The sequence below is a fragment of the Oncorhynchus nerka genome, linkage group LG21, assembly GCF_034236695.1.
Source record: "Oncorhynchus nerka isolate Pitt River linkage group LG21, Oner_Uvic_2.0, whole genome shotgun sequence".
NCBI classification, from domain to species: Eukaryota; Metazoa; Chordata; class Actinopteri; order Salmoniformes; family Salmonidae; genus Oncorhynchus; species Oncorhynchus nerka.
In genome coordinates, this window is record NC_088416.1 from 25870321 (window position 1) to 25940380 (window position 70060).

Sequence of the window (70060 nt, forward strand, 5' to 3'; positions counted from 1 at the left end):
CTACTGCCAAGAGGAGATTGATGTTTGGTCCCTGGAGCGCAAAGGCTTCATCTGCAGAGACTTTCTCTTTGATCCATTTGGGCCCGCCAGTAAGATCAATCTGACTGTCCCGAAGATCCTACAGGAGCATCACGGGATATTCATGTTCCTCTGCGGGGTAAGTTGGGCGTTTTTAATGGGAGGGGGGGGAAAGTGATATGTTCCTTCTGTAATGGGGTGTCTTCATTGATACGTCTGTCTTATTGCATTGCCATTGTTGTGCTAGAGCAGCAAGGGTGCACAACTCTGCTTCTTGGAGTGCTGCAGTGGATGCTTGGTTTTGCCTTTTCATCAGCCCAGATTAATAGTGTGTGGACTCTAGACATTCAATTATATTAAGCGTCAGGGAGAAATGAAAACCAGCAGGACTGAGGACATCTGACTGGAGTGGAGCACCACTGTGTTATAGAGAGAACGCTTGACTTGAAGTTCCGCTGATATAACCTGACTTTAACCACATCTCGTATCCTCATTCTTCTCACGAGCAATAGAATTCCACGGTAACAATGATGCTGAGACTACGATTTGTTTTCTGTTTTAAAAGTATGCCAAACAAAAAAAACAATTATTGCCAAGTTAAACCATACAAATCTATGCACTACAACAACTTTTTACCAATTTCCACTTACTTGAAGAGCAGTGCAGATACAAAGTTTGGTAACAGAATTACGGTTTGTTGTTTTTGCGGTCATTCTGTTACCGTGGAATAACCCTAACGTTGACTGTCACATTACTGCCTCTGGTATAACCTTCAGCGTCAGTTTTCTGAGTGGGAGCTGTGCTCTTTATTAAAACCTGTACTGTGTGTAGTGTTCTGTAAGAGTTGTTCATCCCTCTAATGTATCTGGTCTGATCTCCAGGTGTGTTTTGATCACAAACCCAGAATAATCAGCAAAACCAATAAGGACAACCCATCTCTTTGCTCTCACCCTGTGACAAAGCATGCCTTTGAAGATCAGAAGTAAGCCATGTCACTTGTGTACACATGCTGAGAGATGCACAGGTTTTTAAGTGAATTAAGCAGCGGTCTACCTTGTAACTGATGGTTTGTGGCTGACCGCTCTGGTTCCTTTAGTAATTAAAAACTTTCTTATACTGTAAGAATGTTCATTTTGGAAACACACATTCGACTAAACATTGTGTATAGTTTTGTGGCATAACTGCATGTGAATTCAAACACTTAATTTTGTGAAGAATGTAGGTGTGTTTTATAAAGTTTTGGTAACTACAGTTTTTTGTTGCGTTAAGCCCACTAGTGTATATTGTAACATGATTCTATGCTCTGCACAGTGGGGTTGTGAACTTGATATGAGTTGTTGTGCTTTTCAGGTGCCTGGTCCACATTCTGAGGGAGAACACTGTGCGCTACTCCAAAATCCGTCCGTACAGTCCGCAGAACCAGATGGACATCTGTCGGCATGAGGTGCGCTACGGCTGCGTGCGGGAAGACGAGTGCTTCTATGCCCACAGCCTGATCGAGCTGAAGGTGTGGATGATGCAGCACCAGCTAGGTAAGCTGTTATCGCCTATTAAAGGTGCCTTCAAATAGCATCTAATCAAAGAATGTTATTGGTAATTCATCAAGATGACTTTTCCAAGTTGTAAGATGGTGCCGTAGCTCATGGACATGGCAGCTCTGCTTCTAGCTCCTAAGCAACTTTTCAGTATTTTGTTTTTTGTGTGTGTTATTTCTTACATTATTAGCCCAGAACATTTTTTTGTGTTATTACATACAGCCGGAAAGAGTTTCTTCTTTTTTTTAAGGACCTTCTTGTAACTTTTGTGAGTTTTCTAAGTGAACATCCCTCTTAAAAGTCTTTGCAATCTGTTTATGATCATATAGGCATCACTCCTGAAAATATAGTCCATGAGGCCAGTAGGTTTTGGAACATGGAGGCAGGCTCCCAAGGCTCCCTGGTAAACAGTCATTGTACACAACACTATATTCAGAACATGCTTTATTTCCTAAATGTATTTCTAATGTTCATTTGACTGCAGATTTTCCACATGACCTGACACAAACCATTTATTTTGTGTCATTCCAGCAATTCACCACACCACTGAAGAGGTTTGGACCCCCAAATCTGAAGATGCAGTTTGTGTGTGGGCAGTGTTGGAGAAATGGCCAAGTTAGTGAGGCAGACAAGAACAAGAAGTACTGCACTGCCAAAGCCAGGCATTCGTGAGTAGTTCTCTCCCCTGAAACCATTTCAGGACAATTTGAATAATGAAGCCTGGTCAGCATAGTGAATTTCATCTGACCTGTGTTGCAGGTGGTCAAAAGACAAACGAGTGGTGCTGGTGAGTTCCATCGAACGCAAGAAGTGGACAACGATCCGCCCTCTCCCAACAAAGAAGCCCATCCCGTCTCAGTTTGAGGTAGGACTAGGAGGGTTGCAAATGCTCCCAGAGCAACTGGTCTGACCGCATATTCAGCTGACTCGTATGGGAGTCTCCCAGAGAGGATCATGTTTGGTCCTCGTGTAAAGTGCTTATGTTTTGTGTGTGTGTGTTTTACTTACAGATTTGTATGCACGTGTCTACTGGCAAAAAGTGCCAGTACATCGGAAACTGCACATTTGCACACAGCACAGAGGAAAGGGACCTGTGGACATACATGAAAGAGAACAACAGTGAGTTCATGTTACAGATGGACTGTAGTATTTGTACAGCAGTTCATGCCTGTGTGATGTACAATAAATGTATTATGATGAGTAATACAAACTTAATCGGATACTAAACTGTGTGTGTCCATTTAGTTCCTGACATGGAGCAGCTATATGAGCACTGGCTGCAGTCTCAAAAGCCTGGCTGGAGCGAGGAGGCCTCCAACAGCGCCATCAAGGAGAACGGGAAGCAGATCCACATGCCCACAGACTATGCTGAGGAGGTGGTAAGCAATCTCTGTTTTAACCATGCCCAGATGGTTATATGACCGTCAACATGCTGTAAGTGACCACAAACCATCAACATGCTAATATCATCTTGATGATATCTGTTATGCTAGGCTGGCAACCACTGTTGGCTTTGTGGTAAGAACTGCAACAGTGACCGGCAGTGGCAGCAGCACATCACATCAGAAAAACACAGAGAGAAAGTGTTTAACTCTGAAGACGATCAGAACTGCTGGCAGTATCGCTTCCCCACTGGCACCTTCAGAGTTTGCGAGAGGTAAGGTTTCTATGCTTATTCAACGTTTATTTAGGTCACTGGTGCCTAATTTGGTTACTGGAAATGGTGTTATTGGTGACTGACATTTCTGATACTGCATCCATTTCCACAGATACCTTAAAGGCACTTGCACAGAGGAGGAGTTGTGTAAACTGGCTCATGGAAACGAGGAACTAAAGGAATGGACGGAGCGCAGGGAGTTCCTTTTGATGAAACTGGCCAAAGCAAGAAAAGACCATCTTATAGCCCCAAATGACAATGACTTTGGCAAATATAGTTTTCTGCTTAAAGACATAAAGTAATGATTTGATGACCATGATTATGTTGGGATGCAGTGTTAAGTAAAAGAGGTACAGGTTCAGGTTCGCCTTTGGGAGGCTCTAGTCTGTACCATTAAGAGGAGAGATGCAGATCACAGCTTGATTTTAATGGAAAGTACAAAGTTGGCCATGTGTTCCAAATGATCAGAGCTGTGTTCCTTTTATCACAGATAAAGAGATGCACCATTGCCTTTTACGTAAACGTAGCAATCATTGACGCGTCACAAAGATTGCTTGTCATGAAATGGATTGATGACCTGTTCAGAGAAGCCAAAGCATGGGTAGACACTATCAGACTAGCTCTTATGTCAAAAGGTGACTTAAAAGGCTTGTTTTGTAGGAGTTTTTAAGAAAGGTTCTTATGACGTCTCCTTTTTGTTTTATACGATTCATACGTCTGAAGATTTGAATGTTTGAAGTGGAATTCTGCGTCCATTCACAAATTATGTTCATGTAGGTCTTTTTCATTACTTCCATAATTTGTTGCATTTATGCCTGTTGGTTTTGGAAGATGCTGACCAATCAAAATAAAATATTGATTTCTTGTTGCAATAATTGATTTTGTACTTGTTCATTAATGTAGCAGCCTAAAAAATGTAGGTTGACATTCTATGCAATGTGCTTAGTTGTCATGAAGTCTAAAATGGAAGAACTTTCACAAAGTTTCATCAGTGGTTGAATGTGGTATGAAGAATACCATGGTTTGTGGGATGACGAATAGTCCAGTTCCTGCTTGACTACATTGCAGATGCATGCCAGATCTTACAATTCCTGGATAGGTATTTTACGTATCAGCTAACCACACACTATATATACACACAAGTTTGGACACGCCTTCAAATTAGTGTATTTGACTATTTCAGCCACACCCGTTGCTGACAGGTGTGTAAAATCGAGCACACAGCCATGTAATCTACATAGGTAAACATTGGCAGTAGAATGGCCTTACTAAAGAGCTCAGTGACTGTCAACGTGGCACTGTTATAGGCTGCCACGTTTCCAGCAAGTCAGTTAGTCAAATTTCTGCCCTGCTAGAGCTGCCCCGGTCAACTGTAAGTGCTGTTATTGTGAAGTGGAAACATCTAGGAGCAACAACAGCTCAGCCCCAAAGTGGTAGGCCACACAAGCTCACAGAATGGGATCAACGAGTGCTGAAGCACATAGCGTGTAAAAAATAATCTATCCTGGCCTGCAACGCTCACTACCAAGTTCCAAACTGCCTCTGGAAGCAACGTCAGCACAAGAACTGTTCGCCGGGAGCTTCATGAAATGGGTTTCCATGGCCGAGCAGCCGCACACAAGCCTAAGATCACTATGCATGATGCCAAGCGTCGGTTGGAGTGGTGTAAAGCTCGCCGCCATTGGACTCTGGAGCAGTGGAAACGCGTTCTCTGGAGTGATGAATCACTCTTCACCACCTAAGAGTCCGACTGACAAATCTGGGCTTGGTGGATCCCAGGAGAACACTAACTGCCCGAATACATAGTGCCAACTGGAAATCTTGGTGAAGGAGGAATAATTGTCTGTGGCTGTTTTCATGGTTAAGGTTGGGCCCCTTAGTTCTAGTGAAGGAAAATCTTAACGCTAAAGCATACAATGACATTCTAGGCAATTTGTTTGCTTCTAACTTTGTGGCAACAGTTTGGGGAAGGCCCTTCCCTGTTTCAGCATGACATTGCCCCGTGCACAAAGCGAGGTCCATGGTTTGTCGAGATAGGTGTGAAAGAACTTGACTGACCTGAACAGAGCCCTGACCTCAACCCCATCAAAAACCTTTGGAATGAATTGTGAACGCCGACTGCGAGCCAGGCCTAACCTCCCAACCTCAGTGCCCGACCTCACTAATACACTTGTGGCTGAATGGAAGCAAGTCCCAGCAGCAATGTTCTAACATCTAGTGGAAAGCCTTCACAGAAGAGAAGAGGCTGTTATAGCAGCTAATGCGCGGACCAACTCCATATTAATGCCCATGATTTTGGAATGAGATGTTCGACGAGCAGGTGTGCACATACTTTTGGTCATGTAGTGTATGTTGCAGCAATCTGTCAGTCAACACCATTGGTTGATGCATGCCATATCTGAGCAGGGGAATGCGACCCTTGTGATATACAGTGCCTATAGAAAGTCTCTACACCCTCCTTGGATTTCTTCACATTAATTGTATTAAAAAGTGGGATTAGGCCTCCCGGGTGGCGCAGTGGTTAAGGGCGCCAGCTGTGCCATCAGAGTCCCTGGGTCCCGTAACCGGCCGCGACCGGGAGGTCCGTGGGGCGACGCATAATTGGCCTAGCGTCGTCCGGGTTAGGGAGGGCTTGGTCGGTAGGGATGTCCTTGTCTCATCGCGCACCAGCGACTCCTGTGGCGGGCCGGGCACAGTGCACTCTAACCAAGGTTGCCAGGTGCACGGTGTACCCTCCGACACATTGGTGCGGCTGGCTTCCGGGTTGGATGAGCGCTGTGTTAAGAAGCAGTACGGCTGGTTGGGTTGTGTATCGGAGGACGCATGACTTTCAACCTTCGTCTCTCCCGAGCCCGTACGGGAGTTGTAGCGATGAGACAAGATAGTAGCTACTACAACAATTGGATACCACGAAATTGAGGAGAAAAAAGGGGTCAAATTAAATAATAAAAAATAAAAAAGTGGGATTAAAATGGATTTGTTTTTTTGCCTATTCTCCACATAAAATAATATGGAAGACAAATTATAACATTTACAGATGAATGAAATTTAAAAAACAAACAAATATACACTACCATTCAAAAGGTTGGGGTCACTTAAGAAATGTCCTTGTTTTTGAAAGAAAAGCACAAAAAAATGTGTCCGTTTAAAATAACATTAAATTGATCAGAAATACAGCGTAGACATTGTTAATGTTGTAAATGACTATTGTAGCTGATTTTTAATGGAATATCTACATAGATGTAACGGCCCAGTATCAGCAACCATCACTCCTGTGTTCCAATGGCACGTTGTGTTAGCTAATCCAAGTTTATCAGTTTAAAAGGCTAATTGATCATTAAATCAAATTGTATTTGTCACATGCGCCGAATACGACAGGTGAAATGCTTACTTATACAAGCCCTTAACCAACAATGCAGTTTTAAGGAGATACTTTAAAAAAAAGTAAGAGATAAGAAAAGAAAAACAAATGATTAAAGAGGAGCAGTAAATAACAATAGTGGGTTTGTACCGGTTCAGCGTCAATGTGCGGGGGCAACGGTGTCGAGGTAATTGAGGTAATTATGTACATGCAGGTAGGGTTATTAAAGTGGCTATGCATAGATAATAATTGAATGTAGCAGCAGTGTAGCTGTTCAGAAGTCTTATGGCTTGGGGGTATACATTTTTAGAAGCCTCTTGGACCTAGACTTGGCGCTCCGGTACCGCTTGCCGTGCGGAAGCAGAGAGAACAGTCTATGACTAAGGTGGCTGGAGTCTTTGACATTCCTCTGACACTGCCTGGTATAGAGGTCTTGGATGGCAGGAAGCTTGGCCTTGGTAATGTACTGGGCCATACGCACTACCCTTTGTAGTGCCTTGCGGTCGGAGGCTGAGCAGTTGCCATACCAGGCATTGATGCAACCCGTCAGGATGCTCTCGATGGTGCAGCTCTACAACCTTTTGAGGTTCTGAGGACCCATGCCAAATCTTTTCAGTCTCCTGAGGGGGAATAGGTTTTTGTTGTGCCCTCTTCACGACTGTCTTGATGGGCTCCACTACAGCCCCGTCGATGAGAATGGGGATGTGCTCCTTTTCCTGTACTCCACAATTATCTCCTTTGTCTTGATTACATTCAGGGAGAGGTTGATGTCCTTGCACCACACAGTCAGGTCTCTGACCTCCTCCCTAAAGGCTGTCTCATCGTTTTCGGTGATCAGACCTACCACTGTTGTGTCATCAGCAAACATAATGATGGTGTTGGAGTCGTGCCTTGCCATGCAGTCATGAGTGAACAAGGAGTATAGGAGGGGACTGAGCACGCACCCCTGAGGGGCCCCTGTGTTGAGGATCAGCGTGGTGGATGTGTTGTTACCTACCCTTACCACCTGAGGGCAGCCCGTCAGGAAGTCTAGGATCGAGTTGCAGAGAGAGGTGTTTCGTCCCAGAGTCTTTAGCTTAGTGATGAGCTTTGAGGTCACTATGGTGTTGAACGCTGAGCTGTAGTCAATGAATAGCATTCTCCCATACAGTTGAAGTTGGAAGTTTACATACATTTTAGCCAAATACATTTAAACTCAGTTTTAATCCTAGTAAAAATTTCCTGTCTAGGTCAGTTAGAATCACCACTTTATTTGAAGAATGTGAAATGTCAGAATAATAGTAGAGAGAATGATTTATTTCAGCTTTTATTTCTTTCATCACATTCCCAGTTTGTCAGAAGTTTACATACACTCAATTACTATTTGGTAGCATTGCCTTTAAATTGTTTAACTTGGGTTGTTAAACATTTCAGGTAGCCTTCCACAAGCTTCCCACAATAAGTTGGGTGAATTTTGTCCCATTCCTCCTGACAGAGCTGGTGTAACTGTGTCAGGTTTGTAGGCCTCCTTGCTCACATGCTTTTTCAATAATGCCCACAAATTTTCAATGGGATTGAGGTCAGGGCCTTGTGATGGCCACTCCAATACCTTGACTTTGTTGTCCTTAAGCCATTTTGCCAGAACTTTGGAAGTATGCTTGGGGTCATTGTCCATTTGGAAGCCCCATTTGCGACCAAGCTTTAACTGATGTCTTGATATGTTGCTTCAATATTTCCATGTAATTTTCCTACCTCATGATGCCATCTATTTTGTCAAGTGCACTATTCCCTCTTGCAGCAAAGCAGCCCCACAACAAGATGCTCTCACCCTCGTGCTTCACGGTTGGGATGGTGTCTTCAGCTTGCAGGCCTCCCCCTTTATCCTCCAAACGTAACGACAGTCATTATGGCCAAACAGTTGTATTTTTGTTTCATCAGACCAGAGGACATTTCTCCAAAAAGTACTATCTTTGTCCCCATGTGCAGTTGCAAACCGTAGTCTGGATTTTTTTTATGGCTGTTATGGAGCAGTGGCTTCTTCCTTGCTGAGCAGCCTTTGAAGTTATGTCGATATAGGACTCGTTTTACTGTGGATATAGATACTTTTGTACCTGTTTCCTCCAGCATCTTCACAAGGCCCTTTGCTGTTGTTCTGGAATAGATTTGCAATTTTTGCAAGTACGTTAATCTCTAGGAGACATAATGTGTCTCCTTCCTGAGCGGTATGATGGCTGCGTGGTCCCATGGTGTTTATACTTGCGTACTATTGTTTGTACAGAAGAACGTAGTACCTTCAGGCGTTTGAAAATTGCTCCCAAAGATGAACCAGACTTGTGAAGGTCTACAATTTTTTCTCTGAGGTCTTGGCTGATTTCTTTTGATTTTCCCATGATGTCAAGCAAAGAGGCACTGAGTTTGAAGGTAGACTTTGAAATACATCCACAAGTACACCTCCAATTGACTCAAATTATGTGAATTAGCCTATCAGAAGCTTCTAAAGCCATGACATTTTCTGGAATTTTCCAAGCTGTTTAAAGGCACAGTCAACTTAGTGTTTGATAACTTCTGACCCACTGGAATTGTGATACAGTGAATTATGAGTGAAATAATATGTCTGTAAACAATTGTTACTTGTGTCATGCACAAAGTAGATGTCCTAACCGACTTGCCAAAACTATAGTTTGTTAACAAGAAATTTGTGGAGTGGTTGAAAAACAAGGTTTAATGACTCCAAACTAAGTGCATGTAAACTTCTGACTTCAGCTGTAGGTGTTCCTTTTGTCCAGGTGGGAAAGGGCAGTGCAGTGTGTAATAGAGATTGCATCACCTGTGGATCTGTTGGTGCGGTATGCAAATTGAAGTGAGTCTAGGGTTTCTGGGATAGTGGTGTTGATGTGAGCCATGACCAGCCTTTCAAAGCATTTCATGGCTACAGAGTGCTACGGGTCGGTAGTCATTTAGGCAGGTTACCTTAGTGTTCTTGGGCACAGGGACGATGGTGGTCTGCTTGAAATATGTTGGTATTACAGACTCAGAGGTTGAAAATGTCAGTGAAGACACTTGCCAGTTGGTCAGTGCATGCTCGGAGTACACGTCCTGGTAATCCATCAGGCCCCTGTGAATGTTGACCTGTTTAAAGGTCTTACTCACATCGGCTGCGGAGAGCGTGATCAAACAGTCATCCGGAACAGATGATGCTCTCATGCATGTTTCAGTGTTACTTGCCTTGAAGTGAGCATAGAAGTTATTTAGCTCATCTGGTAGGATATACACTCAGCAAAAAAAAGAAACATCCTCTCACTGTCAACTGCGTTTATTTTCAGCAACTTATCATGTGAAAATATTTGTTTGAACATAACAAGATTCAACAACTGAGACATAAACTGAACAAGTTTCACAGACGTGATTAACAGAAATTGAATAACGTGTCCCTGAACAAAGGGGGGGTCCAAATCAAAAGTAACAGTCAGTATCTGGTGTGGCCACCAGCTGCATGAAGTACTGCAGTGCATCTCCTCCTTACGGACTGCACCAGATTCTCCAGTTCTTGCTGTGAGATGTTACTCTCCACTCTTACACCAAGGCACCTGCAAGTTCCCGGACATTTCTGGGGGGAATGGCCCCAGCCCTCACCCTCCGATCCAACATGTCCCAGACGTGCTCAATGGGATTGAGATACAGGCTCTTCGCTGGCCATGGCAGGACACTGACATTCCTGTCTTGCAGGAAATCACGCACAGAACGAGCAGTATGGCTGGTGGCATTATCATGCTGGAGGGTCACGTCAGGATGAGCTTGCAGGAAGGGTACCACATGAGGGAGGAGGATGTCATCCCTGTAATGCACAGCGTTGAGATTGCCTGCAATGACAACAAGCTCAGTCCGATGATGCTGTGACACACCGCCCCAGACCATGACGGACCCTCCACCTCCAAATCGATCCCGCTCCAGTGTACAGGCCTCGGTGTAGCGCTTATTCCTTTGATGATAAATGCGAATTCGACCATCACCCCAGGTGAGACAAAACCGCGACTCCTCAGTGAAGAGCACTTTTTGCCAGTCCTGTCTGGTCCAGCGACAGTGGGTTTGTGCCCATAGGCGATGTTGTTTCCAGTGATGTCTGGTGAGGACCTGCCTTACAACAGGCCTACAAGCCCTCAGTCCAGCCTCTCTCAGCCTATTGCAGACAGTCTGAGCACTGATGGAGAGATTGTGCGTTCCTGGTGTAACTCGGACAGTTGTTGTTGCATCCTGTACCTGTCCCGCTGGTGTGATGTTCGGATGTACCGATCCTGTGCAGGTGTTGTTACACATGGTCTGCCACTACGAGGACGATCAGCTGTCCATCCTGTCTCCCTGTAGCACTGTCTTAGACGTCTCACAGTACGGACATTGCAATTTATTGCCCGGTTCACATCTGCAGTCCTCATGCCTCCTTGCAGAATGCCTAAGGCACATTCACGCAGATGAGCTGGGCATCTTTCTTTTTGTGTTTTTCAGAGTCAGTAGAAAGGCCTCTTTAATGTCCTAAGTTTTCATAACTGTGACCTTAATTGCCTGTCTATAAGCTCTTACTGTCTTAACGACTGTTCCACAGGTGCATGTTCATTAATTGTTTATGGTTTGTTGAACAAGCATGGGAAACAGTGTTTAAACAATGAAGATCTGTGAAGTTATTTGGATTTTTACAAATTATCTTTGAAAGACAGGGTCCTGAAAAAGGGACGTTTATTTTTTTGCTGAGTTTACGTTCTTTAAATCCGTCCCATTTATTTTCCAGCGATTGAAAGTTAGCTAGCAGAATGGAAGGCAAGGTCAGATTAGCCACTCGGCGCATGATCCTTGATATACCCGACTAGGCCTCGATCCCCTGATCTTTTTCCTCAAAATCTCAGTTTTATTTTCCAGCGAATCACGGGGATCGAGGCCTAGTCGGGTATATCAGTATATCCCTTGCGTCCGACTCATTTAAAAAAAAAATTATAACATTTTATTTTTACCCCGTTTTCTCCCCAATTTCGTGGTATCCAATTGTTAGTAGCTACTATCTTGTCTCATCGCTACACCTACCGTACGGGCTCGGGAGAGACGAAAGTCGAAAGCCATGCGTCCTCCGAAACACAACCCAACCAAGCCGCACTGCTTCTTAACACAGCGCATATCCAACCCGGAAGCCAGCCGCACCAATGTGCCGGATGAAACACCGTGCACCTGGCGACCTGGGTAGCGCGCACTGTGCCCGGCCCGGCACAGGAGTCGCTGGTGCGGGATGAGACAAGGATATCCCTCAGAGCCTACCTTCTATTGACCCTGTTGACGCATAAGTACGAAAGATTTGTTTCTCTTTTCGTCCATTCAACAACAGAGCGATATGAACCTTGTTTCAGCAGGATGTTGTATCTATCTTATTGGAACAAATTTATTGATAAATATCTGTTGGAAAAAAGTTTGCATGTTGCCACACACATGTTAACAAAATGAATGAAGTTTCCTTTAAAATTATTAATAAATATCATCCTGCCAACCACTATATGAAGAAGTTTAAGGAAAACATCAACTCAAATTTCTCGTTTTGTAATGACCACCCAGAAACAGTGTTGCATCTTTTTTGGCATTGTATTCATGTAAGAAAACTGTGGCAAGACATCAGTAGATTTATAATTGAACACTTTTATGAAGGTTTTACACTATTGTGGAGAGATGTACTGCTTGGATTCTTTACCTACGATAGGAATAAGCTGAAACATTTTTATGTAATTAATGTCATTATTCTTTTGGCCAAATGTCATATTCACAAATGTAAATTTACAAACAAAAAAACACATTTTGTTACCCTACAAAAAGAAATTGAACTGTATTTTAAGACAATTAAAAAACTGTTAGAATTATAAGTGTATGTATGTCCCTTAAGGTCTTTGTGTAATGTGATATTGTACCCCCTAGCTCAATTGTCCATTGTATATAATCTATATATACTTGTGTTCCCTCAACAAACAAAAAAACTATGCTAAAAGCTAGCTGGCTGCAAATAAATTGCAATGAAAATGCACTGAAACCTCTGGGAAAAATAGACTTTGATGATTGTAATTTAGCACTTGGAAAGAGGGATTCAATTTGTACATGCTCTTACAATGAGAGAAAAACCTGAGGATTACAAAGTGAAGCTACTGTATTATCTCATTGGGGATAAAGGCAGAGAGATTTGTGAGACCCTATGTGTGGGCAGTACAACAAACAATCTCTCTGTTGAGGAAGTAATTGCAGCACTAGATGCATTTTCTTGATCCCAAGAAATGAAACAATTGAGAGATATATTTTTTTCATGCGAAGTCAGGGCCAAGATGAGAGTTTAGACAAATATCTCGCTGAATTGAGGACACTAGTGGCCATCTGCAACTTTTCGAGTAATCACAGACTCTCTTATCAGGGACAGGATTGTGTGTGGCACGTGTGACCCACACTTAAGAGAGCGCTTACTCAGAGAGACTGATCTCAGTTTAGAGAAATGCATACATATTGGAAGAGCTGCAGAACTGACCAGAGAGAGAGAGCTAAAGTCATAAATGTGCAGGGCCCTGTAGCAGTGCATACAGTAACACAAAAAGAAAGACAGAGAGGGAGAGGAGACCCTACAGAGGGACAGAGCATTATACAATGCAGATACTGTGGACGGACACATAAGAGAAAAAAAGGGAAATATGCCCTGAATATGGACAAAAATGTCAATCCTGTGGAAAAAACAATCACTTCTCTACAGTTTGCAAAGGGACAGGGACCAGCAAGATAAACAGAGACCTGGCAATGGAAAATGTGTCAGCTGACTCAGAGAGCGGTGAGGATGTTCTCTGCATCACACTAGGGACAAAGTCAGAGAGCATCAATGTGGTGCAAGAGAAAAAACCACAGACCCCAATGCAGCTCTCTTTGCAACCATGCTGGTCAAGAAAAAGTCAGTTAGATTTCAACTAGATTGTGGTGCTAGTTGTAATGTTATCCCTGCAAACCTCACAAAAGCCAGTCACCTAGAGTCCTGCAGTCAGGTATTGGTGATGTATAACAAGAGTACTCTGACGCCACTGGGGAAGTGCACACTTAAAATGATCAATCCACACAATAAGAAAACCTACCGAGTTGAGTTCATCGTAGTCAACAAGAATGTGCACAGGCCCATTCTAGGCAGTAAGGCTATCCAGGCAACGGAGTTGATTACTGTGCAGCATCACAACATCCTGGCCATTGAGAAAACAACAGAATCCTGGACTCAATAGCAAATTAAACAGGAGTTCTCTGATGTATTCCAGGGAGATGGATGCTTACCCGGCAAAAGGAAGCTGGAAGTGGATGAGCGAGTGGAGCCCGTCCAGCTGCCAAAGAGAAGAGTGCCAGTAGCACTATATAAACCACTCAAAGTGGAGCTCAGTGGTCTAGAGAAAAGAAGGATGATAAAAGCAGTTGAAAAAAAGCACAGATTGGATTAGCAGCCTGATCGTAGTGAAGAAACCGTCTGGAAAACTAAGAGTGTGTATTGATCCGAAACCTCTCAACAAGGCGCTAATGAGAAGCCATTACCCACTTCCCAGTAATTGAAGACGTGCTGCCAGATCTGAACAGAGCATGCGTGTTCTCTGTTTGCGATGTAAAAAAAAACATGTTTCATGTGGAACTGGAGGAGGAATCCAGCTATCTCACCACGTTCTCTACTCCCATGAGACACAACAGATGGCTGCTCATGCCAATGGGAATCAGTCCAGCCCCAGAGATCTTTCAGAGGAAGTTGAACCAGGCAATGGAAGGTCTTCCATGAGTCAAAATCATTGCAGATGACATCCTGATTGTGGGAGAAGGAGACAATGATGAAGCGGAGACTCTGGACCATGACAAAAACCTGAGAATGCTCCTGGACAGATGCAGGAAGCTCAATATCAAGCTGAATCCGGAGAAGCTGCAGCTCAGGTTGAAGGAAGTGCCCTACATTGGCCACCTGCTGACATCAGAGGAGTTGAAAGTGGGCCCAGGAAAAGTGACCGCCATCAAACAGATGCCTAGGCCTACAGATGTGCAGGGGGTGCAGTGCTTCCTGGGCATGGTAAATTACCTAGCCAAGTTCTGCAGCCACGCCACGGAGCTCTGCGAGCCACTGCGTCAGCTAGCACACAAGGACTCACTGTGAGAGTGGTCAGAGAGACATGAACAGGCTTTCAATTAAATCAGGGATACCATTGCACAGACCCCTGTGCTGAAATACTACAACCCCACAGAGCAGCTCGTACGACAGTGTGATGAATTAGGAGCAGCCATGATGCAGGGAGGACAACCAATAGCATATGCCAGCAGAGCCCCAACAGAGACTGAAAAAGGGTATGCACAGATAGAGAAGGAGCTGCTTGCAGTGGTGTTTGGCACGGAGAGGTTCCACCAATTCACATATGGACGAAGTGTGGAAGTGCAGTCAGATCACAAGCCTCTAGAGAGCATCATGACAAAGCCTCTCCTCAGCTCACCAAAAAGACTACAGCGCAAGCTCATGAGACTCCAAAACTACGAGGTCACTCTTCTTGGAAAACATGTGGTGCTGGCCGACACCCTGAGCAAGGCATACCTCACAGAACAAGACAACAGAGGCCCTGTGGATGTCGAAGTGGAATCAATCAATATGAAACACTACGTCCCTGTGTCAAGCGAGAGACTAAATTACATCCAGAGAGCCACTGAGCTGGAACGGGGCTCCAGACACTGAAAAATGTGATCCTGCAGGAGTGGCCTGAAGAGAAAGGACATGCACCTTTGGAAGTAGCCATGTATTTTTCACAACAGAGATGAGCTGAGTGTGCAAAATGGAGTTATCTTCAGAGGTGAGCGAGTCGTTGTGCCTACTGCCCTCAGGTCTGAGATAATGCAGAGAATCCATTCCTCACGCATAGGAACAGAGGGGTGTCTGAGAAGAGCTTGCGAGTGTGTCTACTGGCCAGGCATGAATGCACAGCTGAGAGCATACATGGCACAGTGTAGCACCTGAACTGCATGGGGTACGAAGCAGCAGAAAGAAACGTTGAGGCCACACGAAGCACCAAAGCATCCCTGGGAATAAAATAGGTACTGACCTGTTCCAGTTCAACGACAGAGACTACATGGTCAGAGTTGTTTATCTCTCCAACTTCTGGGAAGTGGACCATTTGGAGAACACACAGTCGAAAACGGTCATTCGAAAACTGAAGACACACTTTGCACGCTATGGGATACCTGACATCCTTTACTCAGACAATAGTCCCCAGTACTCTTCAGACGAGTTCTGAAGTTTCAGCAAGGCTTGGGACTTTACACACAAAACATTGTCTCCAGGATACCCGCAAAGTAATGGGAAAGTGGAATCGGCAGTGAAAACAGCCAAAAGACAGATGGCAAAAGTAAAGAGAGCATCAATGTGGTGCAAGAGAAAAAACCACAGACCCCAATGCAGCTCTCTTTGCAACCATGCTGGTCAAGAAAAAGTCAGTTAGATTTCAACTAGATTGTGGTGCTAGTTGTAATGTTATCCCTGCAAACCTCACAAAAGCCAGTCACCTAGAGTCCTGCAGTCAGGTATTGGTGATGTATAACAAGAGTACTCTGACGCCACTGGGGAAGTGCACACTTAAAATGATCAATCCACACAATAAGAAAACCTACCGAGTTGAGTTCATCGTAGTCAACAAGAATGTGCACAGGCCCATTCTAGGCAGTAAGGCTATCCAGGCAACGGAGTTGATTACTGTGCAGCATCACAACATCCTGGCCATTGAGAAAACAACAGAATCCTGGACTCAATAGCAAATTAAACAGGAGTTCTCTGATGTATTCCAGGGAGATGGATGCTTACCCGGCAAAAGGAAGCTGGAAGTGGATGAGCGAGTGGAGCCCGTCCAGCTGCCAAAGAGAAGAGTGCCAGTAGCACTATATAAACCACTCAAAGTGGAGCTCAGTGGTCTAGAGAAAAGAAGGATGATAAAAGCAGTTGAAAAAAAGCACAGATTGGATTAGCAGCCTGATCGTAGTGAAGAAACCGTCTGGAAAACTAAGAGTGTGTATTGATCCGAAACCTCTCAACAAGGCGCTAATGAGAAGCCATTACCCACTTCCCAGTAATTGAAGACGTGCTGCCAGATCTGAACAGAGCATGCGTGTTCTCTGTTTGCGATGTAAAAAAAAACATGTTTCATGTGGAACTGGAGGAGGAATCCAGCTATCTCACCACGTTCTCTACTCCCATGAGACACAACAGATGGCTGCTCATGCCAATGGGAATCAGTCCAGCCCCAGAGATCTTTCAGAGGAAGTTGAACCAGGCAATGGAAGGTCTTCCATGAGTCAAAATCATTGCAGATGACATCCTGATTGTGGGAGAAGGAGACAATGATGAAGCGGAGACTCTGGACCATGACAAAAACCTGAGAATGCTCCTGGACAGATGCAGGAAGCTCAATATCAAGCTGAATCCGGAGAAGCTGCAGCTCAGGTTGAAGGAAGTGCCCTACATTGGCCACCTGCTGACATCAGAGGAGTTGAAAGTGGGCCCAGGAAAAGTGACCGCCATCAAACAGATGCCTAGGCCTACAGATGTGCAGGGGGTGCAGTGCTTCCTGGGCATGGTAAATTACCTAGCCAAGTTCTGCAGCCACGCCACGGAGCTCTGCGAGCCACTGCGTCAGCTAGCACACAAGGACTCACTGTGAGAGTGGTCAGAGAGACATGAACAGGCTTTCAATTAAATCAGGGATACCATTGCACAGACCCCTGTGCTGAAATACTACAACCCCACAGAGCAGCTCGTACGACAGTGTGATGAATTAGGAGCAGCCATGATGCAGGGAGGACAACCAATAGCATATGCCAGCAGAGCCCCAACAGAGACTGAAAAAGGGTATGCACAGATAGAGAAGGAGCTGCTTGCAGTGGTGTTTGGCACGGAGAGGTTCCACCAATTCACATATGGACGAAGTGTGGAAGTGCAGTCAGATCACAAGCCTCTAGAGAGCATCATGACAAAGCCTCTCCTCAGCTCACCAAAAAGACTACAGCGCAAGCTCATGAGACTCCAAAACTACGAGGTCACTCTTCTTGGAAAACATGTGGTGCTGGCCGACACCCTGAGCAAGGCATACCTCACAGAACAAGACAACAGAGGCCCTGTGGATGTCGAAGTGGAATCAATCAATATGAAACACTACGTCCCTGTGTCAAGCGAGAGACTAAATTACATCCAGAGAGCCACTGAGCTGGAACGGGAGCTCCAGACACTGAAAAATGTGATCCTGCAGGAGTGGCCTGAAGAGAAAGGACATGCACCTTTGGAAGTAGCCATGTATTTTTCACAACAGAGATGAGCTGAGTGTGCAAAATGGAGTTATCTTCAGAGGTGAGCGAGTCGTTGTGCCTACTGCCCTCAGGTCTGAGATAATGCAGAGAATCCATTCCTCACGCATAGGAACAGAGGGGTGTCTGAGAAGAGCTTGCGAGTGTGTCTACTGGCCAGGCATGAATGCACAGCTGAGAGCATACATGGCACAGTGTAGCACCTGAACTGCATGGGGTACGAAGCAGCAGAAAGAAACGTTGAGGCCACACGAAGCACCAAAGCATCCCTGGGAATAAAATAGGTACTGACCTGTTCCAGTTCAACGACAGAGACTACATGGTCAGAGTTGTTTATCTCTCCAACTTCTGGGAAGTGGACCATTTGGAGAACACACAGTCGAAAACGGTCATTCGAAAACTGAAGACACACTTTGCACGCTATGGGATACCTGACATCCTTTACTCAGACAATAGTCCCCAGTACTCTTCAGACGAGTTCTGAAGTTTCAGCAAGGCTTGGGACTTTACACACAAAATATTGTCTCCAGGATACCCGCAAAGTAATGGGAAAGTGGAATCGGCAGTGAAAACAGCCAAAAGACAGATGGCAAAAGTAAAGAGAGCAGGTGCTGACCCATACCTGGCCCTGCTGGATCACAGAAATACCCTTCACAAGGAACAGACAGCAGCCCTGAAATGGTGCTCATAGGAAGACGTACAAAAACACTACTTATAATGAGTGAAAATCTTCTGAGACCGGGGATGGCAAACTGTCAGCTGGAGAAGTTCAAAGAAAGACAGCAGAAACAGGCAAAGTACTACGACACCTCTGCTAAGGACCTCACAGAGCTGCAATGAGATGACAGCGTGAGAGTTCAGCCACTCACAGGACAGAAACAGTGGTGGCAGAGGGCCACAGTAGTCAGACCTGTGGAGCAAAGATCCTACGAGGTGAAGACAGAACAGGGACAAGTCTTCAGGAGGAACAGGCGACACCTGAGGAAGAGCAGAGAAATAGAGGAGGATGTCCCCACTGTTGACGAGCCTGGCACAGAGCCAGTAAACAGAGCACCAGCTGACGCTCAGCAGGGTGCGGAACACAACCTAGAGGTGGATGCTGGACCTCAACAACAAGATCCAAAACATCTCAGGTCATGCACCTCCTGATGTAATCAACACTCCCCACACAAGGTCTGGTAGGGCCATCCGAAGACCTATACACCTGAAAGACTTTGTGTGAAGGTAAAAAATAATAATAATTAACGGACAGTCAGAGACAGTAAACAAACATTCAGTTCACCTTCCAGTTTATTTCAGACATGGACTACAAGCCAAAGTTAGGTGGAGTCGGCCTTTTGTAAAAAAAAAAAAATCATAATTTAAAAAATTTAGCAATTTTGATGTTACTCATATTGATGTTACACAGGAAACGGAAATCAGTTGTTACTTACTTTATTCATGTGCGGGTTGACAACATGCCTAGTAAAGTTTGCTTAACTATATATCTTTGTCTGTCGTGACTACAACACAAAGCATATTGAAACAAGGATAATTACATTAAAGTGTCTAGTTTGAGAAACAGATGCCTCACAAGTCCTCAACTGGCAGCTTCATTAAATAGTACCTGCAAAACACCAGTCTCAACGTCAACAGTGAAGAGGCGACTCCGGGATGCTGGCCTTCTAGGCAGAGTTCCTCTGTCCAGTGTCTGTGTTTCTTTTGCCCATCTAAATATTTTATTTTTATTGGCCAGTCTGAGATATGGCTTTTTCTTTGCACACTCTGCCTAGAAGGACAGCATCCCAGAGTCGCCTCTTCACTGTCACTTTAATAGCTCTACTTACATGTACATATTACCTCAATTACCTCAACACCGGTGCCCCCGCACATTGACTCTGTACCGGTACCACCTATATATAGCACTGCTATTGTTATTTACTGCTGCTCTATAATCATTTGTTATTCTTATCTCTTACTTTTTGGGGGGTATTTTCTAAAAACGGTATTGTTGGTTAAGGGCTTGTAAGTAAAGCATTTCACTGTAAGTTGTATTCGGCGCATGTGACAAATAACATTCGATTTGATTTAACTCACTACTTTGAGAAAATAAAAAAGAGCCCTACTAACTTCTAATAGACCCTCCCCTATCCCCAAAATTCCTTCCAACCCTGTTCAACCTCAATGACCATACACTTCAATCTTTCCCTCTCTTCAACATACTTACAACAATATAACAACACATGCGCCACTGTTTCATCGACCATACACTCCAGACACAAACTATTCATATGCTTGCCAACCAGATGTAATGACGAGTTCAATGTCCTATGTGCAATCGAGCAAACACCACCTTCCGTCCTAATCTGACCTTTGAACCTTGGTCCACCGACCTTTTTTTGGAGGGCATATAAATGCTGGCCCTTGTGCTCAGAGTCCCATCTCTTCAGACACACATCTATAAAAATGGCTCTGATCTTACATTTAGCCTCACCTCTACCCAGTGGCACATATATATATAAATTATTTCTCATTTATAAGCTCTTTTAGCTAACTGGTCTACAATTCCATCCCCTTCCACACTTGAATGGGAATGTGCTGGGACCCAGCAGAATCTTACTAATACCCATTCTCTCAATTCTCCATAATAACATTAATACCTCCAATAGTAGGTCACTCCTGTTAGATTTACCAGATGATAAACTATTCAATACAGACAGAAAATCTCTGACATGCACTTTCAACTGTGGGACCTTATATAAACAGGTGTGTGCCTTTCCAAATCATGTCCAATCAATTGAATTTAGCACAGGTAGACTCCAATAGAAACATCTCAAGGATGATCAATAGAAACAGGATGAACCTGAGCTCAATTTCAAGTCTCATAGCAAAGTGTCTGAATACTTATGTAAATAAGGTTTTATTCAATTTTAGAATAAGGGGTCTGAATACTTTTCAAATGCACTGTAAATATTCACCACCCTTAGTCAATACATTTTATAACCACCTCTTAGCTAGATGGCTAACATTAGCTAGGAGTTAGGGTTAAGGTTAGGTTAAAGGGTTAAGGTTAGATAAAATAGTTAAGGTTAGGGGAAGGGTTAGATATCATGCTAAGTAATTGCAAAGTAGCTCAAAAGTAGTAAGTGGTTGCAAATATTCGAATTAATTAAAATTGTCCGTGACGAGATTCAGACACGCAACCTTTTCGTTGCTAGACGTTTGTGCTACACAACCACACTCCTTTCGTGTTCGCCTTAAAGTAACCTATATTATGTCACTATGCCAAACATAACATATTATACTAATTTGAGTGTCCCAGATTTACATTTACTATGTTACGTCTAGTCTGAGACCAGTTTGCTGTAGTTGTTTTAAAATCACTAATGGCCTCATGGTGACATCCTTCCTGTCCTGCAGCTCAGTTCAGAAGGACAACTGCATCTTTGATGTGTCTGGGTGGTTTAGTACATCATCCACAGTATAATTATTAACTTGACCGTGCTTAAATATATATATTCAATGTCTGATTTGTTATTGTTATCCATCTACCAATCGTTGGCCTTCTTTATGTGGCTTTTGAAAGGCTCCCTGGTCTTTGTTGTTGAATCTGTGCTTGAAATTCAATACTTGCCTGAGGGACATTACAGATGTTTGCATCGGGGACAGAGGAAGGGTTAGTCATTCAAAAATCATGTCAAACCCTGTAATGTGGGTCAATATAAATTGTGATTTGTTAAGCCACATTTGACTTTGAACTCATTTAGGCTTGCCTAAACAAAGGGGGTGAATAATTATGCAATTACTATGTTTCAGTTATTTAATTTTGTAAAAATGTGTCGAATTTTATTTTCACTGACATTAGGGATTATTTTATGTAGATTAATGACCAATTACAATTAAATCAACATTTGAAAAAAGTTCAATGGGGTGTAGACTTTCTATAGGCACTGTAGCAGGTTGCGTTCTCCTGCTCAGACGTTGCATGCATCAACCAATGGTTTCGTGCCTCTTCATCGACTGTGTCATCGACTGGCAGATTGCTATAACATATGATGTCGTTAGCTGAAATGTAAAATACCTATTCTGGAGTTGTAAGATCTGGCATGTCAACAATGCCTGGCCTGAGGAATGCGCCCTATGTTTTGGGTAGGTCCTAACTCTAACTGCCTTCAGGCTATGTGGGAGATGGTGAATCATCTCTCTGCACCAGTATGACACTGTAGGCATTGAGCCTTCCAATTAAGTCTATGCATAATGCATATTACTTATACAGGTGGTCATACTTTTAGTAGTACTTTTAAATGTATACTGTATTTCACAAGCTGCTAAACTCACAAGACAGAAGGACAGTATGGTAACAGTCATCTCAAGTTTGAAAGCAAACTTATTGGAACCAATACTACTACCATTTGTGTAATCATATGAAAATCTCCAAATTGTCACATTAGTTTGATATTTTGCCATCTTATAAAAAGCCATAAGAATAACTATCAACTATACATACACCTGTTAGGATTTAACCTAAAAGTAATCATAAGGCCTATGGACCGATATAACATTTAGAGTTGATTTGGAAATGATACAATCAAATGACAAAGAGAACAATAGCCTTCATAATGTTATTTACATTTCACAATACTTTATAACATTGTTTCATCAAATATCAACCTGGTCAGCTACCATAGAATCTGGTCATCAGGATTTCCTATGTTGCAATTGAATATAGAAAATATGTAATTGGCTCTTGGTAGCTTCTTGGTAGGACTTCTCAACCCATGTCAGTTGTAGCAGCTACTGTGTTGTAGCTACATATGAGGACACCGAGGTACGGACCTTGCCAACATTATAAAAATATATAATAATCTATAATTTTTTAGGAACAGTTGGGGTCTCAACTTACTGTTGAGAGTTGGAATAGTAGAATACACAAGGTGCAATTTCTAACTTGGTTGTGAATCAGCAGTTTCCCTCTTCTTATATGTCTCTCACTGACTGTCACTCAAGTAGCCCATGTCAATTACATTTTTTTAGATTGTTAAATTAGTCTAGCCAGCTATCTAAAGGTGTAGCAATCATGGCCAAATTTTCGCTGTTCTCCAAATAGTATTTTAGAGTGCGGACCTCACTAAAACTCAGACCCTGTTGTGCTTGTGAAATATGATGGTGTATCAAAGGAGAAAACAAAACCAAGTTCAACTATGCAAAATAAACAAATAAAAATTAAGCTAATTTCAAATAATTTGAGCAACTTGATATTAAGTAAATTGTTTTGTCATCAATTTGCCATACATTCTTCCAACAAGCTCTGAAGAAGTTTTGGCCCACTCATTTGGTCAGAGCGCTGTCTTGTGTCTATCGTCAAAATTCAGTAGTGGATTGCTGAGTTAACAAAAACTATCAATATCAATTAGATGTACATTTTTGTGTTCAAAATATGTACACTTAAGAAACATAACAATGAACTGTTCACAACCTCACATCCTGACTGAGATCCACACAGTGGAATGAGAAACAAAAATATCACATTTCCTAAGACATTGACATTGAGCTGCAGTCCGTTTATCATCCTTCAATGGCGTGATGAAAGATGATGAAATGTGAATGAGGAGATCCTCTTGGTTAATATTAGGTGATGACCACGGTTTCTTAATGACTCAGTTAAGTGTGATTCTCAGTGCCGTTGTGGGTGAGCTTGGTTTTGTGCTCGATGTGGGGGCCCCTGGTGGAGTACGGTACCATCAGGAAGGGCTCCTTGGTCTCGCCCTCTCCTACAATACTCTCCTCATCTTCAGACTGGCCAATCCGCTGCAGGAGCAGGTAGCACCAACATCCGCAGATGAGAACACCGAGGGCAGCAACAGCAATGAGGATCACTATGATTGTCACCACCCCAGTAGTGGGGCTGTGGTCTGTGATGTACATGTTGCAACAGGAAGGTGACTCAGAGCATTGTCACAGAACAGGGGACTTGACAAGGACTGCGTGGTATGATCCCTTGCTGATTTTGGTGTCTTACGGTTCTGCTTGGGAGACCTGGGGGTCACAAAAAGCAAATAATGTTGAATATTTAACAAAAAATAACAAAATAAACCCTGTTGTCAGTGCTTGTATCTACACATCTGAATCTGTTTATAATGCATTTTCGGCAGACATCTGCTGACTCAACCATAGGCCTATGTAATAGGACTCAACACAGAATCTAACCTCCAAATAAGCAAAAGGCTTGAAATAATGTATTGATTAAAAATTAAGTTGATAGCCTACCACCCTGTGGTAGGTAATCATATATATCTATACGCTATATTCTGCATAATAGCGTATGCAATAATGAACTATGAACGGAACGCCTTTATGCCATCAAAGCTAACGCATATGTTTTAACTGTGCACGCCGAATCATTGCACATTAATACGCATTTATGTATGTACATGCATGATACATCGGGTCCTAACGAGATTCAAGACGCACTAGATGAGACACCTTACCATTCCATTGAAACAGACGACGCGATCGCGTATCTTCATCAACGTGCTATGCAGCAACAGCCCTGCCTGTATCAATACATAAGATCCATGACTCTTCCTAATTGAACCGATTTCATTCGTAAAATTTGCTCATGCAGTGCATTAAATACACTAGTAGCCACCCACGCAAAAACCGAACTTCAAGGCCCCTGTATCAGTGCAGGAAATGAGACCATGTGATGCACAATATATCGAAACAAATGTAAATTTGTGCTGTCAATCTCTATTTTAAAGCAACAGTAGTAGCTAGATTATCTTCACTGACAACATGTACATTTAAAAAATATATATATCACTTCATGTTTGTCTATGGACATAATTTTGAACGGTTAAATAGTTATAGGAGCTCATAGATTTGCTAATGTGTTACCATCTCGGTCTCATATCAGTCATAGTTCAATGTTATGTGGTGGTGTCATGCAAATACTGGTGGACCCCTCCAGACTTCAAAATATCACGTGATACACACAGGCTGCTTGTTCCTGGAAATTGGCTCGAGCTACTGTAAAGTAGCATTTTGTTTGGACGTCAAAGAAGCAGGTTAATCAGCCAACTTTACTGTCGCTAGGTAAGGAAAAGCTAGTTAGTTTAAGTGTTTGTCTTCTAAAAAGTATGTAACTACAGTACACTGAAGCCTTGAGCTCCCGTAAATATGAGGATTAACGTTAGCTAGCAAGCCGTTCGGTTTTTAGACAGCCATCGACGACGCCTCTGTCTCGTCTTGACTAATGGTCATTTAGTTAGATAACCGAGTTGTAGCTACTGTTATTTGCCTAGCTAGCAAGCCAGTTGATTAATTGCAGTAACATGGGCCCGTGGGCCTAACGTAATAGTGTTTCACAGGTGCCACTGACTAGCTTTCGAAGTTCGGTCTTGTCCTGACAAGTTTGTTTAGTATTGTAGCTAAATTAGCTAGCTAAATGAGTTTCCTACTGTACTAGCTAGATTAGCTAGCTGTAATCTAGACTAGCCTGACTGGAGTCTTGAGTTAACGTTACATGACTAACGTTAACTGTACCCTTAATCAAACTAACGTTACCTGACTAACATAATAGTTCATGTCATTAACCCTCCTATTATGTTGCGGTTCAATTTGACCCATTTCCACTTTTGAGTTCTCTAAAATACTAGTTAACCTCTTTTTCTCCATTAAATTACTTTTCCTCATTTAGGGTCATGAACCTAACTTCAAAATGTGGACACTGGTGTGTTGTGGAATGTCTTGAGTAGATTTCGTATACAAACATGATGTTGTGGGTCATTTTGACCCGGAGGCTTTCATGTGTATAGATATTTGCACAGGTCCAAAATAAACAAGTGTCTTCTGTGTATTTTGTTTTGACTGGTTCTGGTGGCACTTCTATAATTATTTTGGGGTGAAAATGAGCTTTCCCAAGTTTATTCTCAGCGCGAGTGCAGCAGATCTCTGACACACACTCAAAAATGAGCTCCAAACAGAAAATGCTTGTTTTAGAGAAAGGAAATATGTTTAACAAAATAGCTCTAAATATAGAAGTTTTGAAATCAAATGTTATTGTTTTTCTTCTTTCTGAAAGGTCTGACAAGACAAAATAAAGTTTGAGCTGTTTTTACTTGATTCTTTGACCGTCTAGCGTGTGTTTAAACTGCGGGTCAATCTGACCCATACCACAATGGGATGCACTTTTTTCCCCAGCAGAGCACAAGGGTTAGAGATGTTATCATGTTCCATGACTCTTGTATACCTGTTGTATAACGTTGGTTTTAAAAGAGCCATGTAATACGATTAAGGTATTATTAGCTAACCTTACAGCCTGTTACAGCTGTGACTGAAGCCATGTAGACCTGGCTATCTGATTTTATTTACAAAATATGCTAAGAAATGATTAATCTATAGACCTCCAGTCATTGCAATATAAATGTAAATGATGATTTTTTTTTGTTGTTGATGATTAATAAGAAAGACATGGCAAGTGCACCACCAATGGAGACAGGTGGATTTGTGGGGCTCCCTCAGCCACCTTCCTATGAAGAATCAGTGGGTCCTCAGTACCAGGGGACGGTGCTTCCTCCTGCCTATACCAAATCTGCACAGTACCCATACCCAACACAGCCGTATAATCAAATATATCAACCAACGGCTCACAGTACTACCAGTCCAATAGGTAATTAAAATCTTCATCACATTGTTTTCACTTTTCACTATGCTGTTCCCTCATAGGTCGAACTCTCTTGACACACTTTGCTTGAGACAGCTCAAACTGGTCCATCCAGAATGCATTCTTTTGGTTTCAAACTATCTCTAGTAGCCTATTCCCTATTTTGGGCTATTGGTTTGCTTTGCACTCTTAACATAATAGTTTTGGAATCTGATAGGTCTTGATGGATTAACAGTGTCCTGTGCAAGGGACCTAGCTAATCCCTAGAAGGCTACGTAATGAACGTTAGCTTTTAATTTCCTGTTTGGTGTTTAACATTCTTTGTTCTCCAGTGTCAGTTCAGACCATTTACGTCCAGCCGGGTGTGGTGTTTGGGGATCTTCCAGTGCAGACTCATTGCCCTGCATGTGCCCAGATGGTGATCACTCGGCTGGAGCACACCTCTGGAACAATGGCTTGGTTAACATGTGCTGGCCTGTTCATTTTCGGGTAAGATTCATTTATCAAGAGTCCCCCTGCAGTGCTTGCAGTGTATTGTTGTTCATAGTCCTGAAAAGTCTCATTTTGTATGGGCTGCATAATGCATTATCTGATCTTTTGTTTTTTTGTAGTTGCATCTATGGCTGTTGCCTGCTTCCTTTTTGTGTGGATGGTTTGAAGGATGTGACACATCGATGTCCGAACTGCAACAACGTCCTTGGAGAACACAAACGGCTTTGATTATGTCTTTTGAAAAGAGTAGTCTCTATTGAGCATGCAACCTTGCAGCCTGTCTCTATCTTGAATTGTCTAATTACAAATACTGTCAGAGGCTAAACAATCATGTTAAACATGCATATTTTGATGATGGTCATCATGTAGTCTATATCAGGGATACTCAACTCTTTACTCTGAGGTCTGAGCCTGCTGGTTCTGTTCTACCTGATAATGAATTGCACACCTGGTGTCCCAGGTCTAAATCAGACCCTGATTAGAGGGGAACCATTTCAAGAAAATGCAATGGAACTGTCTTTGAAGAGAAGAGTTGAGTGATCTATATAAATGTATTACCTTTATTAAGAGCTTTGTCCACTAGATAACTTGTCAATATTGCACTTTCAAATGGATTTTATTATATAATTGTATATATGTCAGTTTGAATAGTAATGTGCACACAATGTTGGTGGGGTTAGAGGTAAGACTGGTCGATATTGTGATTGTACATTTTCATAGGATCTATATGTAATCAAACTGCAATATGACTACCTGTTAAGACTACCTTTTAATAAAGTCTTATTGTGATGATTACTGGTAAGTAAGCAAGCTCATCATACAAACTGCCCTAAGTAGATCCACTTGTTGTCTTAGGCCTAAATGCCTTTAGTTTGAATGAAGGAGTGGTTTTGCTGTAAATTATGCTGTGGAATTCAGGCACCTTTGAGCATTCCCAAGTCCATGGATTCACAAGGTTGTCATTGATTGTATAGGCCCTATTTGTTTATTTTCATTCATCACATACAATTGTGTGCGTCTGTAGAATTCACTTAATGGCACTTTTTCAATGTGTATGCATGACATAAGCACAAATAAATTAGATAATTTTTACCACCAAATGTGATCATTGTTCATTCTTTAAAGTCAATTATTTGTCTTTTGTTAGAGTTTGTGCTTTCTTGCCCAGACTAGCTTATTTCCCCCATCATACCCCCTCTTCCAGCACTTCTGACATGTTTAGTGTATTATATGCATATATTATAAACTGGGTTGTTCGAGCCCTGAATTCTGATTGGCTGACAGTATACCACCGGAATGACAAAACAGCCCTTAGCCATGGTATATTGGCCATATACCACACCCCCTCTTGCCTCATTGCTTAATTATAGCCTATCATAAACCTTAGGCTATAATATATGCATATAATGCACTTTCTATCATACACTGTTGGGCACGTACTTCTATGCTATGATCCATTACCTTTGGCAATGAAATATCAGACAGGCCAGAATCTGCTCAAAACCAGTAGCAGTATTTATATTTTGCTAAAAAATAATGAATGAAAACAAACAGGCATTGATAGCAACATACTGCTTATGCTTCTTTCTACGTGAGCGTTTGCTGAAGGCATTCCACCTCCAACTTCCACATTCTTCTGTGAACCGCAGCGCGTTCAGAGAGGTCTGCCATCTTTACCGCGCGCAGGGCAGGTTCTGGAGAGAGGGCCTGGATCATCACCATTACATGTGTAAAATCGGGGTAACAAATCAAGGGTTTTGTTAAATGTTGTACATATTTTAGCTGCAGCTAGAAGGAAAATTAAAGTGAATCACCCTGAAGTAGGCATGGGTTGGCATTAGGAATGTTGTTGACGCCATTGACAACGAATGTCACTGTCTCGTCCAAAAGAAGCACCGTGTTGTGATCCAACCGAACTTCCATTATTGTCCCTTGCATCCAAACCACAGAGACTACAAGTGCAGTGTTTTTATATTAAATTCGAGCGTGCCATTCAATCGGTTATCTTTTCCCTCTCGGAGTTGGCTGGAAGGAACTTTGATAGGAGGACTTTTCTTATTTTCTACTGAAATTTGTCCGGGGTCCATGCCATCTGCGAGTGAACACTTTCAAACGAATTCGTTATAAAAATGTTTTATTTCGTGTGACCTTTGACGTAATTGTGACCAATATCCGGGATGTTGATTTCAACGTTTGTCTTTTGTTTATTGTTTATATATAGACTTGTGTTCCGATATGTACTTTTTATATCGATTTGTCGTTAGTAATAAAAATACAATAAAATATTTTAACATTTCAAAATAAAAGCACACGTCGTGCTAACAGTGGGTATTATCAAAGATTATAAACTGGGTGGTTTGAGCCCTGAATTATGATTGGCTGAAAGCCATGGTATATCAGACTGTATACCACTGGTATGACAAAACATGTAGTTTTACTGCTCTAATTACGTTGGTAACCAGTTTCTAATAACAATAAGGCTCCTCAGGGGTTTGTGATATATGGCCAATATACCACGGCTAAGGGCTGTGTCCAGGCACTCTGCGTTGCATCGTGTTGAGAACAGCCCTTAGCCGTGGTATATTGGCCATATGCCACACCTCCTCGTGCATTATTGCTTAATTAAACATGACAATGGGAGTCGTTTTTCACAAAGCGGCACCGAGGGCTGTCTAGCTCCCGCCTATTCTTTCTTTGGATTGGAGGATACATTTCCATGAGGATTGTTGATGTAAACCGCCTGTATTCATTGGAGAGACTGCTACTAGCCTAATACAATGAATATGCATAGCCATCTCAAGATAACTCCTATATAAAGTTGCCGGGATGTTACGTGTCCTACTTATATCAGTACACTCGTAACAATTTGAAAAAGTTATATTCGACCAAATAAACCTCACGTAGAAAATAAGCCATTATTTTTTGTTGATGAACCAATTCGACCATCTCATTATTTATTTATTTGTATTTATTTATTTTCTACCAAAACTCCTTGCATGGTGGGCTAAACAACGAAAAAACGCCACCAGCTGCAGGGAGAAAGATTTTCCGCCGAGTTGGGTCTCTTTTTCTCTGGTATTTTCATTTGCTGATGATGGGCATAGGGAATACACGTTTTGTCAAATGCATTTGAATTCTTTGATCCTGATTGACCCATTCAGTTTCTTAGGCCTATCACTATTGTGAACTATTGTAAAACCATGGTCCGTAAATAATAATGACATTGACGAGCAAATATAAAACTAGAAAATCAAATTGGACACCTTTTCATTTTAATTGAAAAGTCACATCTTTCTCCCTTTCTTTGAGAACATTTCTGGCAGGTTAAAGTGGCCCTTCTTAGTAAAACACACTTCGCTACTGTGGCCTATTTATTGCTTTACCTCCTTACGCCATTTGCACACACTATATATACTTTTTTCTACTGTGTTATTGACTGTATGTTTGTTTATTCCATGTGTAACACTGTGTTGTTGTTTGTGTCGCATTGCTTTGCTTTATCTTGGCCAGGTCGCAGTTGTAAATGAGAACTTGTTTTCAAATGGCCTACCTGGTTAAATAAAGGTGAAATAAAATTAAAAAACAGAACACCCTCATATTAATGTGTATTTCTTTCCCATTCCCAACATACAAAATGAAATAAACAAAAATCATATATATATTTTAAAAATGTTTTTAAGTAGTTGATAAAAAAAGCCTACAGTAGATATATTAATGTTAATGATTAACCAATAGAAAATACAATTGGAGCAATGTAGTTGATAAAACACTATATTATATGGCATATTTATTGCATACTGCACTCATTTGGCTGTCAAATATAATGTCAGCTTTAATGTCTTCTTTAAAAATAGATGACACAAATAGATGTAATATTATAACGTGATATGATTTTGTAACCTGGCCTAAATTATAATGCTTCTATTGCAATGTTAGAATCTACATTTGCACTACAATGAACAAGAGACCAAACAGGAAAAGCAGAGGAACTGGATATGTGCCTCTGCTCTGGCCTAAAAGATAAGGAGAGAGAGAACAGAAAAACAAGGTTAAGATCTGCATGTCTTCTGTCATTACTGTTACTGTCTGTTCCCAAATACATTCCTATACATTATAAGTAAAATTATGTTTACGGTACATTACATATAATTAATTTCCCTCCTTGCAATCAAATTATTTGTACACATTCTAATGGAATCACATTTTTAAATGGATTTAGCACATGCAAAGCATGCTAACCATTAATGCAACATTTGACACCTTACCGGAAGTTGTATTGGGGATGGTGGTGGCAGTATTTGTTATCATGGGGGTGGTGTTTGAATCCACCCTTCCTCCAGTCAGACCAATACCCAGCTTGTCAAGCTCAGACTGTAACTGCTTTGAGACCCAGTTCTGCACTACAGTGTTATTCTCAAAGGTTTTCAGGTCATTTAGGTTGGAGCCGAGGAGTCCAGACACTTCACTCACACTAAGAGCCTATTTAGAGGCAGAGAATTACAGAAAAATTGATAGATGACAATGAATATGAGTCACTGCCATCACAGGTTATTGATGAATGGTATGGTTACGGGAATGAGCACATACCTGGACAGCAGCTGAATCCAAACCAATAAAAGTGTTGATGTCCATGCTAATATTGACCCTAGACAGACTCTGTATGTAGGTGATATTGGCACCTCCTAAAAAAGGGCAACAAACATGGTGAGAATGAGGACTGGGGTGGCACAAGTGTTCTCTAATGTCACAGCCCGAGTGAACTAAATCTTTTAAATCACATTTATTACAGGATATCCAAGAAACCATCGTTTTTCTCTATGTATGCAGAAAATGGAACCCTTACCCAGGTATGTCTGAATAAGCTGGTAGGATGTTAGCTGATCTGCAGTGGCGGGGGTTTGGGCGAAGTTGATAGGAAAGGCGGTCTCAGCTACTGCAAAGAAGGCCTTCTTATGCGCTGAGGAACAGCTAGTGATTTCCAGAGCATCTGCATCTCTGTTGTGTTCAGAAGGCACAAGAAAAACACAAACTATGAACACGCGAACAAAAAAAGCATACGAAAATGTTCAAACATCAATTACGGAGCGTTTAGGCCTGGATACTTTGTTGAAGTCAACCACTGCAAGAGCACAACAAAGATACATGTGAAGTGGAGTGATTTGCATGACTCGACCACAAGGTAACTCTCTCACACAGCAAGATCTGTAGATGATCTTACCGGAGACTGTCATTTCTGATGCCTTGCAACACACTGAGGTCCAGTGCGCACAGGTTAGGCCCTCCAATTGAATTCAGTGCAGAGGCACCAAGCGAATTGCCAGCACTCAAGAACTTGGTGAAAATAACTTTGGCCTGAAATGGAAAAAGGAAGATGAAAGATACATTTAAATGCACACCTTTTAGAAGCTAAATGTTTATCATGTTTAAAAAAAACACAATTTAAAGACATTGTTGATGTAAAGTTAAACATCCCTACTTTGGCGGAGTCCCATTCTCCATTGCCATTGTCCATCAGTGCTGCTAGCGTGTCCACTGTAGTGATGTTCCACTTGTTAATCTGCTCCATGGAAGCCACGCGAGACACCGACCCAAGCACCTGAACCTGCTGGTCTGAGAGACCATTGGGGTACGCCTAGTGGACAAGACCACACCATAAAGAGCTGTTACGGAATGACCACCTCTTGGCAACCTGTGAGTTTGAAATCTGTTGTGATTTCCTGTTTTGTGTCAGTAAAGTTTTATACCTGGTGTAGCTTCTCCAAAATGACCTTTTGCATGTCATCATCATCTACCTTCTCAGTCAGGCTGGCCAGATTGTCCATTACTACTTGGGCACTCAGACAGTGGTTGAACGTGGTGGTGTCATACCCAAAGGGGAACGCGTCATTACTTATGGTCACTTGAGTAATGTTGCCAAGGGAGTCTGGACATGCATTTACTAAATAGACAAGTATTGAAAAGAAATGTGATCATTCATGTCATAAAGGAGCCTCCGCTATTAAAACCATAGAACAGCTATATTGACCTGGTATTATTTAAACCTACCAGTGCTTCGTTTGGATCTCAAAGACATGGTGCATTCTTTGAACAGCTTCTTCAGTTTCCTCTTCATTGTCTTGTTTGTACGTAGTTTTTTCATGAATTTCTTCAGGAACGTGCTTTTATTCCGCTGTTTCAGTCAAAAGAGAACACATTAAGAAATAAGAGACACATATAAGGTAAATGAGAGCTTTTCACATTTTGATGGGTAACAATCTCAAATTATGTCACTCAAATTATGTCATTTAAAAGATCGGGGAGCTTCCTGCCATCCAGGGCCTATATACTAGGCGGTGTCAGACGAAGGCCCAAAAACTGTCAAAGACTCCAGTCACCCAAGTTACAGACTGTTCTCTCTGCTACCGCACGGCAAGCGGTACCGAAGAGCCAAGTCTAGGTCCAAAAGGCTCCTTACCAGCTTCTACCCCCAAGCCATAAGACAGCTGAACAATTAATCAAATGGCCACCCTGACTACACTGCTGCTACTCGCTGTTTATTATCTATTTATAGTCACTTTACCCTACATCTACATATATCTACATGTACAAATTACCTCGACTAATCTGTACCCCCGCACATTGACTCGGTACTGGTACCCCATGTATATTCATTATTGTTCTTTTGTGTTACTTTTCTTTTCTTTTTTTCTTTAGTTATTTAATAAACATTTTCTTAATTCTATTTTCTTAAAACTGCATTATTGGTTAAGGGCTTGTAAGTAAGCATTTCACCGTAAGGTCTACACCTATTGTATTCTAGGGAGTTTTTCCTAGCCACCGTGCTTCTACACCAGCATTGCTTGCTGTTTGGGGTTTTACGCTGGGTTTCTGCACAGCACTTTGTGACATCAACTGATGTAAGAAGGGCTTTATAAATAAATGTGATTGATTTTTTTACAAATACAATTTGATTTGAATACAACATATTGTCAAAGTGCTACGCAATTGTCACGTATAGTATACCGTGCTGATGTGTTTCCAGAAGTTCTCTGTTAAGTACAGTGGAAGAATGTCAAGCTGCTCTAGAGTTTTTTCAGTCCATGTGCTTGGGTTTCTGAACAGATAAGAATACATACAGACTGATTGAGAAAAAAATCATTAGACAAAAATGCATTGATTTTTCATTTTTTGTGTGTATTCTACATGAATACAAATCAGCACAGCTCCGATGTCAGCAATGTGACATACCCATATGTGGTGTTGCCACTGCAGATAACCGTCTCCATAGCTGTAATCTGCTGATCGGAGAAGTCATTGCAGTTCTTCAGTTTCTCCAGGATGTAAGAGTCAGAGCTCTGAATGTAGTTCTCATCCAGAGTACATGCCATGTTGCCCAGGACCTCGAGATTATCTCGACTGAGCTGTGTCCCTTTGATGTTCTGGAATAAATCAAAACTCGTCATAATCACTGCTTTTAAACACTCAGTCGGAAACGTGTGTCTTTCGTCTTGAATACATAACTCACCAGGCACTTTTTGGCATTGTTCAGTAGATCAACCTTTCTTCCATCCAACGTGCTGGACAGGACGGAGAAGTCTGCTCGTCCTGTTTCAATGAAGTAGGATCTGCAGTTGGTCTGTTGTATGTTGGTGTAGCTGGAGAAAGATACACACAGTTTACATTGTATTTATGGTTCATTTATATGGCATTTTCATTTGGTTATGTCAGCGTAAAAAAAATAACAGTAAATAGTTAATCTAACATTAGTTACCGTCATTTACAATGTCAGTGACATGACCAACTTACCTGTAATACAGCAACATATCTGATGGATAGTTGACAAAATCTTGAGGACTTTCACCTTTGATGTTGTTCCACATGCAAGTTAGCTGTAAAACAAAATGTTACTTCCTCATGTCTGTAAAATAAGCTCCTTGAAAACAGAGAAACATATTCAATCAAAACATGTTACTAGGTTTCCAGTAACTATTGTCATTCTTGTGTTGAGAGAATACATGCTTGGATCCATGTAGCCATGAAAAATAAATAAAAACAGTCATAATTCATACAGGCACATTAACAATGTAATCTGGAGGCCTGGCTACCGGTTTTGATTGAGTAGGGCCCTTTAGTTTATGTAGAAAAAGTGATATATTCACCTGTGTTTCCTTGAGAACCACCTTTCTTCGACCGTCCCTACGTCTGCAAGCTCTGATGAGACGTTGAGTTTTTATTTTGTTGAAAGTCTGGACACGAGAGCAAGTGAATCCTTGAAGCACATACTCAGAAAGGCTACAAAGAAATCAATGCAGTACATTCATTAGAGTTAGTACATGAACTATAAATGTCATCATAACCACTTTTTGTTCAAGTACATAATAAAAATGTATCCCCATGTGAAAATAATACATGTATGATTTCTGCTCAGCTATTGGTCAGGACCAACATTCTCTAAACACTGTTACACTTACTCATCAGGCTCTTCCAATCCATTTGCTACTGTATCAAAGAACAGCACAGCCTATAAATGAAACAGAGAGAAACAGAGGTGCAGAAACATGTATAGACGTATAATACACATGTTCACCACTGTATAATTGTGTAAATATTGAAGGTCTACACAGCTTTTGAATACTACAAACCCCTCAGTTACCTGCTGAGGTTTCCATTTTTTCTTGTTGATGTTCAGAGCAGTGAGTGTTTGATTTCCAGTTGTTGGGAAATTCAGTAGATTCCTGGGAATTTCGGTTGCCATTTCATCTGGGACATTGACTATCAGCTCCGTTGGTTTCATGTCGACTGTGATGATCTGAATAAGTAATACAAAAACATGTCAACATTTCAAAATGAATACTGTTATTATGATTGATTACCCTTGATTTAAATGAGGCATGTAGAAATATTGGGAGGGAAATTCATAACGCCTACTTCACATCAGTTAGTCTAGCTGCTGTTAGCTAGCCAAGTACAAACCTTATTAACATAGATCTGTTGCACAATTGTTGGAGCAGTCAGCATGTTGGTAACAAATTTTGGGTTGGCAGATGTTGTTAGAACCTGCTGCGCAGGTATTGCGATGAGTGTTTGGGTAGGAAGACCTCCCACTAAAGAGCCCAGTTTTATTAAACTGTCGCTATTGCTTATCTGAAGAAAGAGAACATTAAATTATGAAATATCCTCTACATTGGAAGTAGAGAGGATGGAATGGTTTAAAGCATGAATCATGGTTGTGAATGATGCTCCAGCAATAAACCTATTAAGAAGTAAATCACCTGGAAGTTTTGGGTGATGAGAATCTGTATGATGAACAAGGACTGTCCCAAGTTCCATCCAGAAACATTGCTCAGAGTACTCAGGGATTGTAAAATCACACTGGGCGAGGCTTTAGTGATCTGTCCAGTGGTCAGACTTGTGACCTGCGGGCCCAAGGCCGTGATTGATCCCAGATTGACAGTTTGGATATTCGATGCCAGTGCGGAAGAAATCTGGAAGGAAATGACATCAGCGAAGATTAGGTAACAGTATCATTTAACCAATCAATGGATTGTGATCACATGGAAATAATGGCTCATACTGTAACATTTCATTTCCATGTGTTCAAAACACAGGTCTAAGGTTAAGGTGTAACAAAAATGGAGAAAGATCCTGATGGTGCTCACCTCTGAATCCACGTTAGTACAGGATTGGTTCAGGTTGCCCAGGACAACCACACTCTCTGACTCATTGAGTTTAGAGTAAGCTGAGGCTGGGACAAAACATTGTAAGTGTGGTGGAAGCCTAAAGATATGGGAATAAAACAAAAAATATGAAATAAAACACTTAGTAACACTAACTTGGATTAGAATGTCATGCCCAATTTCCCCATAGCGTCATTCAGATTCAATGTAGACTGTTGTCTGTTATCATACCCTTGACATAAACGCAATAAATAAAGTGAGTTAGTAACATAAAACCAATTATTTTAGTGGCTACTGTTCAAAACTCACTGCAGTGGGAGGAAGTTGGAGTTCTGCAGGAAGATAAGCTCAGTAAAGCGTTTCGTCAGATTTTGAGGAGCTCCAGCGAAATTGAACAACTTAATGTTGACAGGGTTCACGGCAAATAGTTGTAGCTGTAAAAAACAAACAATAAGATAAACCTTTGGTTATATATTTTTGGTAATATATGATGCCCCTTCATCAAAACAGACAGGTGCATGGGCTTACCGTTGACTCTGAGCCAAATGTGTCGAAGTCTTCAACGGTCACAAAAGTGATGAACACACCAATGTAGTTAAGGAACCAGGCAGTGGAGTTGAGATTTGGGTCAGTGGGACTATAACACTTGGGTGCTGCTGAACCTACAAGTCAGAAATCAATAAATATGTGTTTAATGTACTTGATGTGAGAAATAATGTATGCTGCTTTAATAAAAGGCATACATCCTTGAGGAATATCTGCCATGAAGCAGAATTTATGCATATTCTTTGGTAACAGACCTTATGTTGAAAATGTGCATTCATGCAAAGTGTAAAGTGCAATAATAAATATATGCATAATGTAAACTGGAGTAATCAGTAGTAAGTACTAAAACACTCACTTCCCGTGTTGAGGTAGGTCTTTATGGTGCTGTACGCATCATCTTGAGTTATGGCTGAGCCATTGAAAGTGAGATTGGATCCCAGTAGAGACACACTGTGAAAACCACAGCAGACAGTCAGCAAACTTTTCTTACTTTTATTCACGTTCAATGATGTAGATATTTTTGTGTAATAGCATCAGTAAATGTAAGGTATTTCCAGTGTGGTAGCTTACAGTCTCCTGAAGGGTAAGCAGGAGGCGTTGAGTGTGTCAGAGGACTGGAGCAGGGCTCTGTTGAGGAACTTCAGGTAGTTCCTCAGTCTGTTGTCAAACCAGCGGTCAACCTCAGCCTTGTCATCAGTAGCCAGAGCCAAAGGCCAGACGCAGGGCAGGACTGGACGCTTCACATCATCCGGAAGATTCTCCTACAGACAGATAATGATCAAAGTCAAAGGACTGAGAGAACGCACCATTTAAGAGTTTTTTTCTTTCAGTAAATCCTAAGAAAGGGATACTCAGTGATTGCTTGAAAATGGTGACCACAATCAGCAGTGTGTCCTTACGGTTTCCAAGAACTCAGGAGTTTTTTTGTAGTTTCGGAAGATTGTGCAGAGCTTAGTCTTGTTGTCCACCACCTCTGGCTTCCTGAGGAAGGTGCCGAGCTCTGAGGGATGTATGGTGTTGAGCAGCTGGAAACACAGATAGCATAGGATACACAGTGACTCTAGGCCAGTACACACTTTCCAAAAGTTGAAGTGCAGCTGAAACAAGTTCAATGTACTGTACCTCAGATTCCCGCTGTGGTGGAATAAGGGAGAGGAAGTTGGTCAACTTTGGGAATGTAAAGTTGAGGAAGGATTGTCTCAGGAACATGAAGAAGCTGTTGTTCCTATAGCAACGTAGTGGAGTTGATTCTGCAAACAATGAGATACTGTAAATTAACTCGTTCCTCATTTGGTCCAGCACTAAGCCCAAAACTGCAGCCCTCAGACCATAGTATATAAAACCCATTATTCTATATGATCATGTATTTAGAATTATAGAGAAGGATCATGAGAAGTAAAGTGAGATACTAGTACTGTTACTGGTAACTCGCACTTTGTTGAGGAAAGATGTACTTGCTACGATTGTAATATGTTGTTGTATCACCCAGCTGTCTGGAAAGATTCACCCATTTTAAATGTTATATAATTTTTGTGCATCTCTTGAACTTTGTTTATTGATTCCTGGGGTCATTTCATGTTTTCGTGTGCATCTGAGCTATTGCCGTTCAAGCAGGCAAACATGATGAGTTTTGCATGATATGATGACATAAAAAAAGTACAAAAAAAAAAAGTTATTTAGAAATATAATGAAGTAAAAGTAAAGTACAATTACCCCCAAAAACGACCTAAGTAGTACTTTCAAGTATTTTTCCTTAATGTACTTTACACCACTGGAGATGATGACTAGGTGAATACCTCTGAGAGACATGATTATTTGATGCTGGACAGCAGCCTGTGTGCCGTTGGACAGCGATGGTAGGATAGAGTTCAGCAACACCACTCTGTGGGTGACAGAAACCACCCATTGATATGCATTGTCAACCACAACTAAGAGCAGTAATGTACTGTACACGAAGGTCAGTTGCAAACATGCATCACATTATTGGAAATTAATAGTGTTTCTATAATACACTGTGCTGATCTTACGTTTCTTGGCTGATGTTGCAGCCTCTGTGTCTGACGATGTTGAAGAGAGGGGCCACATGCTCCTCTGTCAAGTTGGGTAAAAGTGGGCGGAGTCTCTGGCCCAACCACACCAGCACTTCAGGGTCTTTGATGGAGGGATCTGATAGGTTGGCATTGTCAAACACCTGCTGGAGGAGCACCTGACGCACATCCACCGGAAGGTGAAGACCCTGAAGACAGAAGCAAATGAGGGGATTGTACTAAGCAAAGGTATATAGGGAATAAGACAGTGGTATAAGAATTGACCATCACTCATCCATACCTCAACAGCTGGAGAAACAATGTCAAAGAACTCGCCCAGATCTCTGGGAAGCACATGAATCAGTATCATGTGGACATCTCCAGGGTTTCTGAGCTGACCAGGGGTGGAGGCCACCTCCCCCAGCTGCACGAGGCTCAGCATAGGCAGGACATCCACCTACACAGTGAAATAAAAACATGGATTCAAACTGGTTACAAATGACTCTTGGATGAATCCGTAAGTTCAAAAGGTCAAGATCATGAACTAGTACCAACCACTGAGAAGTTTCCATGCAGTCGTTTGAGTTCTTTTAGGGGTGCAAAACGAACAAATGGCCCAAAGTACTTTTTAAGCCAGTCAGTGCTGTTGTTTGAGTTGTTGACACAGTTGGGGTCTGAAACAATAAAAAATATTTTCAAAGGTTGGAGAAAAATATGTCTTTCTATCTTAACTGATTACAATTCCTTTGTCTTCACAGTGCTTAGTAAAATTACATTTTCAGGGATCATTGACGTTACAGAATTATTTAAATGTACCTTCAGTGTCATTGCGCCTCAAGAAGCGCTCAATAAAATCAGTGTAGATCAAAAGCTGTCTTTGTCTGTCCATAGCTGAGTTAGCTGGGTTAGGGTTAGCTGGTTGACGACCTAGAGCTTCCACTCTGCGAAGGCAAAGACACCACATTGAAGTACTAGATCAAGAGAGGGCAAATAGTCAACCACACTGAAATAAAATGTATGTTTTCACATACAAAATCTGGTAGGTCCCACAAGTGAAGTTCTTGGTGCTGAGACAGGACAGGAACTCTCTGGAGGCTTGCGGGAGGAAGGGTCGAAGATTCATCAGAAACCACTTGCGGGTGTGGTTTGGGCTTCTCAGGTCATGTTGACTAAACTGGTCAATAACTACCTCCCCAAATACATCTAGCACCAGAGAGATGGATGGGCCGCTGGGCTGGTAAGACTGAACACAAAGACAATCAGAAGACGTTTTCTTGGATAAAGACATTTACCTACAATCTTCTGACATTATATATTTTTTAAAGAGTACACATTCAAGAAACTCTTAAAAAATATGTTTCAAAAGGAGCTGTTCAAACGTATTATCATATCTTTGAACTCCCTGACAAAGGCCATGCAGCCGAAACACATCAGAGTTTTTAAACTTTGTTTTTTTTTACCATGTTTGAAAACCTGTGAAGAGCCTCATCAAGAATTGCAGAATATTTGGTGAAGAACAACTTCCACATTTTTTGGGGATAGGTCAGGTTGCCTGACAGTTTGCATTGCAGGATCTCAGAGAGTTGCTCTGGTTTTAGCTGGGTACGCTGAGAGGGCACAAAGAAACACATACATTAGGACATTCATTTTTGGAAATCAATTCAATCACCACCTCAAAAATGTAATCTATCAAATCAAGCATGTTGCATGTAGAATGTGGGTTTCATAAATACACACAACGTAGACGAGTGTCAAACCTGAGGTAGGCAAGCATAATGTTGGATGGTAAAGTTGCAAAGCATAAGGGTCATATTCGTGCCAGCAATGTAGTTTTCCAGATTAGTTCTGTGAGAAGGGAAACAAGACTTGCATGAATAAACTGTGTCTTTAAATTTGTTATGGCTATTCTACAGGGTAAGCACTCACGTATTCACTCCAGCACAGATGTGGCTCTCTGCAATAGGAGATTAATATGAATTACTATCAACGTTCTGAGTTACAAGTTAATCAAACAAAATCTGATATGGTGTTCAAAACACTGCCTCACCATTGACTGGGGGGGTCATAGAGCACTGGTGGAAAGAACAGGAATAATGTCAATCTCATACAATTCAATTATGTATATTTCATTTGGACCATAGTACATTTATTGTTGAAGAATACAAATGATTTCATTGACACATAATGATAATATAATGACATTGTTGACATTTCTCACCCCAAACTTAAAGGGAACGACGTTGCAACCTGATGTAAAGACAACACCAACAATAGATGTCAGGACATGGAAAAATACTCCATTGAGTCACAGCTCATAGTCACATGATCATATCTCAATTCTGACTCACCCGGAGGAGCAGCATCCATTACGGAGTTCTGTGTGTCTCTGATGACTGGTCCCAAATCAGATGGGGCCGATGTAGCAGCCCTTTCCAGCCTGTTGAATCTTTGGATGAGCAATAAAAACAGATGTAATTAACTCTGCTAACATACAAACTTGGACATTGTGGGTGTTATTTTCTCCCCACAAACATTCCTGATACTTACATGCTTGTGAAAGACTCACACTCAAGGCTAGCCTGTGAGAAGAAAAAAAATCAGAAGGAGTTTAGTAAAACGTAAATATGCCCAAACAAATATATCATATAAAGTGTGCTTAATGTAGCGACAGTACCCCTCTTATTAGCATCTGCAGCTCATGGAGGAAGTCTCGGAGTCTGGTGTCGTTGTGGAGGTGGTCAAAGACTCTGTTGATGATGTCATCTCTCTGTGGAGTTGGAGTGTGGGGCATCAGCACCAGTTCTGCTAACTGCTTTGGAGAGAGAGCTGGCAGGGCCTCCAGCTGATAGAGAGAGGAGACACACACATCATTGTAATACTGATGAATATTGTGCTACAAAGACCTGATCACGTAGCATGTTCCTGATCCCTTAAAGACGTCCAGTTCTAGAAATGTTCTGATTTGGCAGAATGTCATGTAAATGCTTACTGCAGAAAAGTTTCTTTGCACATCAAAGAAGTGCTGTAGCGGTGCGAAAATTGAAAATCTCCCAAAATGTCTCTTAATTGAATCCAAACTCCCATTGGAAGGACATCCCATCATATCTGAAAGAAAAGTATGCAATGTGTCGTATTAGCTTGTTCACTCAGTTCAATGCACTATTTGAAAAAAAGACATACAAAATCAGTCCTAATTTAAACAAATCGCCATATCAAAATACATACCTGAATATCGGTGTTGTGAGAGGAATGGGTGAATGAAGCGTGTGTAGACCAGTTTCTGTCTCATCTCATCCATCGATGAGATGTGATCACTCAGCCCCATGACACTGTAAGTAATGAGAAAATCAGGATCTCAGAATTCACACTTTTGGTATTATCAATAGGATATGTGACATTGATACTGCAGAAAATGATGAAACAAATATGTCTATGAACTGAAAAATGTATTTGTGGTTGTCTTTGTGTTGTTCGTACAGGGCTTGGTAGGCTTGACAGCTGAAGTCTCTAGTGCTGAGGCAGGATAGGTACTCCTCTGACACTGAAGGTAGGAGGGGCCGCAGTCTGATCAGGAACCAGAAGCGGATGAAGTTCTCATCACCAAGGTTCTCAGCACTGAAGCCATCGGTCGGAAGCTGGCCAAACAAGTCTGTGAGGTTAGGCCAACCCGAACTGTCATTCTAAAAGGGAAGGATTTCACAATGTGTCAAATCTCACAGTAACATGACATTTGTCTGGACTTTAATTGAATCTCTGATGATTGAAAATAAAGTATTCTTACCATCATTGTGTGTGGTCCTGTCAGTATCTTGGATAGCTCTGTGACCAATAGTTTCAGATTTTCTCCAGTGAGGCTCAGGTTAGAATGGGGCACACATCTCAGGACCACAGCCAGGTTTTCTGCTGCATGAGACACCTGTGACAGAAGAAGACATGTCATCATAAAGTCAATACAATTTAAAAGGATTTTGGAATCGGAAGTCCCCTGTGCAAGAACATTTTTTAAGTTAAAGGTAAACTCAGCAAAATGATGTTGCCACGAGCAGCTCTGCAGATGATGAGAGAGATGCAAGACTTCGCTCCCACACAGTCACACACAGTGTCACGCTGTTAGAGCCCCATAGGTACGGGACCAAAACATGTGGGGAGTTTAGCTTTGCTCTTCAACACCCTTAGGTGTTGAGCAAATGGACCTACTACACTCTTAGAACAAAGGGTTCCAAATGGGTTCTTTGGCTCTCCCCATAGGATAGCTCTTTTTGGTTCCAGGTAGAAGTATTTTGGGTTCTGTAGAAAGGGTTCTACATTGAACCCAAAAGGGTTCTACCTGGAACCAAAAATGGTTCTTCAAAGGGTTCTCCTATGGGGACCACAGCAGAACCCTATTAGGTTCTAGATAGCACCTTTTTGTGAAGAGTCTACGCTGTTTAATTTGTTCACCTACATCATATCGCTGAGTCTACCTCTAAGATAACAAGCAACAATGAAAGAACAAACACCCATAATAGTAGCATTAGGAAAAATGATGCTTATCAACTAGGAGTGGCCTACTTGACGTCAGTGTATTTGGTTGAAATGATTTTGTCAGAACAATCTAGATTGTTGAAATACTTTGGCTATGAACCACAAAGCCTTCTCTAGATAGTGATCCCATACTGAATAAGAGATCATGAGGACTTAACCAAGGTGAACATAGTGGCAAATAAAACTCACCGAGCACATATCATCATTGTTGCCAATGTGACAGACATCCATGGGACCAACCATTGAATACATGGAAGAGTTAGAACCCATTGGAGGATTTAATGAGCTGAAAAATAATATAGAGGCATAACATTTAGTTCAAAATATTACAAATGATCATATTCAAATGATCGGAATCAACTAGACCAGTGGTTCCCAAACATTTTATAGTCCCGTACCCCTTCAAACATTCAACCTCTAGCTGCGTACCCCCTCTAGCACCAGGGTCAGCGCACTCTCAAATGTTGTTTTTTGCCATCATTGTAAGCCTGCCACACACAAACTATACGATACATTTATCAAACATAAGACTGAGTGGGAGTTTTTGTCACAACCCGGCTCGTGGGAAGTGACAAAGAGCTCTTATAGGACCAGGGCACAAATAATAATATAATTATAATCAATCATTTTGCTCTTTATTTAACCATCTTACATATAAAACCTTATTAGTTTATCGACAATTATGAATAACTCACCACAGGTTAATGAGAAGGGTGGCACAACTCTGCAATGTTGGGTTGTATTGGAGAGAGTCTCAGTCTTTCCACACACAGTCTGTGCCTGTATTTAGTTTTCATGCTAGTGAGGGCCGAGAATCCACTCTCACATATGTACGTGGTTGCAAAGGGCACAGCGCGATTTGCCAAGGCAGGATACTCTGAGCGCAGCCCAATCCAGAAATCTGGTATTGCCTTCTGATTCAAATACATTTTCACAGAACCACTTGTTGCAATTTCGATGAGGCTCTCTTGTTCAGATGTCGGTAAGTGGACTGGAGGCAGGGCATGAAAGGGATAACGAATATAGTTGTTTGTGTCATCTGTTTCGGGAAAGTGCCTGCGTAATTGCGCACCCAGCTCATTCGGTGGCTTCACTATATCACATTTAACATTGTCCGTAAGCTTGAGTTCATTTGCACAATAAAAATCATACAATGATGGAAAGACCTGTGTGTTGTCCTTGTTAATGCAGACAACTTATTAATCATAGCTTCAATTCTGTCCCACACATTGAAAATAGTTGAGGAGAGAGAGTCCCTGTAATCCTAGATTCAGATCAATCAGACGAGAAAAAACATCACCCAGATAGGCCAGTCGCGTGAGAACCTCGTCATCATGCAAGCGGTCAGACAAATGAAAATGGTGGTCAGTAAAGAAAACTTTAAGCTCGTCTCTCAATTTTAAAAAAAGTGTAAATACTTTGCCCCTTGATAACCAGCGCACTTCTGTATGTTGTAAAAGCGTTACATGGTTGCTGCCCATATCATTGCATAGTGCAGAAAATACACGAGAGTTCAGGGGCCTTGCTTTAACGAAGTTAACCATTTTCACTGTAGTGTCCAAAACGTCTTTCAAGCTGTCAGGCGTTCCCTTGGCAGCGAGAGCCTCTCGGTGGATGCTGCAGTGTACCCAAGTAGTGTAGGGAGCAACTGCTTGCACGCGTGTTACCACTCATCTATGTCTCCCTGTCATGGCTTTTGCGCTATCAGTACAGATACCAACATGAACATCAGCTACGTTTGGCTACATATGGACCGTTAATGGAATTCCCGCAAGAGAGTAACGGTTAATGTGATTGGATGTTAATTATTTGACTAGGCTACCTGTATTAATCATTGTGTTGCTATTTCGCTGAACACTAATTTAATAAAAAAAAATGTATTTTATTTTCGGCAGTGAAACAAGGCTACTCAGGCGAGAGAAAAAAACTCACCCAAATGTATAGCCCCGTTGGAAAATATATATATATTTTTTAAAGGTGAATCACATTTTTATTTGGCGTACCCCCGACGGCATTGTGCGTACCCCTGGGGGTATGTGTACACCAGGTTGGGAATATGTGAACTAGACAAAATCTACGAAGTCCACAAGGCTAATAACGTAAAATACTTATTCAACTCACAAGACTTGGTTGAAGACAGCAGTAAGGTCGTGTGGGATCTGAGTCTGGTTGTTGAGCTGAAAGCGGTTCAGGGCAGGGAGGACCACATGCTGGAACCAGTCCTTAAGGCTGGTGATGTTGAAGTTGCTGAGAGAGGGAGTCTGGCTGGGGATGGTCTCATTTGTCAGTGTGAAGTTGGGGGAGATGTGTCCAGCCAGCTCTGCCAGGATCCAGTTCACTACTGCCTGGGCCAGAACATGCTGTCTCTCAGAGCTCACATTCCTCTGTGGGGAGACAGTACATAGTACATAGTTTCAGATTGGAAAAAAGGAAATCATTTGTTCATACTTGTGAGATTGTAAAAGACAACACATACCACTTGAATTCTGCCCACCAAAGTCTTGATGAAACTACCCAAGGGCCTCAGGAATGACAGGAAGTCATTTAGAGTCTGCAACCACAGATTTGTAATCATTAGTTGGCTCATACTGTACATGGAGTTGATGACAGCAAAAGAAATAGCCTTGTTTGACATTAACATTTAGCAGACACTCTTATCCAGAGCAATTAGGGTTAAGTGCCTTGCTCAAAGGCACATCGGCAGATTGTTTAATTAGTCCCACTTAACCGCTAGGCTACCTGCCACCCCAGAAAAGAGACCGATAAACACACGCATGCACACAGACTCACTAACACACATATTAAATATATATATATATTTTTAGTTGTATTGTTTCTGTATCCTTGTATTTAAAATTTGTGTGACTGTCCTTGTCTATCAGTGTATTGTTACTTGTTTTGTGTTTTTTTTTTGTAGACCCCAGGGAGGGTAGCTGATGCTTCTGCTAAAGCTAATGGGGATCCAAGTAAAAACACATTATTTTTTTTAAACACATAACGCACTCTGTCAAGTTCATGTGGTCCTGTGGCATTGCCAGCAGTCATGTTGGACATCATTGTTGCATTGTACATCGACTGATTCAGGTGAGCATTGTTTATTAGAGGCCCAAGCAGACTCTGGAAGACCAGGCTGATAGTGCCATTGTCCAGGTCTCCATTTCCGGGGTGAAGAACCAACTCTGCCTTCTGTTCCGGGCTCAGCAGTGCCAGGACTGATAGCTGTGGGAGAGAGAACATTGGTCTTGATTGGTCATGACCTTCCCGTGGCATCCTATAACATCTTAATGGCATCTTGTACCTTCCCGACATTAGACTCCCTGCTTTATAGAGTTAAACACTTACACCACTGAAATGAATGTTCAGTGCAAAGAAGTCTTCATAGTCAACCAAGGTAGAGAAGGATCCAAAGTTCCGCATCAGCCACTGCTCACTGCTGTTCCCATGGACAAGGCATCCTTTTTCAGAACACAAACAGAACTCTCAATCCCATCCTACAGATTACCACATTCATCAAAATGTCAACAATTCCAATATATTGAGTGACAATATCCATTCATAATTAAATAAATAGCCTACCTGCTGTATCATTTCTCTTGAGAAACCTGCGCATGAAGGACGTGTAGACTATCCTTTGGCGTTGAGGGTCCATACTCAGGATATTCATATCCAATTCATTCACACTAAAAATGATCAAAACAACAACAAATCACTATCCTCCATAATGGTGGTTTGTATCGGAAACACAACAGAAACATCACTGGGAAAATGGGAAACTCACAGAGCCTGGTAGGTCTGGCAGGTGAGGTCACTGGTGCTGAGACAGGCGAGGAGGCTTTCGGTGACAGAGGCCAGGCGTGGCCTGAGCTTGAGCTGGAACCACACTCTGGTGAAGTTGACATCGTGGAACCTGGGCTTTGAGGCATTGAAGCTGAGCCCCTTGATCAGCTCCAGGATGGGCTGCAGATCCCTGCTCAAACTCTGTATGGAAAATAACAGTGATGTCAGCATAAAGCACAAAGTCCACTTCATGCTTTCATAACACATTCAAGGTATTTTGTCAATTTCTCCCTGAAACTGTTGATCAAATGTCTCTCTCTTGTTGTACTGTACCATGAAGGAGTCTGAGTAGAATTGAAAGGCCACGTCCATAATTTCGTTGAGTCTGTTAATGTGCTCCTGGGTGTCGTTAATCCTCCTCAGCCCAGCACAGCTTAGGAAGCTGTCAAATGTAGCATTTGAAAACTAAAAAATATATAGATACAGAGAAGCAAATATGAATCTCTTGTTTAGCAATTTTCATTGAGGTATTTGGGGATTTATATTGAAGTGTAACATTTAGGGGGGAAACTCACGGGAGCACACGAACCCTCAGTCCTGTTACACATTCCACCGGTGATGTTTCCATGGGTGCTAGTGATTACATAGATAGCAAGTTAAATCAATCTCTTAGCCCCCTGTCTAATCAGTGTTACATGACCACAGTGGCAATGAAACAAGAAACATACCCAATTTGATTTAACTTACCTATTTCCCCCATCGCACAATGTAATACACTTGAGTAAAAAAAAAAGGCATTGTGATATTAGCATGGCTTGAAACATTTTGACATTATCACATGGATTTAATCAAAATGTCACAATCAAACTGGTTTTCGATGACTAAGTACACCACAATAAGCATATTCTCGACAACCGATCCCACCATTCATCAATTGAGAGGCTCTTAGCGAAACCTGTTTTATTTTTTAGGAACAAGAGCTAGTGTATTTTTAAGATCTCGAAGATCCTGTTACTGTGTTTCGAAAATAATGTATGTTACCTGGGCTGACCCAACGGCGAAGAAACCTAAAATAAATAGAACATTCAAATGAAAGCATGAAACAGTAGGCGACATGGCTCTGTTTTAAGTGTAATATTGAGTGCCATTTATTTGGACGTTAAGGGTGTCAGAAAAGGTCTCCTATGCATGTTTTAGATCAAAGTTAACAATGGAGGTGAAGGACGTTTACCCACCTGTTCCCAGGACAGCTAAGGTGAGGGCAAGACAATGTCTCATTTTGCCTCCACAAGTCATTGGTTCATCCAAGAACTACCTTTATGTCAAACGACAGTCACAATGAAATCACAACAGATTCACACCTAATCCACCATGTTTCCTCCCATACTATACCACAACCAATGACAGAGGGGCAGAGAGACTCAAAAAGCCCTAACAAAACGGACACCCGACAGAGATCATATTCATGTTAAATTGTTGTACCGATGCTGAATATTGACATAGATTTTTACATGAGAATCTCTTGATTTGTGCAAGTCACTGAAAAGATGGTTTGTTAGCTATTTCTATTCTCATTGTCTTTTTGTCCTTTTCCACCCACTTAGCGATAGTTTGGTCACCTGTTGTGATAACGGTACAATTCCACCAATGCAGCCTCTAAAACAGTCATCTGTTTTCAAGGGCATCTAGTGCGTGTTCAAAAACAAACAAGTAACCAAAACTGTGTCTAAAAGTTATTTAATAATTCAAAGACAATTTCCTGAGACCAAAAATGATTTTGAAGTATTCCTATATAAAGATGACAGTAATATGAGTTCAATGTAAAGACAGGGTAACTCCATCTATCCCCAGGCATGTATTCTAATTAATCATATCGAGGGGAAAATCCTTTGACTATCAGTTACAGCTAATATGAAACACTATCATAGTTATGGAAAATCTGTCAAAATAAATTACATACAATAATTTGGCAAAACTAATCTCTTTCAAGAATAAATCCCTATGTTCATCCATCTATTCATCATTTGCAAAGTGAAAACTGAATCCTTTAAGTTTTTAATAAACATTTGATCATATTCACAATAGTAAAAGGACAATTGAAGGGCTCACCTGACCTAACTGGCTGACGATGTGAGGCACAACTGAGCGAGAATGGACAAGTGGTGACATATGAGACACCCACAGGGAACATTTCTCAAAAAGGGTGGGGAAGGGTGTGAAACACAAGCAACCCAGCATAAAACACAGATTAAGATGAGATTTCACTTGGATTTAAGGACAACCAAAGTTGACAAACAAGCTATACCAACATAAAGTTATAAAAATCTGAATAAATAAACTGACAAAAGGATTCAAAAAGTAATTCTTCCAGTACATGTTTTTGCATACATGTACACTGAGTGTACACAACATTAGGAACACCTGCTTTTTCCATGACATAGACTGACCAGGTGAATCCAGGTGAAAGCTATGATCCCTTATTGATGTCACTTGTTAAATACATCTCGATCAGTGTAGATGAAGGGGAAGAGACATGTTACGGAAGTATTTTTAAGCCTTGAGACAATTGAGATTGTGTATGTGTGCCATTCAGAGGGTGAATGGGCAAGACAAAATATTTAAGTGTCTTTGAATGGGGTATGGTAGTAGTTGCCAGGCACCGGTTTGAGTGTGTCAACAACTGCAACACTGCTAGGTTTTTCATGCTCAACAGTTTCTGGTGTGTTTCAAGAATGGTCCACCACCAAAAGGACATCCAGCTAACTTGACACAACTGTGGGAAGCATTGGAGTCAAAATGGGCCAGCATCCCTGTGGAATACTTTCAACACCTTGTAGAGTCCATGCCCTGATAAATTGAGGCTATTCTGAGGGCAAAAGGGGGTGCAACTTAATATTAGGAAGGTGTTCCTAATGTTTTGTACACTCTGTGAATACGGTATATTACAATAAAATGATAATTCATTTTTAATATGTAAATACAATTATGTAAATATTGATCCAACAACACAGCATCTCTTTTCTCTCTAGGCTAGGGTATATTTATATGAAACAAACACAAGGGCAAAAATAAAGAAATGTGGACTCTATGAAGCCTAGTATTTATTTAATTGTATGACTGAGCCTTTGTGACACTGCCGAAGCCACTCTGTGCCAAAACAGTGGCTCAGTTATGTAATAGACAGAACATCTAGGAATATTGTAGATTGTGTTACTTCTTAACATTTTTCTAAGTTGATGATCTGTTAATATGTACCTCATTAACATTTGTTGAGTGTTCGTCTTCAGCTTCTACTCTACATAATAAATACAGAGCCAACATCACTTTCAATTGACACTGCTTTACTGCTCATTATTGACATGTCATTTTCCCGCTAATCTTCTTTGCCTTTTTTTGCCGAAGGTGGTTTAGTTGGTTAACTTGGGCGGTTTCAAGGGGCATTCTGTGACAAATATACTGGGAACTTATAAGTAAATAGAAAACTATGTCAATCCAAAGTAATGTGTAGGTAATGTGTACAGTACACTAAGTTCCAGTAGGTACTTGAAATGAAAACAATGTGATTGTGAATGACAATTATAGGTATAAACTTGAACAAACTGGATCAGGAAACACAATCAAACAATGCATTCTCCTTGGTGAGAGAAAACAATGCATTCTCCTTGGTGAGAGAAAACAATGCATTGCAAGACTCTATTTGTATGAGGGTTGTTAAGTAAGTGATTACAGATTACCAAGTTATTGTACTTTATAAAACTATGAACAACACCATGCAGGTTGTGAACGTCACTCAAGAATGTGACACTAAAACTCAAGTTTGGAGGTCATAAGGTGAATGCACCAATTTGTAAGTCGCTCTGGATAAGAGCGTCTGCTAAATGACTTAAATGTAAAATGTAAATGTAAAAGTTACAGTACCAGAGAACATGATTTAGGACCCATGGAGCATGAATAGGACATATGCACTAAGACCCTTATTGGGATGAAAGACGACACTATTTTACAGTAATATGTTTATCGCAAAACGATTTAGGCTAGATAGTCATTAATGTCACCACTTTGGTTACACAATATCGTTCTTCAAACATCTTCCAATGTTTTTAACTGTTGGAATTTCAAGTTATGCGCAACACATCAGTTTAGGGACCTAGACATTGGTAAAAGTGTATTCTGTCAAGGTGGCAGTTCCAAAACAACATTCACAAACATTCACAAAATACAATAGGCTACTGTTGCATGTTTGTGGGTTCAGAAGGATTACGTCCTTAGACAAAAAGTCGGTTAGGTTAGGTAACGTGTCGCTGATGAAGCTATCAGAAAATGTGCATCTAGGAGGAGAGGTCATGCTACTTGGCGTAGGTCTAGGACATTGTGATAATCTCATAACAATCTTCATGAGAAATGCAAGACTGTCTCACTGATAGTTAAGGTTATGCAAAAAAAAATGTTATGCATTACTGTCTCCTTAGAAACGATAATTAAACACACAAAAAAAACATTTACTAATTGTAATGAGACTAGTGAATGTGACGATTAAGTAAAAATCTGAATGAACCACAACCATGCAAGCGTGTTTAAAAAAACAACACATTTTCAATCATTTCTAGGTTCAGTGGGAAATGTACATCATTGAAATGCATTGAAAGCCCAGGCTGTAAGCCACTGAACATGTGACAACTGTGCAAGAAGGGTGGATACTTTCTATGATACTGTAACTATCATTGAGTATGTGCAGTCTCCATAACAAAATGTGCCATGGTAAAAAAACACCTCATGCTGAAACATAGTTATATACAAAACAGACATTGGGCTGGCGGGTTTCCATTTATCATGTGAGAAGTATGTGGTCTGATAAGAGTGATGTAAAATAAACACTTGAGCATTCCATTTGGGATACAATAGTGCCTTTCAAACTGGTCAAGCCAGATGTCAATCATATCATCAAACCAAATCTTCATTATTTTTGGTTAAGAAAATTAAACAAGGGTGTGTCCTGTCAGGTAACGAGATTGAAAGGTTTCATGAGGTCACTTCCTGACCCGACCTCATCATGTAACAACATTCTTCTTTAGGGTGGAAACCAGTGACAAACAAAAATAAAAATAAAAGACGTTGCATCTAATGTTCAACTTTTTAATATTTTATGTCTGGACGTTACCTGTTAAAAGTCCACTGCTCTACTGTCTCAAATGAACCTGAACAAGCGTATCTTTGTGGTGAAAGTCTTACAATAAACTTTTTGAACTACTGATTAGATCACCTTTCAGTGTGCATGATCTCTAGAGGACATGGCATAAGAAATGTCCCTAGCCTATGGCATCCCACTTAGACCATTTTTATACTAAGAATTACAAAACATCATCATAAATGTAAACAATTATCGTTTTTATTCCTATACATTTCAATCAGTGAAGCTCAATCAACATACTTTAAGTAGTAACCATAAATGAATCACATGAACAGAAGTACATTTCCTTTGTAAAAAATAATAATATTGGTTTACCTGAGGAAAATCAACATGCTCAAAATTGTTTTAGCTTTTTCCTCATAACACATTTACAAAAACCTGGTACAGTCTCTCACTTAGGCAACATATGAGGTTTGTACGTGGCATATTGGATGGTACTCTTTGGCCTGTAAATAGAACGATGTCCAACACTCATAGCTACCTTTTGTTTGAGCTCTGGAACTTTATATGAGGGAGACTGTTGATAATGGATTATGGTACACACTAGTTAGGTGACCATTGACTGTCATATAAGTGCTGCTAACACTGCTGCCTGTAGTGGTTTGGGGCCATTTTTTTTTACTACACTGAACAAAAATATAAGCGCAACATGTAAAGTGTTGGTCCCATGTTTCATGGGCTGAAATAAAAGATCTCCGAAATGTTCCATACACACAAAAAGCTTATTTCTCTCAAATTCTGTGCACTTATTTGTTTACATCCCTGTTAGTAAGTATTTCTCTGTTGACAAGATAATCAATCCACCTGACAGGTGTGGCATATCAAGAAGCTGTTTAAACAGCATGATCATTACATAAGTGCACCTTGTGCTGGGGCCATTAAAAACCCACCGTAAAATGTGCAGTTTTGTCACACAGCACAATGCCACACGTCTTGAGGGAGGGGGCAATTGGCATGCTGACTGCAGAAATGTCCACCAGAGCTGTTGCCAGAGAATTGTATGTTCATTTCTCTACCATAAGACGCCTCCAACATTGTTTTAGAGAATTTTGCAAAACATCCAACCGGCCAACCGACCTGTATGGTGTCATGATGGCGAGCGGTTTGTGGATGTCAACGTTGGGAACAGAGTGCCCCATGGTGATGTTATGGTATGGGCAGGCATAAGCTACAGACAACAAACAAAATTGCATTCTATTGATGGCAATTTGAATGCACAGAGATACTGTGACGAGATCCTGAGGCCCATAGTCATGCCTTTAAGGTATCCAACAGATGCATATCTGTATTCCCCAGTCATGTGAAATCTATGAATTTATTTCAATATATGACCTGTAACTCAGTAAAATCTTTGAAATTGTTGCATGTTGCGTTTATATATTTTTTTCAGTATTATTTATTCACTACTGTATAGCTAATATAACAAAACATCATTGACCATGTTTCAGAGATTCTACATTACATTTACATTTACATTACATTTAAGTCATTTAGCAGACGCTCTTATCCAGAGCGACTTACAAATTGGTGCATTCACCTTATGACCTCCAGTGGAACAGTAGTGCATCTAAATCTTTTCAGGGGGAGGGGGGGTGAGAGGGATTACTTTATCCTATCCTAGGTATTCCTTAAAGAGGTGGGGTTTCAGGTGTCTCCGGAAGGTGGTGATTGACTCCGCTGTCCTGGCGTCGTGAGGGAGTTTGTTCCACCATTGGGGGGCCAGAGCAGCGAACAGTTTTGACTGGGCTGAGCGGGAACTGTACTTCCTCAGTGGTAGGGAGGCGAGCAGGCCAGAGGTGGATGAACGCAGTGCCCTTGTTTGGGTGTAGGGCCTGATCAGAGCCTGGAGGTACTGAGGTGCCGTTCCCCTCACAGCTCCGTGAGGCAAGCACCATGGTCTTGTAGCGGATGCGAGCTTCAACTGGAAGCCAGTGGAGGGAGCGGAGGAGCGGGGTGACGTGAGAGAACTTGGGAAGGTTGAACACCAGACGGGCTGCGGCGTTCTGGATGAGTTGTAGGGGTTTAATGGCACAGGCAGGGAGCCCAGCCAACAGCGAGTTGCAGTAATCCAGACGGGAGATGACAAGTGCCTGGATTAGGACCTGCGCCGCTTCCTGTGTGAGGCAGGGTCGTACTCTGCGGATGTTGTAGAGCATGAACCTACAGGAACGGGCCACCGCCTTGATGTTAGTTGAGAACGACAGGGTGTTGTCCAGGATCACGCCAAGGTTCTTAGCGCTCTGGGAGGAGGACACAATGGAGTTGTCAACCGTGATGGCGAGATCATGGAACAGGCAGTCCTTCCCCGGGAGGAAGAGCAGCTCCGTCTTGCCGAGGTTCAGCTTGAGGTGGTGATCCGTCATCCACACGGATATGTCTGCCAGACATGCAGAGATGCGATTCGCCACCTGGTCATCAGAAGGGGAAAGGAGAAGATTAATTGTGTGTCGTCTGCATAGCAATGATAGGAGAGACCATGTGAGGTTATGACAGAGCCAAGTGACTTGGTGTATAGCGAGAATAGGAGAGGGCCTAGAACAGAGCCCTGGGGGACACCAGTGGTGAGAGCACGTGGTGTGGAGACGGATTCTCGCCACGCCACCTGGTAGGAGCGACCTGTCAGGTAGGACGCAATCCAAGCGTGGGCCGCGCCGAGATGCCCAACTCGGAGAGGGTGGAGAGGAGGATCTGATGGTTCACAGTATCGAAGGCAGCCGATAGGTCTAGAAGGATGAGAGCAGAGGAGAGAGAGTTAGCTTTAGCAGTGCGGAGCGCCTCCGTGATACAGAGAAGAGCAGTCTCAGTTGAATGACTAGTCTTGAAACCTGACTGATTTGGATCAAGAAGGTCATTCTGAGAGAGATAGCGGGAGAGCTGGCCAAGGACGGCACGTTCAAGAGTTTTGGAGAGAAAAGAAAGAAGGGATACTGGTCTGTAGTTGTTGACATCGGAGGGATCGAGTGTAGGTTTTTTCAGAAGGGGTGCAACTCTCGCTCTCTTGAAGACGGAAGGGACGTAGCCAGCGGTCAGGGATGAGTTGATGAGCGAGGTGAGGTAAGGGAGGAGGTCTCCGGAAATGGTCTGGAGAAGAGAGGAGGGGATAGGGTCAAGCGGGCAGGTTGTAGGGCGGCCGGCCGTCACAAGACGCGAGATTTCATCTGGAGAGAGAGGGGAGAAAGAGGTCAGAGCACAGGGTAGGGCAGTGTGAGCAGAACCAGCGGTGTCGTTTGACTTAGCAAACGAGGATCGGATGTCGTCGACCTTCTTTTCAAAATGGTTGACGAAGTCATCTGCAGAGAGGGAGGAGGGGGGGGGAGGGGGAGGAGGATTCAGGAGGGAGGAGAAGGTTACATTACAAAGTTTGGTAATTTGTACGATGTCACAAATATACTGACAAGAGAGGGCTGTTTGCGCAATCAGATTTAACCATTATTATGAAAATGTGTAAGACTACTGGACTGCATTTGTTGACCACTTAGGTGCATTTTCTATATTAATAAGGTCTGAGGAGATACAACCAAGGATGAATAATAACCAATTGAGAGGCCAGCAAAATGTCACTAAAATTACAGAGTATACCAAAGGGTGATGATCTTTACTGGAGCCACCTGGGTTAAAGGGTCAGGTCGTTCTCTAGCCATGTCGATAAAAATGAGCTTATATTCATAGACTGGAAATTGAAGTATTATTATAACAACTGTAACCATTATAATATTATCATTATAAGCATCATAATTGTAAGCATGTCAAGGTCAATGTTTAAATTGACGGTTCTCTGACAACTCCAAGAGATGGTTGCAATATATATATTTTTTAATGCCAGACAACACTGATATGTCCTTATAAGCTGGTTAGTTCAATATCTGCTCAGTTGATAGATAACCTTATTACTGGAAAAGGTATAACCAGTTAATATCACTACAATGCCAGTCCCAAACAACTTATTTCAGTTATTTGCTTTTAAAGTGTTTGTACATTTTTTGCAGATAAAAAAAACCAAAACATTTTTAGGCTTTGGAAATTTGTATGGACATTGGCAAATGCAAAGCAAACTTGGACTTTGTATTCTTTTCAGTGTTTGAATACTTATTAAATACTTTAAATTAAATAAAGCAATGTATATGAACGTTGCAGTTACTAGTTCATATCTGTATATAAATACATCAAGGCCTTTGCATTTCTGAGAAATTATACCCACGGCAGATTGCCACTTGCTATGAACAAGAAATGTAAAAGTGTGACATTGTGGCCCTCTCCTGTAGGAACAGCATAGTGCATCTAAACCAGGGATGGGCCCTCAGATCAAATGTATTTTTTATTCAGTGGGTGTCTCAGTTACTGTTGCAAGCTAGAATAGTAGAATACACAAAGTGCAATTTCAAAATTTGGTTGAGCATTAGCAGTTTTTCTCTTGTTATGTCAGTCACTGATAGTCACTCCCATAGCCCATTTCAGTTAAACATTTTCAGATTGTTAAATTAGTCTAGCGGCCAGCTAGTATCTAAACTTAGTAATCATGGTCGATTTTACCGTCCGGGAGGCCCCCATTGATTTTGTTAGTCAGTCTTACTCAGATATAATTTAAAAAACATGTACCTCTGTCCACCCTATGGCAAAATGTGTCAAATTACAGGAAATTAGCTGTAAAACAGCAAGTTTTCCTCTTTGCCCCAGGGCAAAATGTGTAGAATTATATACAAATGTGTTATATAATTGCAAGATCTTCTCTCTGAAACATGACAAAATGTGTAGAATTGCAGCAAACTTGCTTTAAAACAGCAAAACTTTCTCTATACCCTATTGCAAAATGTGTAGAATTGTACTAAATAAACTCTAAAGCAAAATCACATATCCGCTGTCAAGAGGGAGGCTGCTAATGTGGTGATATAAATAGAAAAACTTACATGAGTAAGTTGCTTACTACTTTAAGTTATATAGTGATATATTTCTTCTGAGGGAATCTTCATAAATTCCATTAGATGTTTCAATCATTTCTATTAACATGAACATTTATCATGACTACAGGTAAACCAATATATTGAGACCATTAGAAACCATATTCAACTTTGGCAAGTTTGCTTGTGTTGATTCATAGAATAAATAAACATAGGCTACCATACTAGTGCAGCTTTTTTGATTTTTCTTAAATATATTTTATTACTTTAAGAATAACTGAGAAATGGCATCAGCAATCTCTGTACATTTAGTTTTATTGTTTTCCCTTGGGTTTGCGGTTTGCGCAAAAAAAATGAATGGTGAACTGGGCTGAGGGATATGATGCTGCCTCATAGTGCACTTGAAACTCCAAATAATATGGTTAGTCCTTATGCATCCTTCAGTTTGCTTCTCTAATATGCTTCAATGTTAAGTTCCTTAGGACTCCTTGTTGTCTCCAGATCCCCATTTTCATATGTTCCTGTTCTAGATCACAGTTCTTCAATGTCAATAATAGAGGCACATTAGAAATACTGCCACTTTCCAAGGACTGTGTCTTTGATTGCATCAACAAACTGAATTGGCACCCAGTAGACCCAATACTGAGAGGCTTCTGTTGGACCCAACTGAAACGCCTAGGAAAGTGAATGACAGAAAATTAATTGCACAATAAATTACAGTAAGATATCTACTTTTGACAAAATAATGTATGTGTTTATGGAAAAAAAACATACATTACATCAACTGTCATTCTGGCTTGTGCAGTTTGTAGTAAGGAAACGTGTTACCATCATGTGATAATCCTCATGGCCTTCAATGGGTTCAGTCACCACATGTTTGATGGAGCCCATTGGGATTTTCTCTGTTCTCTCTGTAGGAGAGAATATACACAGATAAGGGTGAGTGCCATAACATTTTTTCCTTATACACAATCCAACCAAACCAGGGGGTCATCTCACCTTTAGTTCCAATCCACAGTTGATCTTGTTCCAGTTTGAAGGTGAGACGAACTTTTCCACCAGATTTGTTGTACATTCCGGCTAAAGGCACTGTTGGTAAGCGTTCCTGTGTAACAAATGAGAGATCACTTGCTGGTCATTAGTGGAAGAACAAGGAAGTAATTCACAACGAACCATCTCCAAGCTCCTGAACGTGATACAGTGTTCCAGTGGAAATATCTGTGAGAAAAATACATAAACAGGGCAATGTACACTGAGTATACAAAACATTAGGAACACCTGCTTTTTCCATGACAGAATGACCAGGTGAATCCAGGTGAAAGCTTAATGATGTCACTTGTTAAATCCACTTAAATTCAGTGTAGATGAAAGGGAGGACAGGTTAAAGAAGGATTGTTATGCCTTGAGACAATTGAGAAATGGATTGTGTATGTGTGCCATTCAGGGGGTGAACAGGCAAGACAAAAGATTGAAGTGCCTTTGAATGGGGTATGGTAGTAGGTGCCAGGAGCACCGGTTTGTGTAAAGAACTGCAACGCTGCTGGCTTTTTCACACTCAGTTTCCCATGTGTATCAAGAATATTCCACTACCCAAAGGACATCCATCCAACTTGACACAACTGTGGGAATCATTGGAGTCAACATGGGCCAGCATCCCTGTGGACACCTTGAGAGTCCATTCCCCAAGGAATTGAGGCTGTTCTGGGGGCAAAGGGATGGGGGCTACAAAAATATTAGGAAAGGTGTTCGTAATGCTTGGTATACTCAGTGTAAAACAACCATTAAAAGCATACTTTCCCAACCATCATTCGGGTTTTGTTGAAAATACTCACCTTTGTTCCTTTAACAGATGGCATTATGTCCTCTGGTTTGCCTTTGTCCAACACCTTTCTGTGTTGCTGAAATTCAATACATTATTATTTTAAGTTCACAGTTGAATACAAAATATCATAACCTGTGACTATACCTTGGGCAAAAAAGTTGTTAATTTACAAATATGGAACTCAAAAGACGTTGAAAAGTCCTACTTTTTGCCGACACAAAGGTTCCTTTTTGTTTTCTTCAGCTTTAACTTCCTGCTGAATAACCTCTTTTGGAGTATTTACAGCTAGTACATCATTTATTGTAGATCCAACCACCATTATTTTTGCACCATTTGTAACTTTAATTTCACGTAGTGTCTTATCTTCTGGTAGCAGGCCTTTGTACATCACTTTCTGCATAGCAGGTGGAAGACCTATTAACAGAGAGAGAGAGAGAAAAATAAATGGTGGTTGAGAGACATTAATCAACACTGTGACTGTCTAGAGGAGTCAAACAAGGTTGTCCACTATCGGCATATCTATTTATTATTGCCATCGAAATGTTAGCTGTTAAGATTAGATCAAACAATAATATTAAGGGATTAGAAATCCGTGGCTTAAAAACTAAGGTGTCATTGTACGCTGATGATTCATGTTTTCTTTTAAAACCACAATTAGAGTCTCTCCATGGCCTCATAGAGGATCTAGATAGTTTTGCTATTCTCTCTGGATTAAAACCAAATTATGATAATTATAATATTACGTATTGGATCACTAAAGAATTGCAAATTTTACATTACCATGTAGTTTACCAATAAAATGGTCTGATGGAGATGTGGACATACTCTGTATACAAATCCCAAAAGAAAGAAATGATCTCACTCCAATACATTTTTATAGAAAGTTAGCAAAAATAGATAAGATCTTGCCACCATGGAAAGGAAAATACCTGCCTATTTGTGGAAAAATCCCCCCGATTAACTCTTTAGTCACATCACAGTTTACCTATTTGCTTATGGTTTTGCCTACACCTAGTGACCTGCTTTTTAAATTATATGAACATAAAATATTCCATTTTACTTGGAACGGCAAGCCAGATAAAATTAAAAGGGCCTATTTATATAACGAATATGAATTCGGAGGGCAGAAATGATTAAATATTAAAGCATTAGACCTCTCACTAAAGGCATCAGTCATACAAAAGTTATACTTAAATCCAAACTGGTTCTCTAGTAAATTGGTAAGAATGTCTCATCCTATGTTCAAGAAGGGCCTTTTCCCCTTTATTCAGATTACACCGGCCCACTTTTGATTATTTGAAAAGGAAATAATCTCCAAAATATCTTTATTTTTAAACAAGCCTTAGAAAGTTGGTTGCAATTTCAGTTTAATCCACCTGAAAAGACAGAACAAATAATACAACAAATATTGTGGTTAAATTCAAATATACTTATTGATAAAAAAAAAAGTATTTTTCGAAGAAATGTAGAAAAAAAAGAAGATATCATAAATAGGACTGGTGGAGTTATTTCACACATGCAACTAACACAGACATATGGAAATGTCTGCTCTACCCAAAATTACAACCAATTAATTGCAGCATTACCACAAAAATGGAAGAAGCAAGTAGAAGGGGAAAAAAGTAAGGAACTTGTATTTCGGCCCTGTATTAAAGAACAAAAATTGTTAAAGAAAAGTGTGATAAATAAAAACAAACACCAATTTAATTTAAGGACCAAAAAACTGACAGCTGTGCCATATAAATGGCAAAATAGTTGGGAAGAGATTTTCGATGTACCCATTCCATGGCACATGATTTATGAATTGATATGCAAAACAACGCCGGATGCAAAACTTCAAATTTTTCAATTTAAATTGCTATACAAAATTCTTGCAACTAATAGAATGTTATATATATGGGGATACAATCTTCCCAGCTCTGCAGATTCTGCTGTGAGGAGGCAGAGTCATTAGATCATTTATTTTGGTATTGTCCATATGTAGCTCGTTTTTGGTCACAGGTCCAGGAATGGCTGAAGAATTGCAACATTTGCCTAGAACTAACGCTGCAGACAGCAATACTGGGTGATTTGAAAAGCCATAGTCAATCAATCAATAATATAATAATTATTTGAGCAAAAATGTTTATTTTTAATTTACAATCTGTAGAAGCTATGAGAATAGAAAGGTTCAAGTCGTTTGTGAAGCATCACAGCACAGTTGAAAAATATATGGCAAATAGAAATCCAAAATGGATGATGTTGAGAGATAGATGGGAGAGGTTGAATGGAGCTGAAGGGTGGGACTAATAGCAAGATAATACATGAAGAACATACGGGGTCTGTAAAATGTATATATGTTCAGAACGTTTGTGAAATAGCACAGTTACAAATAGAAATCAAACTGGATGGACATCAGAAATAGAGGAAGGACTAAAAACAAACAAAAAATAACTATTGTAAAATAGACTGTGAATGTAAAATGTGTATTAAGATGTATAAATTGAAGGGAAAAGCCGAAGTGTTTATTAGTTTACTCCAATTGGGGGATCGGTAGTAGGGTTTGCGGGGAATAATAATAAAGGTATATTCTTTAAAAAAGTATGCATGTCTATATAGGTATGTGTATGTATATATGTGTATATGTATGCATGTGTGTATGGATATATATATTTACCCAAAAAATATATGGGGGATTGGAAATGATGCAGACAATTACATTGATGGAACTAATATTATTTCTGCAATATTTAGCTGATCCACCCCTTAAAAAAAAAACACAAAAAAACTCTGTGACTGTTATACATATCCAAGTAGTTAGTACGCAAGCCTAAACAACTACTTACCAGTGAGTGAATGGATTCGCTCTTTCAGTTTGGCTCCAGTGCCATCTAAAGGAATTTTGAGATCATACTTATTCTTGTTCCAAATAATCTTTAGATCCACCATCTCCTTTCCTTCATCACTGTCATCTCCATTGCTGACAGTAGGGTCCTGAGTTGAAGAGCTTTCCCCGGCATTATCTGTCCGAGACACAGTTTCCAATACTTCAGCATTCCCTTTGCCAACAATTTCACACAGTGGTTGTGGCTCTTTCAAAGTGGCTTCAGTTTCCATTACGACTTCTTCACTTCCTATGAAAGGATTATGAAAGGCATAGCTTAGCTGAGAATTCTCAGCTCCACAAGAATTCTCAGCCAGACACAGCTTTGTCAAAGCCATAGAGTATGTCAAAACTCAATGTCTGGGAATAGTTTGCCACATTAAGTATCCTCAGCCAAATAATAACTACCAAGTAATGGCTTCATGCAGTTAGTTTGTTATGACAAAGCAGCTGCAAGCAACTGGCTGGTTGACCTATTTGGTATTCTGTGGGTCGTTTAGCCACGTTAGCTAAATCTGACATCTCACGTGGCTGTTAGCGAGCTACTGTAGCTTATTTGCAAATAGCGCTAACTTGCTAGCTACCTAGTCATGCTAGCTAAGTTAGCTGACACATCCAAGCTACATTTGCAGTCAGATAAGAGTTTGCTAGCTATTTAATATAACTTGCTAGCTTATAAATGCCTAATATAGCTAATGTTGATAGCTACAAAATAACATAGTGTTGGCAACAATTATTACATTTGCCCTAGGTTTCTAGAATCAAATTACAACTTATGTAACAGTAGCTCTAGTTATTTGGCTATGTAACAAAATCGAAAGAGCTAACGTTAGCTAGCTAAATATGGTTGGCTAGCAGCTAGCCAGTGACCAGGATAACAGGGCGAACATTGGATTATGAAGAAAATATGCTTTTAAATCCCATTGACATGTTGAATTTGTACCAACGCCAGAAATACAATTAAATGCCTAAATTAATGAATTGAAAATTGCTAAATTGCCCCGCATAGATATGTGGGAAAGCATAACATTATATATTTTTCAATACCTACCATCCTGGGTCGCCATGATGATTGTGTACAATATGAAGTGAGACTGCTGGGAAACGGACGCGCTGACGTGTATTGGTCCTACGGGGCTTCCATTGACTGTAAAGCGTTTGATAAATCTCAACTGTATGCTTGGTTTCTAATGAAAGTCATTTGCCCCCCCCTCACAACAACGACATGAAGCTTGGTCGTATTGTATGCGATCACGAGAAACTTCGCTAGCTAGCTATTAGATACATTAGCCTACTAACTACAACAACCTACCAAATGTGCTAATGGTAGGGTTATGCTGAATTGGCTCGTGCTGATAACTTATTAACAGAGAGAGCGTGCGGAAGAAAAGTTACCATATGGACTTTTGAAGAAGAGTAGCCGAAAAGTGCTTGTCCATCAAAGGCGTGGGGGTCTCTAGCTATATCCTATGCTTTTTGTATTTGCTTAGCTATCTTAGAAATGTCTGGTCGACGCAAGAAGTGTAACTGTTGGAATAATCTTACCTCATTGCACTGAGTGTTGTGTAGCGACCAGGGACATCTACCAAGAGGTGGTGCAAGAATAATATAATCATGGCAGACCTCAGGATTTACAACGTTGTCATTCTGGGACTAGGATTTCTGTTCATTTTCACTGCTTTCACCACCTGTGGAAACATTGAAGTAAGTCAAAGAACACACTTTCACTTGTGTGACCTTAGCTGAAGTCGTTACCCAGGCAAACTATATTGACTGGTAATTTGTTTTGTTTGCTAGAGTCAATATCACTGGAGAAAATTCACGCCTACTCAATAATATTTCAGATACTAGCAACTTCCGAGCTAGCTAATGTATCTGAAATTGACAGCTGTTTGACCTCTCCCCTTCAAATTACATGTCATGTGGGCCACATACTCTTAATTTATCAGAAATATAATATCTGTTGTCATTTGACATGTTTGTAATATATTGACTGATCAGTTGTTTTGTTTGCAAAATAATCCATTTAATTTGAGACACTGGGCAGTTACCCATTGATAACTGCTATCTAAAGTTGGTAGCTGTTTGATATCTTAAAACGGGTTACATTAGACATGTCATAATTGTTTATCATTCATGGTACATCAATATTGATATATTTCTTAATTCCATTCTTTTACTTTTAGATCTGTGTGCATTGTTGTGAATTGTTAGATATTACTGCACTGCTGGAGCTAGGAACGCAAGCATTTCGCTACACCCGCAATAACATCTGTTAAATATGGGAATGCGACCAATAAAATTAGATTGGAATTGTTGTCATTTTGCAGTTATGCTTTGCTTTTTTCAAGTCCATTGCCTTTGACTCTCAAGTTTAAGGACTTTTACCCCATGATAAATTGTATCAGTTTATTTTCTGTGCATCTTCCAGCTCACATGATGTCCTTAACAGCCTTGTCAGTGGTGCATTGTTGGAGGAGTCCTGGGTCAGGCGCATCTTGTGTTTCCAATTTCTTCATCAGTCAATACATTGTCATGCCAAAGGAATTACTCAAATGAATACATGTAAAGGTCAATATCCACAGGGCACATTGGTAGTAGTGGCAGCAATATTTGAGAACATATTTTCTATGTTCATATGCTCACATTAATATCTCTCTTTTATAGCAAACCATAGTTAAAAGCCTGGACAATGATACCTTCACTGGAAGTGGTTATCACAGGTGAGTTGGATGGTGTTACCATAGGCTAAATATTTGAAAACCACATTATCCCAGCAAAAAGAGTGGGGGAGATAAGGTGCGTCTTTCAGAATCATTGGCCCTTATACCAGACACTAAACTTTTTCCTACTGTACTGTTTTCTTTCTGTCCTTGTACAACAGCCTTGGAATCATCTATGGAATTTTTTCGTTTTCAAATTTGTTAGCTCCAACTGTTGTTGCAATAATTGGACCACAGTTTACAATGTTTTTCAGTGGAATTCTTTACAGGTGAGTATCAAGAATTCTAAAGGAATTACCCCCCCCCCCCCCCCCCATTCATTTTCTATTTGCAGATCTGTAGTTGATTGATATTTCTGTCTGAAGTAGTTATAACAAGGTCATGTGCTGTTGTTTGTTATGCTTCCATTCTTTTCCATAGTGGTTACGTAGCTGTATTCATCACCCCATCAACATGGTCCTTTTACTTCACCTCAGTACTAATCGGCATAGGAGCAGCCAGTAAGTCCGGTTACATGGGATCTCTCCTTTGTTCCCTCTGGTATCTGGTTAACATTCCCCGACTACAGAATCATTCACATTATTACATATTGGTAGAAATATGTTTTTACATTGAACTCTCATGATTTACATGACAGTTTGGTATAAAGTCATAGACACTATATATACAAAGGACTTGTATGTGGGAACCCCTTCAAATGAGTAGATCTGTCTATTTCAACCACAACCGTTGCTGAAAAGTGTATAAAATCGAGCACACAGCCATGCAGTCTCCATAGACAAACATTGTCAATAGAATCACATTACTAAAGAGCTCAGTGACTTTCAACTTGGCACTTGGCATCAAAGGATGCCACCTTTCCAACAAGTTAGTTCTTCAAATTTCTGCCCTGTAAGTGCTGTTATTGTGAAGTGAAAACGTCTAGGAGAAACAATGGCTCAGGCGCGAAGTGGGAGGGCACACAAGCTCACAGAATGGGACTGCCGAGTGCTGAAGCATGTAGTGCGTAAAAATCATCCTTGCAACACTCACTACAGAGTTCCAAACTCTGGTAGCAACATCAGCACAAGAACTGTTCTTTCAGGAGCTTCATGAAATGGGTTTCCATGGCCAAGCAGCTCCACACAAGCCTAAGATCACCATGTGCAATGCTAAGTGTCGACTGGAGTGGTGTAAAGCTCGCTGCCATTGGACTCTGGAGCAGTGGAAAATAGTTCTCTGGAGTGATTAATCACGCATCACCATATGACAGTCTTACGGACGAATCTGGGTTTGGCGGATGCCGGGAGAACTACCTGCCCGAATGCATAGTGCAAAGTTTGGTGGAGTAATAATGGTCTGGGGCTGTTTTTCATGGTTCTGGCTAGACCATTTACTTGAAGAGAAATCGTAACGCTACATCATACAATGACATTCTAGACAATTCTGTGCTTCCAACTTTGTGGCAACAGTTTGGGGAAGATACTTTCCTAATTCAGCATGACAATGCCCCTGTGCACAAAGCGAGGTCCATACAGAAATGGTTTGTTGAGATCGGTGTGGAAGAACTTGACTGGCCTGCACAGAGCCCTGACCTCAACCGCAACGAACACCTTTGGAAGGAATTGGAATGCTGACTGTTAGCCAGGCCTAATCGCGCCCAACCTCACTAATGCTCTTGTGGCTGAATGGAAGTAAGTCCCCACAGCAATGTCTCAACATCTAGTGGAAAGCCTTCCCAGATGAGTGGAGGCTGTTATAGTAGCAAAGGAAGGACCAACTCTGTATTAATGCCCATGATTTTGGAATGAAATGTTCAACAAGAAGGTGTCCACATACTTTTGGTCACGTAGTGTATGTTTCACCTCTGTGCATATGCCTAATCCAATCCAAAATTCACTACATGCCTCTGGAGTCTGCTATTCTCTTACGCATGCTATTCATTCCTAACAAATTTGTAAACTGAGTTAACCCATTTTTTTGCTGTTGGAATAATGATTTGTAAGTAGATCAAATGCCATAGTAATTACACAGTATTATAAACAGTTATCAATATGGGTACGGAAGATCAAATCAAGAAGGAGCATATGTCCTGTATGCATGGTAAAGAGTATCGAGTCTGTCTTGTCAGTTGTTGAGCATTGGACAAAGGTTACCATGGTAATGAAGTCTGAAATGGAGCTTGTTAATGATTTACATAAAAGGGAAATGCTTGGGTTATGTTCATTATCTCTGATTGCAAACAAAGCAAATATTTTACAAATGGGAGAGCTAAATGAGAATTCTTAGGGCAGATGAAACGAATTGTTTGATAATGTTAGTTTGTTCTAAATAAAATGGACACATTTTCCCTGAATTGTTCCCCGATAATGCATTTTGATCTATTCAAATGTCATTAAATAGCAACCATCTCTATTCATTACATCTGCAGTTCCTAATCAGCCTCTCTCACTCACTCTTTGTATCCCTTTCATCAGTGCTTTGGACAGCCCAAGGACACTTCCTTGTGGAGAACTCTGATGCTTCCACCATCAATAGGAACACAGGGATGTTTTGGGCCCTTTTACAGTGCAGGTATATTAATGGCATATATTAATGGTAGGCTATATACTAATGGCAGTTATTTCCATTATTTGGTGGCCTAGAGCCGAATGTGTAATTGTAACACATTGTTTTCTTTTTCAGCATGTTATTTGGCAATCTTTACATTTATTTTGATTGGAATGGAAGGATAGAAATATCAGGTATGTGCATGTGAAGCTCATCCAATGGGAAAATAGAGAGAAAATAGAGCTAACATTAATGAAAACTTGCAATTGCATCTTTGTTTTCATTTAGGATATGACTCATATGTCCTTCTAATATTGTTGCCCTACTTAGTAATGGTGTGTGTTCTCTGTTCGACACTGTTTCCTTTGTTCTTGATGTCCCTCTCAGATAGGAGCAGAAAGACTATCTTTATAGGTCTTCTGGTTACCTCAGTGCTGGGAACACTCAGCTTCCTGGCTCTGAGAAAGACTCTTCCACCAGAGGAGGAGATGCTCAATGAGGAGGAAGGCCAGCCTTTGCTCTCATCTCGCACGATGTTAGTTTCCTAATTAATTGACAGTACTCTCTCACTGTACCCTTATTCAAATGGGAATCCATGGCACTGCGTTGGTGTCTCTGTTTTAAATGGTGGTTATTCATTCTGCTATGAATTTGAATATCACAGTATTGAAAATAAATAATGTATTTGTCTTGCTAATTTGATCATTTTCCATCTTAATGTTTGGCAGGTATAAGCAAAGAGCCAACTCTGCAGTACAAGATGCAAAGTCAGAATTCAGTAAGTTAATGTAGTATCACAGGCACATTTGTTATTATACAATCAATCACTAAACAATTTATTTTGGTTAAAGGACACCTCTGTTACCTGGTTTATGTTGTTTCACCGTTTACTATCCTGTTAGTCATCCAGCGTAATTCCTTGTGTGTCTCCTTCTCTTCAGAGACAATCCTGCAACTGCTCAAAACCAAAACCATATTGCTCCTGAGCTGTTGCATGGCATACAGTGGTAAGTAGATTGTACTGCACAACCAAAAGTCCAGACATTTCCCTCAGAGGAATAGTGTTTTTAGCAGTGTGTTGTCATCGTAGGTCTGGAGCTATCTTTCTACAGTGGTGTGTATGGGACATGTATCGGGGCAACAACAGAGTTTGGAGCAGCAGCTAAAGGCTTGATTGGGATCTCCGGAATCGTGGTGGGGATCGGAGAGATAGTTGGTAGGTTTGTGTTGCCCAGTGTAACGTTTACCCATCACTCTTATGTTGGTGTTACAATCTAACAAGGAACTAGTTTGACAGTAATCTGATGTGATTTGTCAGGTGGAGGCGTCTTTGGACTAGTATGTAAGAATAACCGCTTCAGACGGACATCTGTGGTCTTCCTGGGGATGGTCGTCCATTTTGTCGCTTTCTACTTGATCTACCTCAACATCCCAGATGATGCCCCTGTGGTTTTAAAAACTAGCACACTGAACAAGCCATATCTGACACCAAGGTATTGTTTTAATATTTAAAAAATTAAAAATAAAAGCAGGGCTGTATATTGTTTTAATATTAATCAGAAATCATGTCAGTTGAAAACGACCTGTTGAGCGTATCCTATCTGTTTCCTAGTATCTCCATCGCATTGCTGTGTAGTTTCCTGCTTGGACTTGGTGACAGCTGTTTCAATACTCAACTGTACAGCATCTTGGGGCGTGTTTATGCTGAGCAAAGCGCGCCTGCTTTTGCCATCTTCAAATTCATCCAGGTAACCCCCGAGAGAGTTTGATACAGCTGATCGTTTACTAAAACATGTGTACCAGCAACTGATTCTGTGGTGAGCTGGGTGTAGTTCGTTGCAGTTTAGTTAATAACTTATGGATGTTTAGGTATACGTAGGCTGATGTACACTACCGGTCAAAAGTTTTAGAACAACTACTCATTCAAGGGTTTTTCTTTATTTGTACTATTTTCCACATTGTAGAATAATAGTGACGACATCAAAACTATGAAATAACACAAATGGAATCATGTAGTAACCAAAAAAGTGTGAAACAAATCAAAATATATATTTCATATTTGAGATTCTTCAAATAGCCACCCTTTGCAATGACAGTTTTGCACACACTTGGCATTCTCTCAACCAGCTTCATGAGGTAGTCACCTGGAATACATTTCAATTAACAGGTTTGCCTTCTTAAAAGTTATTTGTGGAATTTCTTTCCTTAATGTGTTTGAGCCAATCAATTGTGTTGTGACAAGGTAAGGGGGTATACAGAAGATAGCCCTATTTGGTAAAAGAGAACTTGTTCTGAGAACTTGTTCTCAACCTGGTTAAATAAAGGTGAAATAAAAATTGAATAAATAAAATGTAAAAAAGACCAAGTCCATATTATGGCAAGAACAGCTCAAAAGAGAAACGACTGTCCATCATTATTTTAAGACATGAAGTTCAGTCAATATGGAACATTTCAAGTACTTTGAAAGTTGCTTAA

At 40.9% G+C, this 70060-nt stretch overlaps 6 protein-coding genes across 15 annotated transcripts in view; 3 read left to right on the forward strand and 3 right to left on the reverse strand.

Annotated features, from left to right (window-relative positions):
• zc3h7a (zinc finger CCCH-type containing 7A) overlaps positions 1-4085 on the forward strand; it is a 10833-nt gene extending 6748 nt beyond the window's left edge. For all 7 annotated transcript variants that reach the window (XM_029625442.2, XM_029625445.1, XM_029625440.1 and 4 more), the window contains exons 14-23: positions 1-157; positions 900-1000; positions 1369-1550; positions 1883-1956; positions 2085-2221; positions 2313-2418; positions 2564-2672; positions 2799-2932; positions 3047-3210; positions 3323-4085. The exon at positions 1-157 is cut by the window's left edge and continues 49 nt beyond it. In XM_029625442.2, the coding sequence (XP_029481302.1) occupies positions 1-157; positions 900-1000; positions 1369-1550; positions 1883-1956; positions 2085-2221; positions 2313-2418; positions 2564-2672; positions 2799-2932; positions 3047-3210; positions 3323-3512 (1354 nt within the window). In that variant the 3' untranslated portion in view covers positions 3513-4085. The remainder of the gene's footprint in view (positions 158-899; positions 1001-1368; positions 1551-1882; positions 1957-2084; positions 2222-2312; positions 2419-2563; positions 2673-2798; positions 2933-3046; positions 3211-3322) is intronic.
• An 18401-nt stretch (positions 4086-22486) lies between these two features.
• On the reverse strand, positions 22487-24765 carry snn (stannin). The gene is made up of 2 exons (XM_029625452.2): positions 24367-24765; positions 22487-23914 (listed from the first exon to the last, which is right to left on the reverse strand). The coding sequence occupies exon 2, from the start codon at positions 23801-23803 to the stop codon at positions 23540-23542; it is 264 nt and encodes an 87-aa protein (XP_029481312.1). The 5' UTR covers positions 23804-23914; positions 24367-24765; the 3' UTR covers positions 22487-23539.
• A 114-nt stretch (positions 24766-24879) lies between these two features.
• litaf (lipopolysaccharide-induced TNF factor) lies at positions 24880-28135 on the forward strand. 2 transcript variants are annotated; one of them, XM_029625450.2, is made up of 4 exons: positions 24880-24973; positions 26345-26549; positions 26876-27032; positions 27155-28135. In XM_029625450.2, the coding sequence occupies exons 2-4, from the start codon at positions 26351-26353 to the stop codon at positions 27261-27263; spliced, it is 465 nt and encodes a 154-aa protein (XP_029481310.1). In that variant the 5' UTR covers positions 24880-24973; positions 26345-26350; the 3' UTR covers positions 27264-28135. The 2 variants fall into 2 exon arrangements, with proteins under 2 accessions (XP_029481310.1, XP_029481311.1); XM_029625451.2 differs by having other exon boundaries at positions 24887-24973; positions 26349-26549.
• Positions 28136-30616: 2481 nt separating this feature from the next.
• mslna (mesothelin a) lies at positions 30617-50586 on the reverse strand. The gene is made up of 55 exons (XM_029625453.2): positions 49675-50586; positions 48801-48880; positions 48607-48632; positions 48313-48341; positions 48141-48198; positions 47899-48030; positions 47567-47766; positions 47365-47468; positions 47131-47243; positions 46792-47007; positions 46265-46339; positions 45910-46172; positions 43978-44074; positions 43046-43180; positions 42742-42944; positions 42490-42593; positions 42254-42369; positions 41939-42106; positions 41812-41843; positions 41613-41710; positions 41483-41511; positions 41312-41336; positions 41191-41218; positions 41022-41109; positions 40725-40871; positions 40296-40507; positions 40081-40205; positions 39820-39938; positions 39566-39721; positions 39265-39473; positions 39034-39119; positions 38360-38487; positions 38137-38262; positions 37808-37998; positions 37593-37687; positions 37220-37353; positions 37001-37125; positions 36674-36791; positions 36287-36499; positions 35988-36158; positions 35668-35823; positions 35486-35535; positions 35174-35306; positions 34821-34903; positions 34540-34669; positions 34263-34453; positions 34038-34128; positions 33081-33204; positions 32780-32973; positions 32512-32667; positions 32254-32387; positions 31879-32030; positions 31623-31717; positions 31301-31514; positions 30617-31048 (listed from the first exon to the last, which is right to left on the reverse strand). The coding sequence occupies exons 2-55, from the start codon at positions 48859-48861 to the stop codon at positions 30975-30977; spliced, it is 6732 nt and encodes a 2243-aa protein (XP_029481313.2). The 5' UTR covers positions 48862-48880; positions 49675-50586; the 3' UTR covers positions 30617-30974.
• A 7359-nt stretch (positions 50587-57945) lies between these two features.
• On the reverse strand, positions 57946-63484 carry LOC115104186 (ubiquitin domain-containing protein UBFD1-like). Of its 2 annotated transcripts, none has more exons than XM_029625455.2 (7): positions 63385-63484; positions 62296-62583; positions 59676-59884; positions 59481-59546; positions 58648-58753; positions 58477-58559; positions 57946-58323 (listed from the first exon to the last, which is right to left on the reverse strand). In XM_029625455.2, the coding sequence occupies exons 1-7, from the start codon at positions 63398-63400 to the stop codon at positions 58213-58215; spliced, it is 879 nt and encodes a 292-aa protein (XP_029481315.1). In that variant the 5' UTR covers positions 63401-63484; the 3' UTR covers positions 57946-58212. The 2 variants fall into 2 exon arrangements, with proteins under 2 accessions (XP_029481315.1, XP_029481316.1); XM_029625456.1 differs by having other exon boundaries at positions 63381-63402.
• Positions 63485-63541: 57 nt separating this feature from the next.
• The window catches only part of LOC115104185 (UNC93-like protein MFSD11), an 8847-nt gene continuing 2328 nt past the window's right edge, over positions 63542-70060 (forward strand). Inside the window, exons 1-12 of one of the 2 annotated variants that reach the window (XM_029625454.2) lie at positions 63542-64037; positions 65001-65056; positions 65218-65325; positions 65477-65556; positions 67513-67609; positions 67721-67779; positions 67973-68120; positions 68314-68363; positions 68527-68592; positions 68676-68801; positions 68904-69078; positions 69198-69333. In XM_029625454.2, coding sequence (XP_029481314.1) covers positions 63948-64037; positions 65001-65056; positions 65218-65325; positions 65477-65556; positions 67513-67609; positions 67721-67779; positions 67973-68120; positions 68314-68363; positions 68527-68592; positions 68676-68801; positions 68904-69078; positions 69198-69333 — 1191 coding nt within the window. In that variant the 5' untranslated portion in view covers positions 63542-63947. The remainder of the gene's footprint in view (positions 64038-65000; positions 65057-65217; positions 65326-65476; positions 65557-67512; positions 67610-67720; positions 67780-67972; positions 68121-68313; positions 68364-68526; positions 68593-68675; positions 68802-68903; positions 69079-69197; positions 69334-70060) is intronic. The other variant, XM_065006472.1, reaches the window with a different exon arrangement.

Bases quoted from the DNA above. Each gene is read 5' to 3' on its own strand.
- litaf (XM_029625450.2), top strand. From the start codon at position 26,351: ATGGCAAGTGCACCACCAATGGAGACAGGTGGATTTGTGGGGCTCCCT. The intron at 26,550-26,875 runs GTAATTAAAATC...TTTGTTCTCCAG, and splicing joins CAGTACTACCAGTCCAATAG to TGTCAGTTCAGACCATTTAC. The intron at 27,033-27,154 runs GTAAGATTCATT...GTTTTTTTGTAG, and splicing joins GCTGGCCTGTTCATTTTCGG to TTGCATCTATGGCTGTTGCC.
- snn (XM_029625452.2), bottom strand. From the start codon at position 23,803: ATGTACATCACAGACCACAGCCCCACTACTGGGGTGGTGACAATCATA.
- LOC115104186 (XM_029625455.2), bottom strand. The intron at 58,560-58,647 runs GTGAGATGACCC...TCTCTCCTACAG, and splicing joins ACTGTGGATTGGAACTAAAG to AGAGAACAGAGAAAATCCCA. The intron at 58,324-58,476 runs GTAACACGTTTC...TCACTTTCCTAG, and splicing joins ATGAGGATTATCACATGATG to GCGTTTCAGTTGGGTCCAAC.
- mslna (XM_029625453.2), bottom strand. From the start codon at position 48,861: ATGACTTGTGGAGGCAAAATGAGACATTGTCTTGCCCTCACCTTAGCT. The intron at 35,307-35,485 runs GTAAGTGTAACA...ATTTCTTTGTAG, and splicing joins GGATTGGAAGAGCCTGATGA to CCTTTCTGAGTATGTGCTTC. The intron at 33,205-34,037 runs GTATACTATACG...TGACTGAAACAG, and splicing joins TCTGGAAACACATCAGCACG to CGGAATAAAAGCACGTTCCT.